Source organism: Chlamydotis macqueenii, chromosome 6 (genome assembly GCF_036417535.1).
Source record: "Chlamydotis macqueenii isolate bChlMac1 chromosome 6, bChlMac1.mat, whole genome shotgun sequence".
NCBI lineage: Eukaryota > Metazoa > Chordata > Aves > Otidiformes > Otididae > Chlamydotis > Chlamydotis macqueenii.
This window is the reverse complement of record NC_141561.1, coordinates 39,917,533-39,987,594: the sequence shown is the minus strand read 5'-3', so window position 1 is coordinate 39,987,594 and position 70,062 is coordinate 39,917,533. Positions and strand designations below refer to the sequence as shown.

General features: G+C 48.4%; 1 protein-coding gene and 1 long non-coding RNA gene across 9 annotated transcripts in view; both read left to right on the top strand.

The window, feature by feature from the left end:
• Window positions 1-2,968, top strand: part of ACKR3 (atypical chemokine receptor 3) — a 4,943-nt gene extending 1,975 nt beyond the window's left edge. Inside the window, exon 2 of the mRNA XM_086751171.1 lies at window positions 1,346-2,968. Coding sequence (XP_086607297.1) covers window positions 1,373-2,467 — 1,095 coding nt within the window. The 5' untranslated portion in view covers window positions 1,346-1,372 and the 3' untranslated portion in view covers window positions 2,468-2,968. The remainder of the gene's footprint in view (window positions 1-1,345) is intronic.
• Window positions 2,969-12,054: 9,086 nt separating this feature from the next.
• On the top strand, window positions 12,055-67,690 carry LOC147600257 (uncharacterized). 8 transcript variants are annotated; one of them, XR_015258868.1, is made up of 12 exons: window positions 12,055-12,204; window positions 12,568-12,723; window positions 15,097-15,231; window positions 32,584-32,692; window positions 32,867-33,083; window positions 44,017-44,275; window positions 54,423-54,524; window positions 55,282-55,655; window positions 56,304-56,425; window positions 57,087-57,191; window positions 57,279-57,408; window positions 67,527-67,690. It is a non-coding gene; the product is annotated as an uncharacterized LOC147600257 (long non-coding RNA). The 8 variants fall into 8 exon arrangements; XR_015258866.1 differs by lacking the exons at window positions 12,055-12,204; window positions 12,568-12,723 and adding exons at window positions 14,127-14,403; window positions 47,766-47,889; XR_015258870.1 differs by lacking the exons at window positions 12,055-12,204; window positions 12,568-12,723 and adding an exon at window positions 13,400-13,910.
• Window positions 67,691-70,062: the final 2,372 nt, after the last annotated feature.

The window sequence follows — 70,062 nt, the reverse complement described above, 5'->3', positions numbered from 1 at the left end:
GTCTCCGGCCACTCGCTCATGCTGGCGTTGTCCCCAGGGCTGTGTAGTCATCGGGAGTACCTCTGACGACTGGGGACGTAGGGAAGAACGAGGTGGCCACCATTCAGGATGCTAAAAGTGTCCATGGTGGGGGCTACGGGTGGGCTGGATGGTCTTCTGCTCCAGCTCAAGTGAAGCCGTGGGGGAACGAGATGGGGTCCATCCCCTAGAAACTCACCTGTCCATCTTTATTTTGGCATGTCCCAGGCTGGAGCCAGCACACACGGGGCTCCAAAACTTGCTCTGCTGAAGCATGGTGGTTGCAGGCCAAGGCCAACAACTGCTGCTGTGGGCGGTACCGTTGGCCCTGGATGGGAGGGTCCCGGCAGGGAAGGCAGCGTTTTTATGCTGCCCTAAAAGCACAATGGTAATTAGCAAGCCCGGCTTAGGATTTTGCCTAAGCCGCCTGGGTCTGGTGGGGCCCTTCCTTCTGCTGCCGGGGAAGTTACCGAGCTTTGTGTGCTGCCTGTCGGTGGAAGACGGCACTGAAGAGGCGAGGAAAGGAGGTGCAGAAAAGCAAAAGGATGGGGAGGAAGCAGTTGTGGAGCCAGCTGTGACGGGGGAGCGCTTTGTAAATCTCTCCTAAAAAGAAAACTTAAGCCTGGCAGATCTACTTGGTGGTCAAGCTCTGACTTTTTTTTTTCTTTTCTTTTTTTGTTTTCTTTTCTTTTCTCGAAGCTACGTGGTCATCGTTAAACGCAGGGGATGCTTTGTAAAATAGAATTCAAGGAAAGGGGGAGGAGGACGGAGCAGGATTTAAATTTAAAACTGGATGAGGGTACAAAGGCCCTTAGCTCCCCGTTTCTGCTTAACGCAGCTGGAGCTGGGCTTGACAAGATGCTGACCAGAGCTTGAGGTAAATGTTTTACGGTGCCGTCTATCAGCCAGATCGATTCTATTAGGCTTGAGGGAGTGCAGATAAAATGGCTTAAAGGTTCCCCTGCCGAAAGCGATAGTATCATCATTTATGCTGGAGAAGACAGATTTAGGGGCCTGACATTTATTTGGCCACAGCGCGCTTTGCGGATTTCACACCCGGGGATGATAGCCAACCTGATGATGTCAGATGTGAGCTGCAAGGGAAAAAAAAAAAATCACGCAGAAAGCTAATAGTGTTCCTCTTTTGTTGAGCAGATGTTGTTTGTTTTGGTTGTTTTACTCCATGAATCCCTTTAATGGAAGGTGTCCTACAAGAGCAGGACGTTGCTAAAACGCCATGTCCTACGTGTGCTTTGCGGGGTGAAGATGGCAGCAGAAACATCTCTGTTAACTCAAACAATTTCTTTTGATCCTCTTTTGCCCGTAGGTCACTCAAACTCCAAACGGAGCGAACATGAGCGCGCTTGATTTGACCTCCATCCTTGATTTTCTGGAAACAGCCAACTTGTCGGAGATCAACTGGACGTGCAACAACGGCGACTGCATCACGGTTGACGCGACAACATGCCCTGGCACGCTCAACAAAAGCGCCCTGCTCTACACCCTGTCCTTCTTCTACATTTTTATCTTTGTCATCGGGCTGGTGGCCAACTCGGTGGTGGTGTGGGTCAACCTCCAAGCCAAAATGACTGGCTATGAAACCCACCTCTACATCTTCAATTTGGCTATTGCCGATCTGTGCGTCGTCATCACGCTTCCGGTGTGGGTTGTCTCCCTCATCCAGCATAACCAGTGGTACATGGGAGAAATCACGTGCAAGATAACACACCTGATATTTTCCATCAACTTGTATGGCAGCATCTTCTTCCTGGCCTGCATGAGCGTGGACCGCTACCTCTCAGTTGCCTATTTCACCAATTCCAGCGATCGCAAGAAGAAGATAATCCGTCGCTGTATCTGCATCTTAGTGTGGCTTCTTGCCTTCTCCGCATCTCTGCCGGACACCTATTATCTCAAGACTGTCTCTTCCAACAACGAAACCTATTGCCGTCCCGTCTATCCGGAGGAGAGCTTCAAAGAGTGGTTGATCGGCATGGAGCTCATCTCCGTCGTGCTGGGCTTTCTCATCCCTTTTCCCATCATCGCTCTCTTTTATTTCCTCCTTGCCAAGACCATCTCGGCCTCCAGTGACCAAGAGAGGAAGAGCAATGGGAAGATCATTTTCTCTTACGTCGTCGTGTTTCTCGTCTGCTGGCTGCCCTACCACGTAGCTGTCCTGCTCGACATCTTCTACAGCCTTCATTTCATACCTTTCAGTTGTCAGATGGAGAACTTCTTGTATGCCACTCTTCACATCACCCAGTGCTTCTCTCTAGTCCACTGCTGCGTCAATCCCATCTTGTACAGCTTCATTAACCGCAACTACAGATACGAGCTCATGAAAGCCTTCATTTTCAAGTATTCTGCCAAAACTGGTCTCACGAAACTCATTGACGCTTCCAGAGTCTCGGAAGCGGAATACTCCGCTCTGGAGCAGAATGCCAAATGACTGCAACCCCATGAAGAAACCTCCTTGACTCTCTGACCTTTGTTTTTTTTTTTTTTTTTTTTTTTTGCGTGGTGTGTTTATTTTGTTGTTTGTTTTGGTTTTGTTTTTTTTTTTTTTCCCCACCTTGTGCTTGTTATGAACGGGGCGTGAATTCCAGCCTACAAAAGTGAAATAGCAAACTGTAATTTAAGAGTAGAATCAGGTGCAAAATGGAAGTGGTACCAAAAGGAAGCCTTTGGTTTGATCTCCTCCTCTAACCCGGTCTGGACTTCTCGACAACGCTATGCAAATGGAAATGACTTTCTAGCCGACAAAGCCATCGTAGATAACGCGCGTTTCCAGGATGAGCTTTTCCTTCCGCGTCTAGATTCCCTCTCGTCTTCTCGTGTATGTTTTATATATATATATATATATATAGCGTGTTGTATTTAAAACTTTATTTTCTGCCTCTTGGTGTACCTTATATTTGAAAGTTAAATATATTTTTATCGTGTATTTGAAGTATATTGCTGATGAGTGTATCCAGAGCGCTGTAGTCTGAGCGTTAGATCGGGTCAAACCGCTGTAGGTAAGAGGATGCTGATAATTAGCAGCGTGGAAACGATCTCTTGGGTGCGTCCTCCCTGGCTGCCACACTTGATCGACCGTGGCTTTACGTGGTGCTTGTACCCATGTGTCTGGAGCATGAAATGTATGTACTGTGACGTAGTTACCGTCGTGTTAAAATTAACGGTGTTGTAAGCGTCGTTAACTCCCGCGCTTCGCGAAGCTGTCTCCTTCTGCACAGAGTGAGTGATCTGACTGCTGAGAGTTGGCTCTATTTGTAAGTTATTTTTGTAAAATAAAGATCTGGGATAAAAAAATAAATCCATGCCTACCAGTGGTTTGTCTTGCTTTCCTCCTTAGGAAAAGGAAAAGGCACCTTTTCCCTTTTGGTGCAGGAACAAACAGGTCGGTCTGTGTTTTCCTGATGTTTGTTGGCGGCGCAGAAACCACGGAACGGAGGAATGCGAGGCCGCAGCGGGGAAGGGGCAGGAGGAGCAGGTCGGCTGGAGGCTGGGCTGTTTGGAAAGGTAGAGCTGATGGATTTATAAGGTGGAAGCTGTTGGGAGCGATGAAAAGCTGTGTCTGTAGCTTAGGAATAAACACGCGGAGGAAAAATACGGAAATACACAGATGGAGCGGATATTTGGGCTAATCCAGGTTCAGTCTGCAGTTTTTATTTGTGGTGGAATTTGGGGGTTAGCGGTCCTGAAAGCACTAAATCCCTTTTTATCTCTTCTTCTCTTAGTTTTAGCTTGTGGTGAATTTACAATCCCAGATTGCTGAAGCGTGGGGCAGGATTCGGCTGCTGCCGGGATGTACGGAGCAGATCTTTAAGCCTGCGAGGCGCTTGTGTCGTGGTCGTCTTTGTCTCGGGACAAGGTAACTGTATTGCTGAACTGCCAGGGAAGAGCTCTGACAATTGTCACACCGACGATTAACATCGGAGGCAGTCTGTTAATCCAGAGAAGTTAACGTTCCGGATTTAGCTGGGCATCGCTTCCCATGCCCTGACCTCCAGCTGCGCAGCTGTGTGTCCTCACCAAAGGCTCTGGCATCCCACTCTGCAGAAGCTCACAATTTTTTTTTTTTTTTTTTTTTCCCCCCCTCTCTCTGCAGTTGCTGAGTGTTGGGGACGTCCTGCAGAACCTCTGTGTGGACCAGACTGATAAAGTCTTCAGCTTTCTCCTTGAGGAGGTGAATTGTGGTGGGACCATGCCTTTTCCAAAAGCTGAGAGCGCAGGTAAAAGTTGAGATCACTGAACGTTGACCTTTGCTGTCAACAGCCGTAGCGTCACGCGCATGGGTCCTTTCCAGCTCCTTGGATGGGAAGACTGGGAGCTGAGCACCCACCTTGTCTCCTTGGCCCCTGCAAGGGTGAGCGGAGCTGAGAGACAGCACCCCACCTTCCCAGCAGTGCTGGGTGATGGGAAGGGTGCATGAGGTCCTCTCCAGGGATCGGCACTACTTGCGTGGAGGTGAGCGACCCCGAGGTGGCCGTGACTCTGGGAGAAGGGTGATAGTGGGCGGATGATGGGTGGAGGGCAGAACAATGCAGTGGGAGAGAAGGGTAGAGTTTGTCTGTCACTGTGTATTTCTCATTAGGACTTGTTTTTGTGCAGAAAATTCTCAAAATTCAAACTTTGGCAGGGGTATAATAGGAAAAAACATATGTGTGTGTTCTAGGAGGCTTTCGTCATGGCTGTGTGGACCACAATACCCCAGCCGGTATTTGCACCGAAACCAAAAAAGTGGATTTGGACCCCTCGGAGTCTGATATGAAGGAATTGATCAGCGGGTAACGGGTGAGTGAAAATACACATTCTCAGGTGGATGTGACTGCGGCTTAGAGTGATTTGATGCCGTGGCTAGTGTCACCTTCTTTGGCCAAACGTCCTGACCCTGGAGCTGGGGGTGTTACGAAGGGTCCCTGCTTCTTCCCACTGCAGGGCTGGGGCTTTGGGGCAGGACTGGTGGGCTGGCTGTTCGTGCTTGGGGGATGTCCCTTCTTCCTCTGGCAGCTACCAGTGTGCGTGGACGTTTGGGGTCCTCCCTTTGCACGAAGGTCACCTTCACTGCTTGAAGGCTTCGGGGGAGAAATACGTAAAAATTGAATGTAATGATTTTTATATATAGGGGATTTTTATATATAGAAAGTGCAGTCCTGCTCGTGTTACTTAAACACAGATTTGCTTTTATAAGCCGTAAACGACGTTCAGGTGCAGCACAGTGACTTTAAATCAGCTCCTCTGGCAACCATCTAGATAACGCGTCGTAAGAAACGCCTTGCTGGCCTGTTTCTCCTTCGGCTCATTCACGGTTCCAATGCTGCTGACTTGAGGTACTAGCCTTTGAGTTCGCTGAGCGTAAAAGCCGTTTAAAGTTCCTAAGAAGCAAGAAATAACTCAGCTGTGAGCAATATCGAAGCACGCGGCGGCGCGGCCAAAGCCAGCTCTTAATTCATTTCGGAGGGCTTCTCCGTTAGAAGAGTTGGGCTGGTGTTTTGAGAAGCGGGGCTCAGCCCCCGTGATGAGGTGCGGGGCTGAGCAGGGCGGCCCCACGTGATGCGACGGGGATGGATTTGGGGGGAGACGGATGTGTACGGAGCGTGGGGTTCGCTTTCAGCCTCCCCGCTCCTTTCCGGTGCGTGGCTGAAGAGCGTCTGAGCCGGAGCCTGCTCTGATTTACACCCTGGATTTACAGTGGGATAACGCTGCTGATTTCAAGGGAGCTATCCGGGATTTTTAGGGCTTTTTATAAGTCGGATCAGGAACTGTAGCCGTAATCCCGTGCAAATGTACGGGTGTGAGCGCAGATGCGCGCGTCTGCGTCGCTGATGCGGTGTAATACCCACGCGCAGCCGTAACGCAGGGGCGTAATGACAGCAACACAACAGATAATAACGATGTGAATTTTCTTTTGCAAAAGTGCTTGCGTTACAGGGTTATAATGTGATTCAAACCAGGCTCACTAAGATCCTGTGATGGATAATCCAGCTGGAACCCTGAAGCCTGTGGCTGACTCTTCTAACGCCCACTGCCACGAGAAAAATCAGTCTCCTTCCGTTTTGGTAGGCGCTGTATGAAAACAATTCTTTTTTTTTTTTCTTTTTTTTTTTTTTTTTTCTTGTAAGGTTTTTTTAAATCTGTTTGGCTTTCTGGGATTATGTACTCAACCTGCAGTACTGCGTTCAGTTCTGGAGCCCCCAACATCAGAAGGACATGGACCAGTTGGAGAGGGTCCAGAGGAGGCCACGCAGATGATGAGAGGGCTGGAGCAGCTCTGCTGTGAGGCCAGGCTGAGAGAGCTGGGGCTGTGCAGCCTGGAGAAGAGGAGGCTCCAGGGAGACCTTAGAGTGGCCTTCCAGTGCCTAAAGGGGGCTACAGGAAAGATGGGGAGAGGCTGTTCAGCAGGGCCTGGTGTGACAGGATGAGGGGTAACGGTTTCAAAATGGAGGTAGATTCAGATCAAATATTAGGAAGAAATTTTTTACACTGAGTGTGGTGGAGCACTGGCCCAGGTTGCTCAGAGAGGTGGTGGATGCCCCATCCCTGGAAACATTCAAGGCCAGGTTGGCCGGGGCTCTGAGCAACCTGATCTGGTTGGAGATGTCCCTGCTCCTGGCAGGGGAGTTGGACTGGATGGGCTTTGAAGGTCCCTTCCCACCCAAACCCTTCTATGATTCTGTGTCAAATATGTGCAAGGCCTTAGCTAAAGGTCTCTATCATGGAAATGTTGTCACTTGGTGGTACAAAGAAGGTCCCAACATCCCAGTGATGCTGTCAGTCCAGGGAGACCGCTCAATCCCATGGCTAAAATGTTGAGTAGGATGCTCTTTCTCTCTGGAGCAGGAGATTGAGGACCTCCTGGTTATTCACTGTACCAAGCAGGTATAGATCTTTACCAGAAAGTGCTGGGAAACCATCTGGACCCTCGGCAGATGCCAGTGGGCTTAGCGCCATTGTGAAATACGACATCAGAGGTCTGGTCTATGCTTCTCGACATCATCTGACTTGAAGCCAGCTCTGCTGATGAATGCTTTTACCTCTTGCCTCAAGGTTAAGAGGGGAAAAAACCCCAAACCCCTATCGTGTTTGCTGTCCGTCCAGTGCTGTTTCCAGACTAAAGCAAAAGAGTTAAATTACATTTTGACAGAACAATGCCGACAACAGCAAAGGTCAGGAGACTTTTTACGTCAGGTCACCCTATCAATTGCAGCAGTGAAAGGAGAGACATCAAATACTTCGCCGTGAAAGGCTGAAAAGGAGTGAATTCAGCATGATATATTGAAACGCAAGGCTCTTTCATACGTTGCGGAGCCTCTGACATAGCAGGTTTACTGTTCAAGCTGCGATATGTTGCCTTGCCAACAGATATTCTGAGTTACCCAAGCAGATTTAATTTTTTTGCAGTAGTGACTTTTCCCTTTTTTAGGGGAGGGGGGCCACTTTTTCTTTTTCTTTCCAAAAAAAATTGTTGCGGAAGATTTCAGACCTACCTAGGAAATGACCTTAATCAATTTAGTTCCACCGACGAGTATGAAAACTCAGATCTTTCTTTCGGCTGTCTCAAAACGTTGTCTTGCTTGCACTGAGCGGGGTGACCGACTCACAGCTTGATAGAAAAGTGCGTTTTGTTTGTTGTTGTGCTGTTGTGTTTGTTTTTTTTTTTTTTTTTTAAATCCATCCAAGTGGCAGCTCTGTTTTGTCCGGAAGGATTGACATGAGTGACAAGTGTTTTGAATTTCTAAGCTCCAAGGTCTCCAAATGCATGAAAAGCGAATGACACGCACACAAAAATGTAAATCTTTGGGAAACAAGCACCAAGGACACGCAGAAAATAACAATTCTGCAAAAGAGTGACAGATGCTGCATTCATTTTTTTTTTTTTTTTTTTTAATTTTTTTTTTAGTAAGTCAGTGTTTCTGGGCCACCTACGGGCACATTGATGTCTTCTGCAGCAGGGAATTGGGATGCACAATAAGCCAAAGTCACGGTCGTCGTGCGTCAGGGTGGGTCTGTCTGCATCTCAGGGCTACGGCTCTCATCATCACCAGCCTGCTGGGATCTGTTCCCAGCGGCTCTGTATCCATCGGGGCGACACCGTGGATCTCAGTCCGATGGGCACACGACACTTGAATATCCTCAATATTTAGAGTTTGGGTTGCAGGAGTCCCGAGAAAGTGAAACCATCAGGCTGTGGCCAACCCAGGGACCTCACATTCCAACCCTGTTGGGTTTTGAGATGGTCCCAGCACTTGCGTGGTGCGTGCAGGTTGGTAGAGGGTCCCAAACTGGGATTAAGGCATCCCCTGGGCTGTCTCCAACAGGTTCTGCTGCGTGCTGCTTCGGTTTAGGTCTGTGGGATGCTGTTTCCCACAGAAGAAGGTGTGAGCAGAAGGCATGAGAGGGAAGGGAAGTCAGATTTCTGGTCTCCTGACCAGCGAGCTGGTATCTCCCTTCCTTCAGGCACCACATCACATCCTCGTTGCCTCTCGATGTCCTGGGTATTCATGGAGCAAAGTGGATTTGCTCAGCTCGAGGTCATCCATGACAGCCCTATGAACCTCCTCTGGAGGGCATTTTAATCATTTTTGCTTCCTTTCATCAAGAACTGGGAAAATGTCTGAGACCAAGACCACCTGAATGCAGGACGTGACTTCACGAAGCTTCCCTGCGGCATGGCCACGCTCCCTCCTGGCTCTCTTTTTCTGTGCGGCCTCGCTCAAGAACCAATGCGGGATGAAAGGTATGGGAATTCTGCACTGTGTGGAGGATGCTGAGCCCTTGAAGATGTGGTCCGGAGCTCTTGCCTCTAACCCAGCCAACTTGTTCCGATGACTGGCTTGAATTTCAAGGTTGCCCTATTGCTTTGGTGGGTGGCGGGGGCGGCAGTTTTATAAAGAGCGGTGACGGAGTGAAAGTTTTTCTTCTCATTTCCCGTCCCGTCTGGCCCGGTGAATGCGGTGGTTTTGGTTGAGGGGTTCGAAGGAGCGAGGGAGGCAGTCAGTCGGAAACGTCGATTCTGCAAGCTCTTGAGAGCCACCGGCCACTGCTTCCTCTTGGTTCAGCTCGACCGGTTCATCATGGGCCCGAGGTGGCTGCTTTGATGGGAAGTTGGCTGGCGGAGGAGCATCTATACCTTCCCTTTGCAGTGAATCCATAAAAAGCTGAGTGTTTTGGATTCCTCCTTCCAGGAGTGAATAGCTCTCATTATAAGTCTGGAGAATAAAATAAGAAAGAGAGGGAGAGGGGAGGCTCTTCCTTGTGCACGCTCCAGCTCTCTTGGCTGAGAGGCAGCTTTGCTCTGGCTGTCTCGGCCACGTTTGATGTTGGCGTTACCTGAGGCTTTCTAAACCTCACCTGAGGGTTGTGTCTTTCTGTGGAGGCAAACTCCAGGCACTGTCTCTTCAATATAATTGTGGGATGAGGGTGATGGAGCCTAGGAGATGCCTGGGAAAGGGTGAGAAGTGGATGTTTAGCGAGGAAAAGCAGCAGGAGCCCTGATGGCTTGCTGTCATGAGTTGTTCTCTAGGTACCTGTCAGCCCCATCATTCCTTTGCACCTGGTGATCTTTTGGCCCTGCTTCTGCAAAAGATGTTTTTCAGGTTGGAAACCCTCCGACGGGTGAACATCCTGGGCATCTGAGAGAGGTGACTACTTGGCCCAGCCCCTGAAAGCCTGGGTGCAAACCTGATGTGCATTAAACCTTCTCCAGGTAGGAAGGTTTCCCACTTGGAAAGCTTTGTGAGGTTTCCAGCGTTTGCTGCTTCCACTCAGGCTGGAATCCAAAAGTGCAAAGGCCCGTGAAAATGATGAATAAAGAACAAAAACCAGACCCCCGGGACAGGTTCAGCTCTATGGCTCCTCTGAAATTGTAGCCTTGCAGAAGTCTCACGCTTTACTCGGGTTGACTTGCTTTTGTAAAGCTGAAAACCTGTTCCTCAAACCAGATCCAACCCCGGGTGCTGTTTGTATGAGGGTTGAGAGCATCTCCAGGTATAAATTGCCGGTGTCCATCAGCATCGGTGGTTTTTACTCCTTTATGTGGCTGGCAGGTCTGGTCCAGCTCGTTTGGTGGAAGTAAATGTATACTTGCGTGAGTAAGTGCTACTCCACATGTAGCCTTCTCCCCACGATTTGCTGTTCTTGATGGCGACGTCTTTTATCTTACATCAGCAACAAAGTCCCAGACACCTCTTGGCCTGGATTTCTTCCTGTGAGGCTCCTTGATGTGTGAGGTCAGCAGCTCGTTGCCTGCGGTGTGTGTTGGACCTGGGAGGTGTTGGGGGGAAGGGGATGCTGTTTCCCGTTTGAGCCGTCTGCACTGTGTGTAAGGAAAGTCTACGTGGGCAAAGACACCTTTGGAGATGGCGTAGCCCCAGAGATGAATTGTTGTCACACAGAACGTAAAAGGAAGCAAATACTTGGGGTTATAAGTCAGGTTTTGGTGATGGTTTAATGTTGGCTGGTAGGCAGCCCTGGCTTGGAGGATCCTTCTCTTTGGCCATACATCTTCTAATCCACTCCCATGATATTCCAACACAGACACGCATCGTTCCTACGCATAGTGGGACATCCGGTACCTCAGCGGCTCATCGTCTCCATCGAGGGATGCCTACCTCTGAGTTACAGGTGGTGCTCCTGTGCTCATGGCTGATGTCCCGGACAGGAAATCTTGGCCTGGCTGAAGCCATTGAGATGTCAGTGAGACATGAGAGCTGATCTCTGCTCAGCTACTCCTGACTTGTGAGATCAGACCCCGAGGCCTTGACGGGGTTCCCTGTGACCTGTTGCAATCTTCAGTTGTTCAGAAAATCGCGGCATCCGGCAAAGGTACAGCGAGCTCTCCTGAGGCTTCTTGTGGGGTTGGCATAATGAGGTCTCAGGCTGATGTCCTAGGGCAAGCCGTCAGGTCTGTGTTAGACAAACGGCACCTTCCCACAGGGAGCTGTCATTAGCCAATTTAAACACCTTCCCCCCTTCCATTGGCAGCTGAAGTTATGCATTCGAGGAAGACAACAAGGGAGGCAGGTTCACAATCGCGGTGCTCTGAGGTTCATCGTCCTGTGCCTCGTAGAAGATGACTGAAGACAACTGACGGGGCAACAGCAAAGCTGCTGACCATTTCCAGGACGTGCAGTTCACGGGTAAGGTGGTTTTTTTTTGCCCTTTGCTGCTGTGTGATGTAAATTAAACTGCCATCTTAACCAGAAGCAGTTCAGTTCTGATTTTTGAGTCAACTGAGGTGGTGTTTGAGCTTTTTTGTCCCTCTGGTTGCTCTCATTGTCTATGAAGGTGGGGAAGATGAGAGTGTGGGTTTGGGAGAGCCGAGGAGCCCGCGTTGAAGCTGTAGGGTTTTGCACCGTTCCGTAGCAGAAGCATCTTCTTGATAGCCAGCACTGCATTCATCAGGATGGATAAAACTTATCCGAGGTGGTCTGCTGGATTTGTCGTCTGTTGGATTGGTAGTCTGCTTGACTCTACTCTTCCTCTGCCTCCTGTGGTGGTCTTCACCACCTCCTGCAAACCTGGGGCTGATTCGTGCCTTGTGTTTCCATCGATCCCAGTGGCCTTATCTCTGCTTTGCAGCCGGGAGCAGGACCCTGTCCTATCGCTGCCGCTGCAGATGTGGCTCCGCATGAGCAGGGCTGGGTGCGAGCACCGACTTCCCCGCTCATCTTTTCCCTCACCCTTGCAGGTCCCTTTCCCATCAAGGGTCGCTTCTCTGGGCCCCATCACTAACGTGCACAGTGATGATGCTTTGTAAAAGCCGTTTTGTAGCTGCAGGAACCAGGCTGACGTGTGTTTTCAAGCCAGCTGCCTCCCCGATGCACTGATGGCCTTGCCTGCGGCACTCCCAGAAGCAAAGCACGGTTCGTCAGAAGCCACGTCTCTCGTTAGATTTGGGAAAAAAACAGACGAGCCATTCTTCAGGCTAAAAACCTATCTGGTTTTCCTCAGTTGTATCAGCGCTGTTTTTTCCAGCTCATAAGACATGTGCCGTGGTCCCCGTGCTACCAGACACCGTGGGACGTCGCGGGAGCTACCTGCCTGTTGGTGGCACCAACCTGTGACCTGGTCGAGTCCAATTCTGTCCACGCTCTGTTGCTGGGTTGCTTCCCAAGATGTGAAGGTCTCTTCTCTTGGGAGAAAGCATCCCCGGAGGCGCATTCCCCATGCAGCTCGTGAGAAGTAGGGTTACACGTAACCCCCTTCCAACCCCCATTTGGCAGGCTGAACCTTTACTTTTTATGAAACTCCTTTGAGGTAATGCCATAGCTGTTGGAAGTCGCTTTTATTTCATAGTGTAATGCACTTATTGCCCCCCAGCGCCCTCCCCAACCCAGCTACAAGAGCAGCCAGTTGTTCCTGTGCGAATCTAATATGGGTTAGTAATATATCATGGGGTAAAATTACAGCTTTTCCTCTGATGTCAGACATCTGGAAGCGTCTGGTTAGGTAGAAAAGTACCCAGCATGGATAAATTATCTTTAAAAAGCTTGTAATTTTTCTTTTTGATTTTTTTTTTTAATATTATTTTTTATGTGCTTGCAGCTCCTGGGGCACCTCCCCAGCTGACTGTGGAGGAGCGATTCTCAGCGAAAGCCCGGCCCAGTGGATGCTCTGCTGGAAAGACCAGAAAGTAGTGGGAAGACTCTGATACTGATTCTGCTCCCCTGGTGTAAAACCTGGCTTTTTAAGCTGTGCTTTGTAAGTGTGTAGTATATCACTGCTTATGTTGTAATTCCTCACTGCATTTTATGATGGGATGCTCTTCTCAGTCACTTCTCTGCTCTTTGTCAGACTTTGCCTCTTGGGACCGAATGTTTCACATGGGTTCTTCTGAGAATAAGACTGTGGAAAACCAAATATTTTGGTCCGCAGTGAAGCAAGCCTGACTCTTTCAATTAATTCCCTGAACATGCCTGTACATGGGTGATGTTTTGTCTCACCAATGTCTTCTTCTGCACCCAGGAATGCAGGGCAGAGCTGTCCTTATATTTGTGTTTTGCAAGCCTGAGGGCTTTGGCCTAGAAGAGGTGGATGACCCGTCATTGGAGGGGGCTCGATCTCCATTTGGTGGCTTCCAGTAGGAGGAAAAATAGAGGGAGGTAGATTTAGATTAGATAGTAGAAGAAGTTTTTTACACTGAGGGTGGTGGGACACTGACCCAGGTTGCCCAGAGAGGCGGTGGATGCCCCATCCCTGGAAACGTTCAAGGCCAGGTTGGATGAGGCTCTGAGCAACCTGATCTGGTTGGAGATGTCCCTGCTCCTGGCAGGGGGGTTGCACTGGGTGGGCTTTGAAGGTCCCTTCCCACCCAAACAGTTCTATGATTCTATGAAAAGAAGCGGTGAGCTGGCTGGAAACACGACTGGTTTGCAGTTCATGCTTTTATCCTGTCTGTTGTTTATTCGAGACTCCACCCCAAACCGCAGCGATCCTGCGGCACGTGTGTGTCTTTGCGTGCAAAATGACCGTGAACCGCTCACATGTGAGGTCAGAGGTGAATGAGGTGGGAGTCAACCTCCAGGTCTGTTGGATTTGGCCAGAGCAGAGTCCGGATGCGAGCCATGAGCTTGCCCCGCAGCACGCTCGTCTCTGGCTTGCGGGCGAGCAGCCAGACAAAACCCAGCTGCACTTCTCTCCTTTTGCGTTTGGAGAAGACGCCAACGGGATGACGGCCATGGGAATGGTCCCTCCGGGAGCCGTGCCACCCTGCAAATGGGTGCAAGCTGGAATCCTGCACTGACTTTCCCAGCCTCCACTACCAAAAAAAACCTGGGATGTGGCCGATGGGCTGGCTGCTATCCGAAAAAGGCGACTGTGGCTCCGTTGTCTGTCGGCTGACGGGCAATTAAACTCTCCCCGCAGGTTGTGTGTCCGTGCGTGATAAGGTAGGAGGGTGCGAGTGGGATTTTGCTGATAGTTTCTGGACACGCCGCGTCCTGAGGATTTACGCTGGGGAAGCCATGCAAGGGGGCATCTCCCCTGGAACACCCTTTATGTTCAATTCACAACCGATTTGCTCCGGACAAATGAAGATGTTGCGGAATCTACATGAGAAAAGCTTGCGGAGAGATGGGGGGCGGGGGGGACTCGGCCGGCTTCAGCTGGGAGATCCCATCCGATCCAGTACGAGTGCACTGGGTGGGCTGGGAAAAGCCTGCTTGGCGGCTGCCCAGCTTCCAGGGAGAACATGAGAGGCAGTTGACTCCCAGGGCAAGTTTGGTAGCTGAGGGCTGAAAATTTACTGCATTAGTGGGTCCTGCTCGCCAGGCAAAATTTCTTTGAGCTGATTTCTGCAGGGTTTGGCCTCGGAATTTATATGTTTTGAAGCAGAAAACAGCTAAAGCCTGCAAAAGGCATTGTTCTGACTACTTGTACAAGGTAAAAATGAGCTTCTGCAGTGCTGGGACAAAGGCAGGGGTATTGTTTTGGTGATGCAGAGGGACATTTTTTCGAGTGTTGACGTGATGCTGTGTGTGCAGCACCAGAGCCTTGTGCTTAAACTGGGATGTGTGCACGCCCTCGCCAGCCGGGAGGATGCTGCCACCCCAGCAGCATCCGGTTGCCCTTGGCAACATCCTCTCCTGCCCTTTGGCTTGTGCCCTTCAAACCTGAGTTTGGTGTCGTAACAGAAGGTGTTCTGCTGGCGTGGCTTTACTTCCAGTTGAACTGACCTTTCCCAGTTGCCTCATCTCTTAATTAATCCACCCCCCACTTCTTTCCAGTCCTACTGGAAATCTTTACGTCCCAGGGCATTCCTCAGCAGAGTGTTTAGCCCGAGTAGATTAGGGAAAGGCAGGAAGAGCTTCTGATTGTGCGGTATCTGTGGCATAGGTGTCGAAGATGTATTTGTGAGCCAGTCAGAGAAGAACGCTGAGGAAATCCTGTTTGGGTTAATCTTGTTTAATTTTGTAATAAAAAGCAGATGGCTGGCCATCTGGTGCTTCTTGCAATCAAATATCTCACAATTAACAGTAATTTACTTGCCCTGAGACTTCCATGATCTTCATGTGGGTTTTTTTGGGTTTTTTTTTGGTTTTTTTTTTTTTTTTTTCTTTTCCTTTCCCCCTTCAGCCTTGAGTATGTGTGGTCCTTTCCTAGAGCACCGCTGGAGCTGCCTGTGGAAACCTGTGGTGGAGAGCGGCACGGGGCTCCTGGGAGGCATCCGCTTTCCTGCTGGATCTTCCGCTTTCGCCCCCCAAAACAGAGGTAGGCAGCGTGTTTTTGGCTTTTCTGGCTCTGGAGGAGCCGCGTTCAGGATGAGCTAAGTGGATGGCTGTGCATTCCCATGTATGCATCGTTGCCAGAGATAGAAGATGTCGCTTAAGGTGAATATACAAATTAGATTTCCGTTTTCCACCAGGCTAGGGGATTTCTTCAGAGCTCAGAGTGGTTATAGCTAAAGCGGGTTTTCTCCAGCGGTTTAAGTTACTGGATGTAATTAAACAAGATGCAAAGCTTTCCGAGGGATTTAACAGCAAAATGGGACGCAGAATAAAACCCAGCAGGCAAATGTGCCGTTCTGCGCCGTCTTTCCTCCAGGAGACTGAGAGACCGTCTCAGAGAACCCAGAGAACGTAGGGTGTTCCGTGGTGATGCCAGGTGTGGTCAGCAATTCCCAGCTGCAGGACCAGGCGCCGCCTCACTAGCTCATCTCGGTTGATGCCAAGGGTGAAGCTGGACCTTTGTCACTTGCGGTGTAATAGCGATGTCTTCTATTTCTGATGACGCTTATGAATTTGCAGGCAGGAGGCAGAAGTCTCCTGCCTTTCGGAATGATGGGACCCATATCTGTTTGATAATGCTGGATTTTTAGTTGGTGCTCCTGAAAATGACATTTCTTCTTCTGAAATGCTGGTCTGTTGGTTTGGTTAAGTTATCTCCAGAGGTGACATTGGCGGTGGAGAGCGGCCTCTTCAGTAAATTCAGGTCTCTTGAATATGTCCTTCCCCAGCCACCTCTGTAGTTTACTGGCATCAATACCGAACATGAATAAATGAATTCCAGATGAGGGATCTGCATGCCAGTAGGTAAGAGCTCTCCCAGGCATTCCTGTGTGATTGCTAGCTGTTTACTCTCCTAATATTTTTTTGCTAGCAGATGAAGACAAATAACTGAGCTTTTCCCCTCCTCCTCCACAAAATCTCTGGCCAAATGATAGGATCTCGGAGGTGCAGCTCGGGAGCGGACCTGACATCGTCCCGAGCCGCTCACCATCCAGCCTAGATAAGGGCAGTTAGGAAAACAAAGTGATTAGTGGAACGGCATGAACACCCAGGTCTGTAATGTGGTTGTACTTATCAGAGCAGTGGAAAAATGCTGCGTTTCACCTGAGTACGTGAAACAATCTGTTTCTTACAGTATTTTTTTCAGAAGAACGGTAAGAATGGACGATCCAACAATTAGGACCTGTATTTAGCAGGTAACCCCTCAGTGGGTGCTCTCCTTTTTCTGGGATATGTGCCATTTTGGGATGTCACCACGGACGTGATTATGAGCTTTGGTCCAAACTCTGCTCCAGCTCAGGTTTGCCCACCCTCCTGGTTATTTACGCGGAGCGGATGGAGGCTCTGCGGCTCGCTGGGTGGGATGGCTCCCACCTGAACGTCCCCCATCCTTGTTCCTGACACCGGCATGGCACAAGCCCACACTGCTGGTGGAGCTTGGCTCCATCTGCTTGGTGCCTGAGCGTGCAGCAGACCTCTGATGAGGCTTTGAAGGGACGCTGCCACCCCTGCGAGGCAGAGGAAAGTCAAGAGGCACTGGGGACAAATAAAGGATGATGAATCAGCCATGCCAGGAAGCGAACCTTGTTCTTGAGGAGAGCTGGATCTCGCCAGCACAATAGCTAGATTACAAAGCCATTTCCTCCAATTACCTTCCCTGTCAAACCTCCGCGTCGTCTAGCACTGGGAAAACTTGGATCCAAATTCATTGTGAATTGGGGCGACGACAGCAGAGATTTCTAAATTAATATCCTGCCAAGAGGAATTTGAGCTTGTTTTTTTGCAGTCCTGTCCGTTCTGATTCCTTGGCTTGTCAGAGAAAAACTTTGGCTTGCTGTCTGGTTTCAAGGAATTGGAGGGAGCTTTGTAAAAAGAAGATTAAAAAAAAAAAAAAAAAAAAAAAAAAAAGGAAGGACTTTTGTGGGCTCTTTTTGGCACCTGGCAAAGGGGCAGACCGGAGGCACAGGGTGAGAAGAAAGGAAGAAAGAGAGGACAAAGTCCTCCTCCTTGAAACAGCAGGAACGTGCACAAGGAAGCCTGAGTGCGGTGCAGGACTCACATAATTCAGAAAAATGGATTCGTAGGCTGCACATCTACTTGTACAGAAGGTGGTTTTGGGGTCTGAACCTCCCCTTCAGCTTTCTGCCTCTGCTCCTCGGGAGGGAGGTCTGTGATATCCCCCTTCTTCACATGCAGCTCGATGGCGGAGGGGGCTGGCACTGAAAGGACAGCAATGAGGTATTTCCTCAGTGATGTCCTCTCTGCTGAAAGGCAGTGGCACGTCTGTCCTCGGTGGTTGTCCGCCAGCAGTGCCTCGGACCCCTTGCCTTTGTTCAGCTCTGAAAAATGAGCGTGGTGTTGTGCTTACAGTGCTTTGGGAACATGTGGCAGGGTGGACTGGGATGTGTTAGAATCACAGAACGGTTTGGGTGGGAAGGGACCTTCAAAGCCCACCCAGTCCAACCCCCCTGCAAGGAGTAGGGACATCTCCAACCAGACCAGGTTGCTCAGAGCCCCAGCCAACCTGGCCTGGAATGTTTCTGGGGATGGGGCATCCACCACCTCTCTGGGCAACCTGTTCCAGTGTTCCACCACCTTCAGTGTAAAAAAAATTTCTTCCTTGAAGCACGTTGGTCAGGTGCTGTGCTCTGGTGACACCTGATTGGGTTCTGGTGGCCGTGTTGCCTGAAACGCGTGCTTTTACAGGCTGGGGTGACTGGGACAGTGGTCTCCACAGTTGATGATGGAAATGCTGCAGAAGGTGAGCTGTGGCGGGGTTGGTAGGAATTGTGAGAGGGTCTGCGTGCCCTTGTCCTTGGCATCAGACATCCGCAGCGGGCGCCCAGCCAGCAGGTCGCGTCTCTGCAAAGGCGTCGTTGGCCCTGGGTGCCAGCGTTCCCACCCAGCCCCTTGGGAAGGGGACACCTGCTTCCCCTGGGCATCCCTGCCATCAGCTGCAGCTGCCAGCGTGGGGACCGTCCCCGCGCCCGGGGCCATGTCTCTCCCCTCCCAGCCTCTTGCAGCTGCAGGCAAAAGCTCTCGTGGCGCGCGATGCTATCGCTGCCAAGTGCCAACTGGATACGGGGAGGCTGCCACCGTGCCGGCAGGGAGTTTGGAGAGATTTCCAGACCCCGTTTGTACAAACCATCTGCCTGCCCCGGCTACCGAGCCGGAGTCCTGCACGGCCGTGATGGAGCTGGGAAGACGCAACCGTGAGCGACGTTCCTCTTCCCATAAATATTAAACCCACGTCCTGGCCCAGGCTTCCTGCGCTGCTCAGCTCCTTCCAAAAGGATTAAATGGTGGGGAGCCTCGTGCTTTCTGGATGAGAGAGTGTTGGTGGTCAGCACCCCATTTATCACCCAGCAGCAGCCGCCGCTCCTTATCTCTCCTCCCAGCGCTGGCGTGCTCCGTGCCAAGGGCTGGAGGAGGAGAAATTGGTCTCTGTGTCATCTCCACAACCCTTTTCTCAGCCGGCGGGTCCTGCTCTGCCCATCTCGCAGCGCTCCGGCGTGCTGGTGCCCTCCTTGCCGTGCTGGGATGTTTTCGGATGCTGTGCTGGGAGACGCTGCGAGGGGCTCCCGGGGGCTTTCTTGCAAAGCCACGGCTTTATAAATCAGAGCAGACGTGGTTTGGAAAACTTTAGCTCTGAGGCACACTCTCTTTTTTAAAATGGTTTTGGTGGAAATTTGCACTTCAGCGGACGACGTGGAAAAACGGTGTTTTCAAAGTGCAAACGAAATGAGAACCAGCCCACCCCCTCCTCCCCCTCCCTCTCCCAGCGCGGCGTTATTTGGAAAGTGGGGCCTCTGTTTGGGAATATCCGAAGCACAGAGGCATCTTTCTTTTTTGCTTCCTCTGCTTTGCCGTTCCTTTCTTTGCTTCCGTTTCCCTTATTTTCTTTCTAGCTCGTGTCCGTCCCCAGCCAGCTCCCCTCGGCGCTCGTAGAGTGTGGGGCGTCACGAGAGGTCTGCTGAAGTGTGTTAAGTCCCTATATTTTTCCCTTTATTTTGATAAAATGTGCTCAGAACTGAAACTCTAGAAACTTGGTGCTTTTTGCATAAATGAGGCTTTGTAATTTATTCCCTGAGCTGGCCACCTTGGGTCGTGCCTGTGCGCGGGGAGGAAAGCGGATGGCTTCCCCGGAGCTGCTGCTTTACCTGTGGCTGGGGAGCCAGTTTTGCTTGCGAAAATCCTCGTGTCCCGCTGCACGTCCTTCCCTCTCGAGGTGGGGAGATGATGCTGCATGCGAGGCGCGATTAACGTGGCGGGGCTGTGCTGCGTAGGCGTGTGTGTGTGTGTGTCATCTTGGATGTGGTGTCCTGAGCATCCCATCTGAGAAACTCTTCTTAGTCAGAGGTTTTCCCCTTTACAGGGGAAATTCTGTGTGGAGATGGCTGGTACTGGTGCCTAGCTCTTCTTCCAGCTCATCCTTGCGTGGCCAACACAAGAGGAATGGGCAAGACCTACAAGGAGGGATGCAGCGGGGTGATCAGGCTGTGGCAGATGACGCAACGTCGGTGCTTTCTAGACGGAGAGATGTGAAGGGCACGCCGGATGCCAGCTGCGCATCGCCGAGCCAAGATCGATCGGAACGACGCTGCGGGGGAGGACGGACCCGGCGCTGCGGATTGATGGCGATGAGCCGCCATGGCTGTGCATTGTACGAGGAGTGGCTCACGTGGCCTCGGTTGAGCCAAAATATTCTTTCAGAAAGAGAACGGACCAGATGTCTTATTATTGCTGTTCACAATGCCGTCCTCCGCGCACAGAGATCCATCAGGGGGCTCGGCACGGCCCTACAGAAAAGGCCCTGACACGTTTTTACAGCGGGGCCAGGTTCTCACCACTTGTCCGCATTTGTACCCCTTGACAAATAGCTGTCTGACTCCGGTTTTGTTCAAAGCCGCGGCGGTGTCAAGCACAGGGCTCCTATTCAAGTGCCCACCAACGGTGGCCCACGACTTGCTGTTTCCTCTTCTTTTCTTGCTTTGTTTCCCTGTGACAGTCACTCAGGAACTTTTTTTTCTTTTTTTCTTTTTTATTTTATTTTTTTTTATCTCATAGGGTTTTTGAAAGACAATTCTAAAGGGTTTATCCACAGCAAAGCGGTGCCTCCAATAAGGACTGCAAAACCAGCTTGAGGGTATGTGGTGTGAGGAATTCCCACTTGGGTTGATATGTTGCGGATGCGACACTTAATTGCTTTTTTTTTTTTTGTAATTTTTCCAACAAGTTGATTTATAGAATGGGCTGGCAAAGCCTCACATACATTGGGAAATGCAGCTCCTTCTCTGGTGGCTGGCTTATCTTCATCGAATCATAGAATCATGGAATGGTTAGGGTTGGAAGGGACCTTCAAAGTCCACCCAGTCCAACCCCCCTGCAAGGAGCGGGGACACCTCCAAGCAGATCAGGTTGCTCAGAGCCCTGTCCAACCTGGCCTTGAGTATTTCCAGGGATGGGGCATCCACCACCTCTCTGGGCAACCTGTTCCACTGCTCCACCACCCTCAGCGTAAAAAATTCATCTTCCATGAATGGTTCCTCTTAAAGCTGGGAGATGTGCTCCTAGCTGCTCTGAGCACCTGGGGCATGGAGGGGGATGAGGACCAGGTTATGAACCGTGGCATTTGAACTGCTGTGTACACCTGCATAGGTACAACGTTGACTTTGGACTGCTTTTGGAGATGTGCGCGTGCCCAAAGTTGCCGGTAGAGAATGGACCCCGGATGTGTCATGGGCTGTAGAGTGTGTAGTGCGAGGATGTCCCAGCCTGGAGCAACTGGTAGGTGCCGGTAAAACCCGTGCAGGTCAGTCTGCGCAACCCTGGCTACGTGGTGCCAGTACCTAGTACCTCCTGGTCATTAAAAGTTTTCGGGTTTTTAAGTGAGGGAGGAGTCCTTCCTCTTCTCCAGCCTGTGACTCTGCTGTACTTCTCTAGCTGAAGTTCTGCTTTGACTTCAGTGAGTAGTTTGTGTGCTCAGCGAGCATTTTTCATCACTTGAGTCTGAAAGAGAAGAGGATTTATGGAATAGGGAGCGCGAGGCACCGATTCAGCAAATACCAAAGCGTCTGTGTAAGTGTTTGCAGGTCTGAGATGTAAGCACGTAAGTGGTCTTGATCTTCTTAAGCCGCTTCCTGAAGCTGGGTCCAAAGGCTGGGCTGAGAGCATGCAACACAGTTGGTGTATTGACGTTTTCAGATATCTTGTCTAAGGAGAGCTTTCTCTCTGCTGTGATCTTTCGTCTCCTCCCAATCACTCTGAGTCTCAGCCTGTTTAATGTACCTACAGCTGCTCAGCACCCTCAGGAGATGCTGAATGTCACATTGTGGGTGCAGTAGATTGACCATCTTATGGTCTTTGTCTCTAATCTCTTACATCATAATGTCCTTGCCAAAATTTATCTGAGCTATCGCTGTTTCTCTCTCCTTCTGACCTGTTGATGTTACCCAGCTGTGGGTCGTCATCATGGCTGGGTGATGATCAGGTTGGATGAGGCTGTGAGCAACCTGATCTAGTTGGGGATGTCCCTGCTCCTTGCAGGGGAGTTGGACTGGGTGGGCTTTGAAGGTCCCTTCCAACCCAAACCATTCTATGATTCTGTCATTATGGAGGTGTTTGGTGGGCCTTCCTGTGCTCTTCTACTTTCTCTAGAGCTTAGTTTTCATTCCAGCCTTCAAAGTAATCTCACAGCACATTGCAAGCTTCTTTTTAGCCATGTCAAGCCTTGAAGGGATGTCTTGTGGCAGAAAGTGTGAGCATCTCGATTGGTGATTGTAAAGCCAGGACCTGAAATTAATTTTTCTATAAAACTCAACTCCAAGGTGAGCCTTGATCCACCTGCTAATTAGCACAGGGAAGGGATCCCCTTGTCTAGAGGCAGAAGACAAAAACAGGAGCAGGGAGGAAAGAGGATTGGCTCCTTTGAATGATAAATATTGTTGCCTTCATGTCTTAAATGAAAGGAGAGTTTGGCTAAAGCCAGGGTGGTTTTAATTCTCGGAAACACAGGTTTAAAAAGGATTGGAGAGAATGGTCCTGGAATAGGCACCAGAGACCCCGTCCAGCAGATTCTTCTCATTCCAAGGCAAGCTCAGCGATACCTGTGTGATTTTTGCAAATGTTTGCTTAACGTGTTTCTGGGACTGTTGAAATGCTCGTTTTTGCAAAGGCAAGACTCAGCAGCACAACTGCTTGGGCTCTCATGTTAACCCCTGCAAGCTGCGGCTTTGGGAAAAGCACCAAATATTGCAAAAGCTGTTAACACTTCATTATTTGCATAAATTATTTTTTCTTTTTTCTCTTTAATAGCGATTTGGAAGCAGTTTAAAAACTCTGCCTTGGAGGGCTCCGTCAGAGTATAGATTTTGTTTGTTGGTTTTTGGTTTTGTTTTTTTTTTTTTCCCTCCCAAATCTTTATGCGGAATTGATTACACAATCTTGTACGCTGGAGCCCTCCGTGGAAGGAGAACTTGATGTACCTCCATATAGATCTGCAGGCATGTCGTGGTTTAACCCCAGTCCGAAACCACTTGTTCTGCCAGATGTGAGGGAAAGAGAAGTGGTGAGAGCAGTATCTCATGACAAATCGTATTAATATTGAGGGTTCCAAGTCTGCCGAGCTGGAGAGCGTGGCAGTATGCCCTGTAGCAGTTGTTAAGGATGCCTGCTTGAGGACCGTGCAGCTTTGCCAAAGAAGAAATGTAGATTAAAGAAAATTTGAATTAGATAGTTGAAGTGTTTGTTGGTTGGTTGGACTAGCTAAACCAAAAAACGATAATCAAAAGCTATTTCAGTTGACCCTGTTGAAAGCTTTTGGGGAACTCTTGGGAGAAAAGGTAAAAATGCTTTTGATCCCATGTATTTTGCTTGCCCTAAAATGAAGAACTACATTTTTTAAGACTAATTTGTAAAAAAAAAAAAAAAAAAAAACAAAAAAAACAACAAAATACCCCACTACCCCAGGGTAACGTATTGCTTGGCACAGCCTGGGGTCATAGGCTAACAACATCCTGTAGAAACGCCGTCCCTACAAGTGATGGCAAGTTGACTCCTCACCTTCCAACCTGGACTGATGGCTACCTCTTGAAGGCCCTCCTGGTGATTGTGGGATGCGCTGTGATTCCATTTCCAAGCCTCCGATACTCGTGTCCTGCTAGAAAGCTACTGGGAGAGCGCCGTGTTGTACTACCGTGAACTGCTGTGGAGACGTTGAAGTCTAAGTGAGTTAAGGCATGATTTATTTTCACCACTAAGCCTTGAAATTTCTTCCAGGAGATCCCAGCATGCTTGTATGTCTTGGGTCTGCAGGTTACAGGGATGTTGAGAGATAACTGAGCTGTCGTGGGTGATTCTGATTTGTGGGGTTCCTTGAGGCAGGCAGCTTCCCTGGTGGGGGTGATTTTTTTTTGGTTGTTTTTCAGTTTTTCTTCATTGCACAATTCCTTGGCATAGTGCCTTTCACCTTGTCTCCAAATGGTTGTTTTTTCCTCTGCGTCCCCCTCGGTGACTCAGGTCGAAGGCATCTTATTGAGTGCTGTGTGTTTCTTGGATTTTTTTTTTTTGCTTTTCCAGATGTGCATGAGCTTTAGGACGATAACTGGAAGGGAGACAAGTCTTATGAGTGGCTTTGGTGCTCAGCTATAGTTCTCCCAGAAGGTGAAAGGGGACCACAGGCTGATGCTGTGAGTACCTCTACTTTGTGCAAGACATAGAATCATAGAATGGTTTGGGTTGGAAGGGACCTTCAAAGCCCACCCAGTCCAACCCCCCTGCCAGGAGCAGGGACATCTCCAACCAGATCAGGTTGCTCAGAGCCCCGTCCAACCTGGCCTTGAATGTTTCCAGGGATGGGGCATCCACCACCTCTCTGGGCAACCTGTTCCAGTGCTCCACCACCCTCAGCGTAAAAAATTTTTTCCTAACATCTAATCTGAATCTACCTCCCTCTGTTTTGAAACCATTAGCCCTCATCCTATCACAACAGGCCCTGCTGAACAGTCTCTCCCCATCTTTCCTGTAGCCCCCTTTAGGCACTGGAAGGCCACTCTAAGGTCTCCCTGGAGCCTCCTCTTCTCCAGGCTGAACAGCCCCAGCTCTCTCAGCCTGGCCTCACAGCAGAGTTGCTCCAGCCCTCTCATCATCTTTGTGGCCTCCCCTGGACCCTCTCCAACTGGTCCATGTCCTTCTGATGCTGGGGGCTCCAGAACTGGACACAGTACTGCTGGTGGGGTCATGATGTGCCCTTGTTCTCCCCTTCTAAGGACTTGTGCTGAAACACTTGCCTGAGGGAACAGACAACCTGGCCCACTTGCCTTTTGTTCCCCAGCCCGATGGATCCCCACTAGATCTCCACCTCTGAAACTAGGCTACTATGCAAAAAAAAGGTGGCAAGACTGATGGACAAGGAAAGCAACCAGCACCTCCCACCAGCTGAACCACTTGGCTTTCACTGCACTTCCACTGAACCACTTCCTTTTCACTACAAGGAAGCTGTGCCTGCTGGATCAGGATTCCCCATTGGAGAGCCCAGCACCATCCGTATTTCGCTACAAGGAGTGTCCAGTATCAAACCACACAGATTTCCATCTTGGACTCTCCGGAGCCAAAACAAACGAAACTATTACATACTTCTGAACTCTTGAAAGACCCTCAGACACTCTGATGAGGAGCCCAGAAACGCTTGGGTTATTAGCTGCTAATAACCATGGAGGTATGCCAGCACTGGGAACAGCTCGTGCTGTCATCGCAACACGGGGAAAAAAGGCTGGCTGATCAGTCGGACACCTTCATGTAGATCTTTCTGAAGACCCCTAGGCTGATGTGCTCAAATTGGGGGGTTTAGCTACAGGGTTCTTGTGTAGCTCCTACTGATTTCTGATCCGGCTCTTGAAATCCTGGCCCACGTGCAAGTCAAGCTGGCTTTATTCAGCTCTTGCCTGTACGGCAGGGAACGCCTTACTCTGAGGTATGCCGAGACTGTGGATTTCTGATGATATCCAACAAAAATGTTTCTGACGGGGCTTCTGGCTTCTTGCTTCCTGGGATACGTGTTTCGCTTTGCACTGACTTGCAGTGAAAAATATGCGATGGCAGTTTGAAGAATTGTGTTTTCCACCCTCCTACCAAGCCAGATGCTTTTCCCCTAGGCAGATCTTTCTTTTTTTCTTATTTCTTTTTGCTCCCCAAGCTAAGGAATTTAACTAAATTCCTACTGGTAGAGTTTCCTCCCTTTGGTGTTGTGCAAGGACCTTGGCAGTGAGGTCAGGACTTGTAATCCGCAGATGGCCTGAGGTCTTGTGACCCAAAGCACTGTGAAGTAAGTTGGAAATGGGCAGGGGAAATTGACTTTGCCACCTTCTGCACTAAGTGACATGCCCAAGGTCGCCCAAGAAGTCTGTGGCAGAGCAAGGCGCAGGAGCGCTGCTTTTCTTTTCCTCAGACCCACATCTGGCGTTACGGGATTGCTTATTCCAGCTGGGAGCCATCTCAGCCAGAGCTTGGCTTCACTGAAGCAGGGTGCATGTGCTTAGTGTCCTCGCCAACGGTGATTCCTCCAGCAGAAGCGGAGGAGGGGGAAAAATGGTGCTGAGATCACGTGAAATGATCGTTGCAGAAATAAGAGGCTGAACCGCGTCCATTTCTACCTCCTGTCTGTGACTTTTGCAGCCGTCTGTGAGTAACTGGGTGGCTGCTGGGAAGAGCAGGAATCCAACTGTCATCTCTGCTGTTCTCCGTCAAGACAAGGCACCTCTAAAAGAAATTAGAAATAAGGGTTTTTTTTTCTAATTTGTTGCCTAATTTTCTTGTTGCCCTAAGAGCTTATAAAAGTACCTCCTCTGCACTCGGACTCCTGACGGTCGGTGAGGTGGTTGCCATCTCGCTGCTCGTTGGGCATTTTGTTATAGTGCAGCATTGTATAGGTAGGAAAGAAGAGGTGGTGGGAAGTAGCCTCTTTAGGCAACACCTCTCCTGACCTTAAGAGAAGCAAGACATTAGCAATCTGAAAGGGCTTCTTGGGCTTCTAGTTAAGTTTCTAGCTCATGTTACAAAACACGCTTAGACAAGGCTTAGTGGGCTCTGCAAATAGCAAGGCCTTATTTATGTGCCGCGGCGTATCTATAGCACCAGACACTGATTCATGTGCTAAGTTGGTACTGATGGGCGCTATAAGTTGTGTGTTACATCATTAACATAGTTCTTGCTTGTTACTTGACCTTGAGGAGAGCAGTAGACACGGCATGCATTTTGATTATAACTGCTGCAGGTGTTCCCAACCTTCCAGACTGACGTTTTTTGCAACTCTTTGACCTTTAACACATGAATAGCAATGCAATCTTGGCAGCACCTTGCTTTTCTTAGCACTTTGGATGTCGTAAAATTACAGAGCATCGCAGGCATCTCAAGAAAATGTATGTCTTAATTTCTTCCAGCCTTGAGAATGTTCTTAGGCTGTTCTGCTAATCAGCCTTTCAAAGGACGTGCATGAACCCTCGCTTCCCCCCCTCCCACTGCCTCTAGACCTTGGCTTGGTGAAGGTTACTTGTACAGTCTTCAGCTGTCCTGAGCCTTGAGTTGAATCAATGTTCCTTGTCTTCCTGTGGATGGAGATAATGGCTTTGCAGGCCATGTATTCCTGATGTTCCTCACATGAAAAAAAAAAAGTCACTGAAGTCTGGAGAGAGTCTCCTTAATGTTTCTATTTATAAGCCCAAACAAATATGGGTCCTGCAGAAATCATCACCTCCTGGTGCTTCTCCCAGCACCAGTCTGTGTGTTTCTTGCCAGTCTTTGACTTTCCTTCCGCTTTCTAGAGCAAGCGTCATGCTGCTCTGAAGGTCCTCGCATCCTACATTCTGCCCGGCACAGGTCCTCCTTGGAAAGTGTTTGTGAACTCCACATAGTTTCATTTATTGCTGCTTAAACCTCCAGACATTGGAAGCTGAAGTACCTCCAAGGTGAATGACTTCATGTTAAGATGAAGCCAAGCCTTGCAAACTGGGTTCGTTCTCCTTAGGTCCTTTCCCCTACTGCCAGAAAAGCTTTGGGACTCTGCCGCTTGATTATATCTGAAATTCTTCTCAATCCTCCCCTCTATGTGTGACCCTGAGTGGTCAGCAAACAAAGGGTGATTCAGACTTAGTGTCAACCTACGGTCTTGAGGGCTCGAGCAAAGCCTTTCAGGTGAGGTTGAAGACAAAGATTGGAGGAAGGACTTGGCTGCGGAGGATCACACTTTGGTTGCTATCTTGATTAAATTAAACTAAGGATTGTGCGTGATGAACTCATGTAAAATTCATGCTCTCAACTTCCCTCAGCACTTTATTAGGTGTTTTAATTGTTTTATGCCCTTTTCTGCATGTTGTCTTAGATATGCTTTACATCAGAGACATTTGTCTACCATTGTACAATGGTTGGTGGTGAGTTTTGATCTTGGCACCAGTCTTCTGCTTTGGGAAATGTGTCAGACCAGCCCCATGAATGGGCCAGAAGAATTTGATGACCTAGCTTTGCCCAGAGGCTGCTGGCAGCAGAGAAAGTCTAATCATGGACTTCAACAGGCTCTGGATCAAGTCTACGACAAAGCTGGTGCCAACACACTGCTGTTTCCTGCAAAATCAGCCTCGCTTGGAGCAGGAATCACAAGATTTCTCGTTCAGAGGACTCTAATCAGTCCTTCTTCTGGCCTGTTAGACGGAATCCAACCCATAAGCTCTATGATTACAGCAGATACCAAAGGCCGATGTAAGGGCTGAATGACTCCTTTTATTTTAAGCATTGCTTCAAGCACAAGGTTGGTCAAAGTAGCACTGCTGGTGGAAGAGCAGAGACCTTAGGCCTCTCCGCATGAAAGATTACTTCAATTTCCAGCTACTTCCTACTTGGGGAAATATTGTTTGCAGATGGTGCAGTCGCAACACTATTGTACACTGCTCCGTGATTATCAAGATGGATTTATTACTGCAGAGAGGTTTTTCTGCTATCTTGTTTCTCCTCTTCCCTCCCCAAGGTTCACTCTCCCCTCTGTGTGGAATGGATCTGCTCAAAATCCATCCAGTGGCAAGATGCAAAAACTCAACATCTATAAACTCAACAGCCTGGTTTGCTGTTGTTTTCTTTAAATCCCAGCCTTGGCTTGGCGTGATGGACAGAAATGCCTGGGGCATCTCCAGAAATGCCTGGAGATATTTAGGCCTTTCTGGGCCGGATGTTGCAGGAAAAGCCGTTGCCATGGTAGATAGCAGCCTTGACGTGAGGTGTGTTGAGCTCTGTCACATCACGCTTCTTGGGGGAGATGGAAAAGGAAAAATGCTCAGCATTTCAGAGGGAAGGGAAGTTGTTTGCTGCAGGTCCCTGCCTTTGACTTCTTTTTGCTCTCTTGCTGGCATGAGTTGGTTCATCTACTTGCCTGGACCAGCTGCTAGAGGACAACATCAGAGGCAATTGAGGACTTTTGAAAAAATAATAAAGGATATGGATGTAATGCCATGAGAGACCAGAGCCGGCAAGAGCTACCTGGGAATCCTCCTCCATCTCCTAGTGTGGCCATGCCTGAATGGTGCCAACATCTCGCTATGGCTTCCCTTGAGGCCCCCTGTGAAGAATCCCATTTTCAGGCTTCCATCAGCCTACCTTGAAAGCTGGGACAGGACCAAAAGACCATTCTACATTCAAGCCAGCTGGGACACAACTCACAGGTGAGATGAATTTCTACCTGGCCACTGTAGTGGTGAAAACCAAAATTATTCCAGAGACCTATGACTTTGAAAGAGCCATTATCTCCTTTTCCACCCAAAGCAAAGATCAGGCAGACAGCAGTTACGCTGGGTCGGAACTCCAGGCTGGGTTACGTATCTCCAGCAGGTTATTTCCGAGTCCGCGCAGGTCTCCGTGCCCTGGTTACGCTCTTCTACATTTCCAAACTTTCTTGGCAAGCGGCAGTATTTTTGAAACAGCATCTGCGGAAATCATGGTCTTGCTTCACTGCACACGCTTGGACGATAGCCGGCTGTGGCTGTATCATGTTCGTAGCTCTTTAAATCTAGTGGTCTGCACGTAAATGCATTTCATTTATTAAAATTAGGTGAAACATAATTCTTTCCATAAACGATTGCTGTTTTTAAGACCTGCTCAATGACTTCATCTTTTTTTTTTTAATTCAACATTTAAATTACTTTTTTTTTTTTTTTTAAAAGGACTGTGTACCAGTCATTTATGTGCATACAGACCATATTTGTGTGGGTTTGGTGCTGATGGGCTGCATGTGTGTTTACAATAGCCCTTGTGTTATCCCAGCCGGCAGCCTGAAAACACTTCCAAATTATTCCACATCAGAAGCAAAGAGGGTTTGGATAGACTCCTAGGGGAAAGTCTTGAAGCGGTGCCCAAACCTCAGTCCCGGCGCTGTAAGTCAGGCACGTGGCTGATATTTTATCCACCCCAACTTGGACTTTCGCAAGCTGTTTTGTTTGTGGAGGAAGCGGGAACTTGGGAGCAATTTTAATCGGTGATTTCTTGGAGATGGGCTTCTTCCTTTTCTTTGTCCTCTTTTCCTCTCTTGACGTGTATGGGTGTCCACGTTTTCTAAGAAGTGCGGGGAAAATGCGCGCACGTAAGCGCAACGGCTAGGCTGTACGAAAACCAACCCCGTGGTGGATAGGGACTGACCCGGTTACGATTTGTGCCTTTGGAGCGATGCTGGTTTTATGCGTCAAACACTTGGATGACCGTAGGTGGACGTGTGCTAAGGATTTCCAGTTCAACTCTGTCGCTAAGGTTTGGTGTTCGCTGCAAAACCTCAAAGTGGGCTGGGATGTTCAGACATGAATGGTGCTGTAAGAACAAGCTGGAAATGCTCCAGTAAATGCTCCAGGCTTTGTCCTTGTTGAGTGTCAAGAAGGTGATGATCAAAACATCTTCTGTGAAGGAAGGGTCCTCAGCTCGGCCGCCTGGGGACCAAGTGTTGATGGACTTTTCAGGTCTGAACTTCACAGGCAATGCCCTAGGATGTGGTGTTCTGAGTCAGGTGTTTCCCAACCAAGCTGAGCTCTGGAGCTCAGAGGAACAGCTGCCCTTTGGATCCACCCTGAGGTCCCATGAGCAAGCCAAGATCTGCAGTGGTCATTCATGAGAACAAGAGTCCTCAGTTTTGTGGCTGCGTCTCAGGTTACTGTAGGTCAGCAGTGGCCAAGGATGCTGGGGAGGACAATCTTACATAAGTTGAAAAAAATGTTGTCTCAAAAAGAACCCCCTACAGCGTTATTTCAGGTCTGGAAATACCCGAGTTGTTTGCTTTTTAGCTTGACTAAAGATGACATTATTTTCAAAAAATGTTGGCGTTGCTGTGGCTTGGAAACTGAATGCCTGAGCCAGTTCTGGTCTTGGACCTTCGGCGACTCATGCAATAGCCCACTATGCTACTGGAGTAAAGATCACTTTTTAAAATGTAATTTTAAACTGGCACACATATTGATTGAGGAATGCAAAATGATTTTATTACTATATCTCATCCCAAAAGCTTTTCGTCAACTGCGGTCCTGAATTGAGAAATGTATTGCAGAAACACATCTGTCATACTTGATTATGTGAGATAAGACACGCTGTGGTGGTTGTTTGTCTCAAAAAAACATCAAAAAAGTGCAGAGCCATGCGAGAATAATATATACTAGGTTCAAAGTTAGGATCAGGTGCGTAACGTTGAACCCATCTGTGTATTGGCTAAAGCACTGGGAGAGGATTGTGCTTTGGGTGGGATAGACTAAGAGGTGTCCATCTTGGTAATTCCTTTAGTTGGACCTCCTTACAGAGGTCGTGCTCCGAGGCGGAGAGAAAGATCTAAACATCTCCATCCTGGGTGATGTGGAAGTTCAGTAGAGTAAGCACAATGCGTGCGATCGCTTGACTCCAGGATCTGGAGCTTTGAAGCTCTCTCATCTTTTCCTCCTCAACTTTCTAACAGAAGTTCAGGAATCCGGCAAGGCTGAACGACCTTGCAGAGAAAAGCAATAATTGCTCTGGAACTTGGGCCAATCCTTTTCCTCATTAGGGCAATGAAGCTTTTATCGCTCCCGCGGTAATGATGCGTTTTTAAAGCCTTTCACACCTACTTTAAATCCCAGTAAAGACCATGAAACTTCTTTGGTTGTGGCCACATGGTATCTATTGTTAAGCAGGCTGTTAAAATGAATCAGCCCGGATTAAGCAGCCAAAATTACTGCTTGCTATCGTTCGCCTGAATCTGTTCCCTCAGAGACAGCCCTGCAAAGAGGCTGAATGCTGATTAAACATTTCTCCGCCAAGCGGAGTCTGAAAAATTCTGGCAAGAACTGCCTGTAGAAAGCACGGAAAAAAAAACGTACGGGATGTAAAAAGGCTCGATGCGTCAGTCTGCTCGAATCCAAACCATCCCCTGCCGCAAAACCCTTCGTTAGCAAGCCTTCCGTCTGCCTGAGGAGAGCTTCTGTATCCCGGCCCCGAATTTCCTTGCTCTCTCCCCAGGGGCGTTATTTTGTGAGTTCATTATTGCTGCGGGCAGTAATTCACACTCCGATGCGCAGTACTATTAGCAAAATGATTAAAAAAAAAAATAAAAAATTGGTAAACGGCCTTGATTTGCCTCGGAACTCCAACTGAAGGCTTAAGCTCTTCCTTGGAGGAAACCATTCAGGGCAGGATTATGGGAAGGAAGCTTAGCACGCGTGCCTTTGAACACGCGTGTTGGCAGCAGTGGTGGAGGAGGAGAAGGATGGACCTCTGAAAGGTCTATTTGACCCCTGGGCACGCTGGATCCTTGAGTTGAAAGGATGCTGCTTTGTGCTAGCTGAGCACGTGTCTCCACAAAACCTCCAAATGAAGCTGGATGGAGAGTAGCTGTTGTGCTTGCTGGAGAAGACGGCTTTGATTTCGCCTTCCACCATTTTGCTGGTTGCCCTTGAGCCAAGGGATGTACTGGATTCGGACAGTCTGCTATGTTACCACAGTCTGGATCCAAAAAGAAAATCAACGCTTTGTTTAGATTTTCCTTTTTGACCTCTGTCCTCCTCTCCTTTCCCCTGGTCTTCCTTCTCCCCCTCTCTGAAAGAACACACATCAGGGAGTCTTAAGGGAGCAATCAGGCTTGTTAACAATGAAGGAATTTAATCTCCTGGTAATCATAGATGGAAAATCACAACACTGGGAATGTTTTCCCGTGAACAGAGGGGCGTTCCTGCCAAGGCTTGGGTTGGCTTGGAAGAAGCAGAGTGCTGAGCTGGAAAATTCGGGGGCCGGATGCTGTGGCCGGAGAAAGTGGGTGCAATGCCATTGACCTCAGCCAAACTCTGATTTGTGTCAGCTGAGGGTCCTGTGGAACCGTGCTGGGATGCTGAGGAACGCTGCTGGGTGAAGGCTTGCCTTGCAAAACACAGCAGATGATGTCTGGAATCCAGGAAAATCTGTTAAAGGTGAGTAACTTCCATGCAGGGCTAACGGAGGAGCCACCATCTCAGCTGATGGTTGTGTCAGGCAACCCAAAGCTGAAGAAATAGGGTGAAACACAAATTTCAGGACTACAGATCTGTGCCTCTTACAAGGCCTGTCATCTTGCAACTCTCAGCAATTTTTTTCTTTTCCCCCAGCAAAAACTTGTCCAGAAGCTGGTCTGAGATGGATCCTGGTGCCCAGTGCGTTGGTCAACGAGCTCAACCCTGACTTCTCCTGCCCAGGTGGCTGCCACCAGCTCTGCCCAGCCGTCGGGCTCGCACCAAATTCCCCAGGAATGGCGATTTGAATGGACCTGGTGCCAAAGTCCAGGATAATTCTTCACTTGCGGTCACACTGGAGTAATTAATTTTGGTAGGTCGTGTTTTTTACTGAAAATTGTCCGTACCGAAACAGGGACCGCAAGCGATCGTACCGTGAAGGCTGCTGTAGCTGAAGATGTGCAACTGTAGAGGTGGTTGTGGTTTAGGTTGTGCCTCTTCGTTTAGCTGAATCCGTGCAATTTGTGTGCTGATTTGCACCCGAGCTGAGGAATTATCTGTCTGGTTGGGTTTTTCTCTCGATTCCAGTGACCGGTGGAGAGACAATAATGGGTGAAGGGTATTGCAAAGGTGCAGCAACCCTCCAGCTCTCCATTGGGCCAGCAGTGCTCGTCTCCATCCCTTGCTTGGAACTCCTTAGCTTTGTAAATGAAGTTGAAAAATCAATCTAAGTGCCTTTTTGGGGGCCATCCCAAATAAAATTGGGCTGACTTGGCACGAAGGTGGGAGATGAGGTTCACGCAGGGCTTTGACTCCTTTCCACCGCTCTGGTGTTGCTGTCCTTTCAGCAAAGCTGCTGTGGTCCTGGGGGAAGGGCTTGAAGGAAGAGGGAAAGAAAAAGGAAGGATGGAAACTACTCTTGTCTAGGGTGTCAACTGCTAGAGGAGGACCAAAAAGCTCTGCTCCCACCAAGCCAGTATTGGACCCTGGCTAAACGGGATCGCATGCAGCTCACAGCCACGGCAGGATGGTGTAGGTGGGAGCAAGGCATCTTTCTAAAGACAGAAGGCTTCAGGGGACTGATGATCTTTGGGGTATTTTTGATTCCTCTCAACAATTTGCCTCTCTTTTCTCGCCAACATGGAAGTTGGACTCTGGAGAAAAAAAAAAAATATCCCGCTGCTTGGCAGATTCCCTGAGAGCCTCTCCTAGCTTTTTGTCCGAGGATATCAGGAGGCTCGCTTCTTCCCTGCCATCATCTTTTGGCAGGAAAAAGCGGTGATGGAGCCCCGGGAGACGGCGTGTTGGCTGCATCGGCTGGGCCATCAGGCAGGTCTTGGCAGCTGGAAGCCAGGGCGGCGCTTGGGTCTCTGCCTGCTTTCTGTTACCCTCCCCGAACCCAGGGTTCATTGTTGGTCACGCAGTGGGGCTGGAGGGCTCCCACAGCGTGCACACCAACGCTGAGGGCCTGGGGAGCAATTTCTGGAAGTTTCTAGGGCTAATTTCAATTTCTTTGGGACACGCTAGCCCACCTTAATGAGCAGTTCTGCCTTGCATTTGACTTTTTTCCAGGATGCCAGATTTTGGAGGTTGCAAAGAGGCAGAAAATCTGCAAACTTTACTAAAGAGGAAAACATTTAGTAAAACTCTAAACCACTGTGTATTCTGTGGTGCTCTGGAAATGCTCCTGGCATTCTCCGCTGTGAACAAGCGAGGATGGGCTAGCAGACCCTGCAACACCTCCTAGACGCCATCTTAGAATCATGGAATGGTTTGGGTGGGAAGGGACCTTCAAAGGCCACCCAGTCCAAAACCCCTGCACGGAGCAGGGACATCTCCAACCAGATCAGGTTGCTCAGAGCTCCGGCCAACCTGGCCTGGAACGTTTCCAGGGATGGGGCATCCACCACCTCTCTGGGCAACCTGGGACAGTGTTCCAGTACCCTCAGCGTAAAAAAATTTCTTCCTATATTCTCTTCTATCTCCAGATTTTACTACTAGAACTTCAATCCAGGCTGAATATCCCAGCAGAACTATTGCCTGATTGAATAGAGAGGTCATTCATACATTCCAGCTCTCCGCAGCTCAGCTTAGGGATTTATTCAGCAGTGGCTCTGGTCTGCGGTCCCATGGTGTGGCAGTGACCTGTAGCAAGGAAAACCAGAGAAATTAACTTTTCCCAAAAGAGGAAGAGGACAACAGAGATAAACAGGTGCTTGATAATCGATACCCTTATTTTCCAGATAAATATCAGTTCTCGCCTTATTTTTCCAAGCTCTCTGCCTCAGTATCTTCTGTCCTTTGGAACTCACTTGGCCGGTTGTGTGTCATTACATCTATTTTATGGTGGTGTTTTTATCTGTTAAAAATAGATTTTTTTTTTTTTTTTAAAGGAGATTTTTCTTTTTCTTTGTCTGCGCTTTACCTCATAAAAGGCTCATTGCCAAGCGTTTGAAACCCTGCGTCAATCACCGGTGTTTTCTACAGAGGGAAAGGAGAATAATTTGAATTTAAATGTGACTTCAAAACCATGAGTTTTGGGGTTTTTTTTCCCCCCCAGGGTTTGAAATAGGTTTTAAGAGTGTTTCTTATATATGTTAATGTCAAAGTAAATTGTAACTAGCTTTTTTAAGTAGAAAGTTGAAAATTATTGACAATGAGCGTTTTGGACAACTTCACTTGAAGCTCTGAAAACCTGAAAAACTGTGAAAAAACCTGGGAAACACTGTCAACATTTTTGAGTTGCTTAATTATAAAATATTCTGGGATGGGGCTTATTTATCCCCAAGGCCCTGTACTGTTGCTGGTGATCGAAACCCATCCCAGGCCGCTGCGTGATCTTCTCCTGGATCTTGCTTGGTAAAGGACTTGGTACTGGAAGCGCTGTCGCGCGGCGCCGGAGCTTGCGGTTCGTAAAATTGACTCGGAGCGAGCCAGCCTTGCGTTTTCCTCAGCGGGCTAATGCCATACCGATTTAAAAACTGAAAGGCAAACAAAGAGGAGGATTAGGCCAAACCAGTTCCCGAGCGCGTGTTGCACATACTAATGTTTTGTTGAAACAGGAGAAGGCTGAAAAAAAAAATTCTGCCTGTGCTTTAATGAGGATGCGAGCTTGCTTTCTGAATCCCTGCCTCCTGTTGCCCATCAGATAGGGGGTGTTCGAAAGGAGCCACGCTAATAAAATTATGATTTATCGCTTTGGAAAATAAAACTGTGCCGCTGGAGGAACACAGTTTGTGTAGGAGTTGTGCTAAACCCTCGGTACGATTGCTGAGCTGTCCTCCTGAGGTTGTTCAGGGGAAAGCACTGAGCCTTGCAAACGTTTCCACACAGAGGAGACTGCATCTCCAAGCGAAAAAAAAAAAGCCTTGAGATGCTTTGTGTCTTGAGTTTTCAGCTTGGCTGGACAACGGCACGAGCAGAGTTGAGCTTGGTGAGAAATGATCGCGCGCGTTTCGGATCTGATGTCTCGAATGTGGCGTGGCGTGGATCATCTTGTACTGACCCAGCTGCGCAGACTGTGCTGCTGCACGGTGGAAAACGTGTGTTCCTTAGGATTTTCCCCAAAATGTGCCAGACATGGGGTGGTAGAAACAGGTTGCCTGCAAGCGGAGGTGGCAAACCTCTGCATTCGTCACCTTTAGGAAGCAAACTTCTGCAGAATTCACCTTGACTGATGCTGTGCACGTCTCTACGAAGAGCTGTAGCATCTGCTCGTGTTTCTCCGCCTCCGTAGCCCTGCGCTCTCCCAACACTCCCACACTCCGAGCAGCAACTGCTCTGCTGTGCGGCAGTGGCACCGGCACCCCAAAAGGTGTCAAGGGGATAGGAAATGCTTTCCAGCTCCGTGCCTGTTTCTGGCAGGTTTCAAAAGTAGTTTTTCAGTGGCATTTCTTCATTTTTGTTCCCTGTGAACTCCCCTGCTATGCAGAGCAGCCCTGAAACTGCTTCAGTCGTTCAGGTGCGGGAAGAGCAGTTGTCAACGTGACGCGCCTCTACGGTGGGCTTGATGGGTGAGGATTGACCCCTCTCCGCTTGGTTTCCCTACTGGGACGCTAACGGTCTGGCTTTATAGGGTCAGGGGACACAGCAGCGAGCTGAACTTGGCCGTTAGCTCCTTTCAACCCTAGCTTGCTCCTAGCCAGTTGTTGGAGAACACGCCGGCTGTAGTTTCTGTCCTAGAAATGACATTTATGGACTTTTGACTCAAGTTATTTTTGGAAACCGTTCGCTATGGCTTGGCACTCTGCCTACTCCCTCCACCTGGAGTATTGGGAATTCGCTCTGTTTGGGGAATTCGGAGGCTTCCCCCTCCTGTGTCCGCTTTTTATTTACAGAACCTCGTACCAATCTAAGAGCGAACGGCAGTGCCAGCTTTCCATTAGAAAGCTGACGGTAATCCCCTCTGCTCGCTTTATCCAAACAAACCCGGTGTGCCACATTCCTCCTGTCTGCTCTTACGGCGGAGAAGCAGCCCAAGGAAAGCCAAAGTGTGATGTGAAAAGAAGCAAGATAGGAGAGAGGGGAAAAGTTGGCCGTCGTCTGTTTGGGGAAAAGCTGGCGTTCTGGTGGGAACGTTATGGTGGTGTCAGTCCTACGTGCTTTTGGGTCGCGGTTTGGGTGGAAATGCTCCAGTGAAGCCCTTGGAAAACCCCCTTTATGGTTCAGAATTATTTCAAATCAGTTTTGCCTGCTTAGTTGTTGATTTTTTTTAAAAATTTGTATCATGCGAACGCCGAGCCCTGAAGCTCTGGGAGTTGGCTTCCCTTTGGGGACTCCGCAGGTCTCCCCACGCTTAGCTCAGGAGCAGTCTTTAAAACCCCAGAGTTTTAGACGTGAATAAGCCTGGGTTCTTCCTTTTCAGTTCACAGCTTTTAAAGAGGACGTTTAGAAAGATTTTTTTTTTTTTTTTTTTTTTTTTCCCCTCTTTACACAGAAAGCTGGGTTTCTCACCCACAAGTCAAGAACAGAAGATTTTAAGATACAAGTATCAAAGCAGAGTTTTGATTTAAAAGACTCTGGGCTCTGTGTGCGGTATTTCTCTCCCTCTCCCCCATCTTCGCTAGGCCTCAGACAAGGCCCTTGGGATTTTTCAGCATCCTAAAGTCTGAGTCTCTCCGTGGACTCTCCTCACCAGCCTCACTGCCAAGCACCGCCATCCTGCTCGAGCTCTGCCGGCACGTGAATCGCTGGGATCGATGAGGTGGGAATGGGATTCGAGGTGATTGAGTAGTGGATGTCTGCTAAAACCAAACCTCGGCCAGTGGGAAACAGATAGGCCTGAAGCATCTTCTCCTTTGACCCACATCAGCTGGACCTGCCATCAATGCAACCTGAGTCCCAAGTTTTGACGTACGCCCCTTCCATCTCCCTCCTAATGAACAGGAGGTTACAGGGTGCCTGTCAGGGCAGGATTTGCCCTTTAGTGTCAATAACTCCTCTGACGGCCTTTTTACGCTTTCATCTCCTGGCCGTCACTGCTGATTTATGCAATTTGTGGCGCTGAGCGATGCGGCAGCTGCGGGGAGGGGGAGATGAGAACCAGAAACCTCGCAGGCTTCCTAAGAGACGTCTGCTCCAGTAATAAATCTGTTGTGGAGGAAAGCCTGCTCTGATCCTCCGTGCATGCCCTGGTGCATTGGGAAATGACCAAACACCCAGAGGATGGTCTCCAAAAGGAGACGTTGCCTCTTTGTTTCTTTCCTCTGCGGCTTTTTCGGATGCGGGAGCCTTACGACCACGTTGACTGGAAGATGCCGTTGACCCAATGATCTCCTAACGCATTCAGCTGTCAGCGGCTCTCACCGAAAGCCATTCTCCCCTCCGTCACGCATGAGCACTTGCATGTAGAGCTCCCCAGGCATGGGCTGGAGCCTGTGGGGATGACAAAAGGAACATGGATTACAAAGAAATGTAATATCTGTCAAGCCGGAGACCGTGTGGCTCTCATCAGTGATTAGAGCCACACGGTGTGAGGGGCCATACAAATTGCTACCGACGGAAATGTTCTTTGCCCTCCAGATCTTGTGGTGCTTGGCTGTTAATCTCGCCGTGGGGCTCTGGGTCATTTCTGGCACTGCTGTTGAATGCAGGAGATGTTTCCTGAGGTATTCCTCGTGTGGCGTGAGTGAGGGTGACGGAAGCGGCGGGCAGGGTGAATTTAGGGCTGGTTGCCGGGTGCCAATAAAGGCATGCGGTTGTCAGTTGAGGTGTGTCTTGGGTAGATTGACAAGATGGTGGGATGGAGACCACCTCGCCTTCTCCTCCTACAACTTGAAAGGGGATGAGGTGCCTCACCACGCAAGCCTTGACAACTCATATGTTTAAATTATGGAAGTGAAACGGGAGTACAGCAATGATGGCCTTTAGTGGAGAAGCACACTGACAGAACATGGCAGAACAAATACCAAACAAATCCATTGTCGCTATGACGATTCCCTTTCCCATTTTATCTGAAATACCTTCTGAGGACTTGCTAAATTTGCTTGCATGCTGAAATAACCAAGTAATGAACCTTTTTATTTTTGTTTTGCAAGGAAATGCTTTTTTTTTTTTTCTTCAAATTGGAAGGCCTTCTCCCATTTGTGGCTTTCTCTATCTGATTACCAATTTTCTTTCCCAAAGGAATTACAAGCTATATAGTAAAATCTCTGCTTAGGGCAGCAGATAAACAAATGAAACATGCAAGTTATTGGAATTTTGGACGGGTTGTAATACACCATAGTAAAAAAAAAAAAAAAAAAGAAGAGAGTGTTTTTTGCTTCTTGTTTCTGGCGTCTGAACTTTTAATGTGAAAGGGAAAACCTGCAGCTGTTAGTGCAGAGCCTGATGAAAGGGCTTTCTTTTTCTCCTTTCCAGTTAGGTGTCTCACCTCCCAGGGCAGGTTTGCTCAGCTCCTCACCTCATCTCCTGATGCTTCCCCATGGCCTTCTCTGGTTCTATTGTATGAATGAGATTTTTCTCTGAGTGAAAAAGCAGTTTTGTCTAAATGCCGGGTGGGTGTTTCAAGCATGACCGCTCTGGTGAGGTTCCTGGAGAGGGTTTGTTCTACTCCGACAAGAAATTGCCGTGTTGTTGGAGAGAAGAGGTTTGGTTTCACCTGAAATCACCCAGTGACATCTTCTGGATTTGAAGTGTGGGGTGATCTAGGGCCTAAAACCGTCCTTGGCGATTCTTGTGCGGGTTTTATGCATGTGGTTGTCTTAAGGAGACGAGGATAGAACCTACGTCCTAGCCACAAACTTTCTACCTGCATCTGCACCCATATGGATGTCTACAAATGGGGTGGAGAAGGTCAGCATTGTGTTTTCTCCTGCTGAAGACCAGGAGATATTCACTGAGACTGAGCCTCAACACCTACCTCTTGCTCAGGGTCGCTCGACTCGTGTGCTTTGGATGTGGTTGCTTGTGGTCTGTCTCCTAGCCAACCTCTTCCGTGCGTGGGACGTAGACCTCTATCAGAGCAAGGATGAAGACCTTGAGAGGCGTTGGGCATCCTCCAGGGTACGAAACTCTTCTGCTTGGGCAAAGGAAGGAAAATACATCTCCTGACTCCTGCATAGGCACTTTGGAGCGTCGGCAGCAAGGTAATAACACGTTAAACTATAGACTGTCTCTGCTTTTCTTGAGAAAACGGCTGACGTGGCTTCAGTGCTTAAGGTGACGTTCAGAGTGAAGCAACCAAGAGGAGTTAGCGCTCTGCTGATTTCTGGTGCCTGAATGCCTGAGGTCTATTAATTTCTAGGGGAGAAAAAAAAAAAAAAAAAAAAAAAGAGAGGTGAATTGAAATGAGAAAAACTGGTGCAATCTTGCCCGAGCCCCGTGCCTGGGGAGCCGTGTCCCATCTCTTCATGTGATGCCATGAGGCAGATACGGCTCATCCATCACACTGAGGCATGCGTCCAAGCCTTCTAATTAACGAATATAACTGGAGGTTTGGAGCTTAAACTGGTTCTGACCTGTATTTTTTAATTAAGGTGGTTTTTAATATAACCCTTGCTTCAGGTCATCTGATAATACTAATCTGGACATAATGCCTAACCTTCTTAACCCCGGGATTGTTACTTCTGCACTTTAATGCCAGTCTTAAAGAAACATTGGCCCATAAATTAGACACCGGGTCTAGAACCGGCTGTGAATTAAAACGCTCTTAAGGAATTATTAGATGGACCCCAAAGATTGGCTCCTAGCTGACGTTCTTCAGCTGCTCGTAAAAACACAAAATACTTATGTTCCCCTCGTTAACGCTGCCTCGTTTATGTTTGGTCTGCTTGCCCATGGGGTCGAAGCGGGGGTCCCGTCTTCCTATTGCCAACCCCGTGACCAATAACGGCTCAAACAGAGCAGTATCTCCAGATGCTCTTTGGGACCGTTGTTTTTGGCTGGCTGGTGGCCACCTACTCCACTTGCATCTTGGAGAGCAGAGATTTTTTGATAAGCCTAAGAGCACTGTGGAGGAAACGCTTGTTCCTATCAGCAGAGGGAACAACTGATGGAGTCAAGGGATTAACGAACGAAAACAAAGCGCTGTGCAGTTTTCTGAGAGCCTTTTTAGTGGGTTTTTTGCTTATCCTGTATTGTTCTGCGCGGAGCAGTATCACGCTGGGAATCATGGGGAGAAATGCTAATTCAGTGTTTTTATAGAGAGGAAACAGCATGCTAAGTGCATTCCTTAAGTCGGTCCAGAAACCGCCTCCTGCAAAAAAATTCATGAAAAGCACATGTAACGCTGTGTCAAGCTTGGCTTTTTTATCTGGGATAGAGAAAATATTTGCGCCAGCGGAAGAAAGGTTGCTGGGTTGTTTGTTTGTTTGCCTGTTTCTGGATAAAGATTTTCTGAAGGTGGGAAAACACCCGTCTTCCGACAGGCAGAGAGGTGCTCTCCAGCCCCTGGGCATGATTTAGGCTGTGATTTTCTAGGGGAGCCAATGAAAAAAAATATATATAGCCACATTTTTTTATTGCTTACCAATTCTGGTAGCCACCTTATGCCTGAACAGGAGAGTGAGGCAGAGAAGACGACTTCCTCATCATCCCAAGTATGATAAAAAGAAATTGAGGAATGGAAAGAACAAACAATTTGACTGGAGGAGCCTCAGGACTCCACATCATTCTCACCACTTCTCTAAAGTACAGTGTTTCAAACATTCGTGGCTCAATTTACCACCTATTTGATGGGGGGAGTGTTTACGACACATTCTCTGCATTCCTTTACCACAAGCGCTGTAAAATTGGACTTTTTCCCCCTGTACGCGATGCAGAGAATGACTTGCATCTGGAAAATTTACCTTACAGCTCGAAGGCTGAGCTCTTCTTACAGCGACTTACCTAAAGGGAAAAATCAGGAAAAATTAGGTCATGCTGAAGGGTGCCTTTCCCATGGTCATGGTTATCTATGCTCGTTGTGGCAAGAGTAGGATGGAGAAATTTGATGTTGCAGTTGACTAAATTATCTTGGAGGCAGGGGGAAGGTTGGAAGTGTGGTGATCAGACAAGGCACCAAACACAAATTTGTAAACTGGCCTCTGAGGGCATCTGGGGAAAGAGAGCAGGAAAGCGTGGATGGTGGAAGTCCTTGAACTACTGCTTGGAGGTGGAAAGATCACAGAGGAGGACGTTGTAGGAGGGAACAGTGCTGCTTGTAGCTTCACAGGGCGCTTGGAAAATGTCACTGGATGTCCATGTGCTCACAGCCCTGCAGATCTGCTGCCTGGATCAGCCGCTTGCATGTCACCGAGCTTTGGCTGTAGAGGTGTCCTCCACTGAGTAGAAGACCCAGCCAGGTACAAGGTGAAGTCAGAAAATGAGTGTTAGATTAGTGCTTTCTAAAGACGAGAGGGTTTAACCATTACGATAGATGTTTGAAGGATCTCGTGCATTTTTTGTCTCAGCTTTGTCTCAAGCTTATGTCCATCTTGCAGTGGCAGATTCCTTTCCAGCCCTGGGCTATCGAACTTGATGGAGGAATTTCTGGGTGAAAAGCATGGCCTGCTCTAACGTAGGAGGCCAGGTTGGGTGTTCTCATGATTTCTTCCTGCTTTCAAAGCTTCTGATTAAATCTGTGTTGTTTCCTGCAAATTGGGAGCCAAGCCCAGAGGGTGAAATTCCACCTTCATTCCTGCACGCTGCCTGATTGCGAGGTCTTAATTGGTGCGGAAAGGGGAATCTCTCCTTTCGCAAATATCTTCTTGTCTTAAGACAGTAGCCTCAGCTTCCCATCAAACCTTCTCCTACAAGACAACAGTGCCCTAACTGCCCCAACTCGAGTGGAGTTGCTGCCGTCTCTCTTGATGATATACGAGGGTGTCATGACTCGTTACGTCACGTCAGACGATGTGGTGGGATAACGAGAGCTGATGGGATGCGGCAGCAGTCGTTTTGAAATGGAGGAAAAAAAAAAGGGTTCTCTGTGCACCAGAGAACACATCTGGTTTGTGGCATAATTCAAATTAACTTGCGGGAATTCACTACATCTCGGGTGTCTTCCTTGGTGACACACAACATAGAAATGCCGTGTTGGAAAGCTTTTTTGAAAGCTCAGCAGCCAGAGCGGTTTTAAATTGCTTTTGCTTTTTTTATGTTAAAAAAAAAAAAGAAATTCTGATGACGATTTCCTACTCTTGACTGATTTTACCTAATTTGCGCTCGCGCTGATTGCAGTTTTATAAACAGGAATTCCAGGGCTATGTATCTCTCCACCAAGAGGGCAGACGTTTATCTTTTCCGCCTTTCTCCTGGATGAAATGCCAATCGCCTGCGTTGAATCTCTCCACACAGAGTGATGCTGGGACACCAGAGAGCGGCCATGCCCGCTGTTGCCCGGCTCGCACGGGAACCCTCCCAGTCCCCTTTGCAGGGAGTAGAAGTTTTGAGCCTCTCTGAGCTTTGTAGAGATTGCAGAACTCAACAGATCCTCCCTGCAAGAACATCTGGCAAAGACAAATCCTCGTAGCTTGATCGAGGGTGGTCCTCTCGGAGTGAGTCTTCCACGTGGGATGTACGCTACAGGTAGCTGCAGAAAATGACTCCCTGTCTGGTCTGGTGGGTCTCACATTGGACCATAAGTGTGGGGAGATGGGTTCTCTGCCATGGGCCTGCTGGATGAGCAGGGACGGTCATGTCACCTCCTGTGCCTCAGTTTCCCCAGTTGCTGAAATGGCGACAATGATGTTCTTTCCGTGTGATACTTCAAGACTCCCAAGGAAAGGTTGGGAGTTGTGGTCCAACATTCATCTTTTGCTTTTTCTACTTCATTTTTTGAATCTATTTCACCATTTTTCAATCATTTTTATTTTGCCTCTCTCCAGTTCCACCCACCCCAAATGTCACGGCTGATGCTTTGACTACAGCTGAGCAAGCTTTGTGCATGGGAAGAAGCACCACAAGAGAGAACGTCTTTTCTGCACCTCCCCTTGGGAAAGACTTATTTTGTGCTTAACTGTTCTGCATATGGGTGCCAGAACTTGGAAGAGGAGTAGCTGTTGCATTCCTCGTTCCCTCCCTGGTCCAGGAGCCTGTGCCAGACCGTCTCCATCACGATCACCAGATATCAGCTCTCTGTAACGTGTGAGTAGGTGCTGGGAATGTTTTGAGACGGGTGTTTTAGGGTTTCCTGTGTCGTGTTTCTGAGGGTCAACCTGAAAAATGCGAAGAGCCTTCCACCTTCAGCTTTTGGCTGACTGCTTCCTTCCTCCCTCAGGCTATTTCTTGCTGTCCTGGCTCCTAGGATTTGGGCTTGGGAAGGCAGCTGGAGGCAATCTAACGATGCTAACTAAAAAAAGTGGTAGTTTCCCATTTTTTTAAGCATCTATGCTCTAGGCCTGCACTCCCTCTGTTTATCCAGTGCTGGCTTTAGCTTTTGTTGAACCCTGGTTTAACTCACTAACCTGGCAAAAAAGGGATCCAACAAAAACACTGCGTGTCCTTTGAGAAGGGTGCCCCAAATTCACCGCGGGTGTCACCGAGCAAATGATGCTGGGGCTGAGTCCTTGTCCGTTTGCTGTGTAGGAGCTTTGGTGGGGTGAGTCCTTCTGAGCTCGTGGTGGTTCTTGGTCCTTTTCCTTGCTCTTTTCTCTCCCTCCCATGGCTGCCATACTTCTGTTCCTGGTTTTTGGGGATTAGGAGGCAAGAAGTCCATCTGCCCCAGAGGCATGTTTAGCCTTGCAGCATTTGCAGTGTGCAGACAAGAGTTTTGTGTCAGCATCATCCCGTGTGGTGTTCGGTGTCATACAAAAGCCAGGTTCTTTCCCCACGTCCCCTGCTTTAACTGGACTATTCGTTAAAAATGAATAAAAGGGGTGAGGCGTCTCCAGCCATATTCGGATACGGTCGTGAAATAGTGCCTGAGGATGGAAGGAGAGAGATCCAGTGTTGGTGATTAATCCTACCTCTGGCTCGTTTTGGCTGTGAGAGGTACCCCCAACCTTTTAAATCAACATGGCAGAGGAGCAGCACCCTGCCAGACCTTTGCAGCCCCGGCAGGCAGAAGCTGCAAGGGATGAGAAGAGTTTAGTGCTCCTCATCCATCCGGAATCAAGCGAATACCCGACCAAAGCGTGACCTTTCCTTTGCGCTGGTGACCCCTTTGACTTGGCTGGAAGAGGATGGGTGGCAGATGTTAGAGATCTCGTCTTGAAGGGGGAAACTGTTCTCTAAACAAAATCCTCCTTCGTGTCCTGCGGTTTCCTAAAACTGCTCATTTGTCAACTACAGATATTTATCTGCCTCCTCCTAAATGTGTGTGTCCGTCTATAAATACGCATGGGTGTAAACATATGTATATATAGAATGCTTGGTTCCATTACCCGTATGTCCAGGTTATTTCAACAATAACAGCAGTTCTGGGGCCAGAAAATGCATCATTATTAGAGCTCAGCCTTACAAGTATCATAAATTTTTTGATGTCGGCACGTTAGTGGCTTCTCTAGTGTCTTGCAAGGATGCTAAGCATCCTTACTACCTCATCCGCAGACGTTCTAGATATCAAATTAATGTATGTTGATTTTTGTGCTTTTTAGTTTATGAACAGGAACCCCATGCTTCATCATGGGGTGATTTTGCAGATTCTGGAGTCTGGGCCAGTGGTTGGGTGGGAGAAGATAGACCCAGCCTAGCAAGCCGCCTTCCGTAGCTCTTGGGACCAGCCCTACAGTCCTGTGGGGCAGCGAACATGGGACGGGCCGAGCAAGACCAAGGAGAAGCAGCAAGGAGAGGGAGCTTGGAGCTACAGATGAGCCAGGACAAGCTGGTGAGAAGCCAGCACGACCTCTGGAGGTCTGTGGATGTGCCGTTCGTGCCAACCTTTGCTCTTTTAGCAAAGAATATTTGAGGGCTGGCTCAGGGATGTCAAAGCAGATGCCAAATCAAGGTGTGGCCAAGGGCATTTTTTGCGTCTGAGCAGCCTCCCTTCCTGCTGGGGAAGAAGAGGGTATTTTTCCCTGACTTCCCCTCTGGATCTGAAGTTTGCTCTTGCGGTATTGAGGCAAGTTTGTTTATTGCAAGTAATCTAAATATTGTGTCGTATGTGTATTGAAATCTATATGCACAGCGACAGTTGCTTGCCTAATCTATTTTTTTTTTTTCTGTCCTGCAAACAATTTGCTCACTTGCTTCAGTGTAAATCAGGAGTATGTTCTCCAGTGTTGATAAATTCTGGGCTCATATAACCCCGGTAGGGCAAGAACCGGGCTCTATGTGTTTATAAACAGTGAGAGAAAAGATCTATCTCTGTACACGGAGTTTACATTCCACGTGGGTTCTCTTATCAGGGTGTCCAATAAAAGAAAAGATGCATTTCTTCTCCAAAGGCGCTGGAAACATCTGGCTGGGTGGCACCATCGCTGGATGCCATGCGTGGAATCCAGAGGAGGTCAAGCATGATGCGACAGCCCCGTTAATTTGGGGTGCTTGCTAGGGACTAACAAGCTCCGTGATTAGGTAAAATCAATCAAAAGTGGAAAATCTGGGCCCTGAGGCTCTTAGAAAAAGGCTTAGGTGCTGGGGAGAACTTATTAATTAGTTTGGAAGGTGTTTAGGGGCTTTTTTTTGTCATGGTTATCTATCCTCAGCTGTCATCCCATGCAATTCTTAACTCAATTGGAAGACGTTTTGGCAGGTTTCTAATAGTCTGAGGTTCAGAGAAATTATTTTAATTGTTAAATGTTACTGTTGCCTGCTCTCCTGTCCCAACATTTTACTGTTCCTTCACGAGGTGTGAAGGCTTCTTCTTAGCAGTGATTAGAAACTGGCTGGATATGGGAAAAGAGGACGCTATTACCTCTGAAAAGGAGAAAATAAACAAAAAAAATGTGAGTAGTTCATGCATGCACGGGCTTCTGCATCTTAGATTATCGGTTCTGCAAGACCTTGCTGTGTTTCTGATGTGACATGGGGTCCTCTGATTAGATTGAAAGGATGAAAGACAACCCAACAAATCCAATTCTGTGCATTAAGTGCAAAGTCCTCTTTGGGCCAGTGTTGAAGTGCTCTTTCCACCCAAAACAGGTACAAGGCCATGTAATAGACTTCTGTTAATTATTTTGAGGGCAAGTGTTGGAAAAGGTTGGAGAATGATCGTATCTTTTAAGCCCCACAGGTAATTTTTAACAGTTGGCCATTGGTGTGTAGAGGACAAGCTTCTGTGTGCCCACCCCAAATCCTTCTAACAGGATCATTAAAGTTACAAACATCTGAACAACTGACTCTTTCAAATACCTCTTCCAAAAACCTAAACGGGCTGGACTCAACAGCCCTTGACCTTGAGATACCCAAGGAAGAGAAACGTTTCCAACAGATTTCCAAATATTCCAAGCTAAGAAATGTGTTAGGTCTCTAATTCACCTTTTTAGGCAATGGGTAAGGTCACGATAACCCTTCTGGGTGCTACAGCAGTGTATCCATCAGCACAGTGACACGTTCATTCACTTGTGTCTAACAAAAGTCTCAAGGCTGTTTTTCCTTTCCTTGCATTTCTGCAAAGGTAAAAATTCTTGAGGGGGGTGTGTGTGTCAGTATTCGTCTTTCACCTCTGGGAAATATTCTTCTCTGTAACCCATAGTTTGGCTCCTCCATTTACATGGCTCTTCGTTGTACAACGTACTCTTCACCGGCACATTGGAGTGGCTACCTATGGACCCATTCTCGAAGATGCTCAGCGGAAATCTGTTGGACAAACAAATGAGGTGATTCTTCCTTCTTCTGTCATATCCTCTGTTTGGCTTGTTTTGTTTTTATCAAAAAAATGGGCTGGAGAGAGAGGTGATGCTCCAGTTGATGCAGCTGTCCCGTGCCATCACCAACTCCTCCTTTAACATCTTTGATAAATGACCCTTGATGCCAGTTGCCTACCATCCTGCCGGGATCACTGACCTAACCATGCTCTCTCTTTTAGGAATGAGGACAAAAGCAAGATTTAGGGGAAGTCACCAGACTTATAATTCTTCCCACGTTTTCCCTATAGCTGTTAAACGTACGTGGGGCATGCTGTCGGTCATGAACCCTACGAGCTGGTCCTTGGCTGCAAAGCTCCCTAAAGGAGGAATTTTCCCACTGCTAATCTTTTTGGCAAGGAGCGTAGCCTCGCTCAACGCAATTGTTATTTTTATCCATCGCTGAATGCTTTGCAGCTCAAGCTGGGTGGTCTTTGAGACGCCGTACACAATTAACGTGGGCTGAGTCAGGGAATGGGGAGGTATTATCAGGGAGAAGGAACACACGAGCGTGGGACCAGCTGAGTTCCTCTGATGCTCCTGGGACAGTGTGGTGGCTGACGGTGAGCTGAGGCCGCTCCTCGCGTGGTTCAGCAGAGAGACTGTCTTATTCGGTGACCCGTACCTACCTGTTGTCCCTCTCTTGGAGGAAGAGCTACGTGGAGCTGTTGGTCCCGGCAGAGTTGCATCAGGTCAACAAAAATCTGACTGGACTGGTCTTGTCAGAAATGGGGCTGAGGGCTTTGTCCTCAAAAAGCCCATCTGAGTGGTGCAAACTAAACCCATCTGTCATGGGCAGAGCTGATCAAAGAGGACTTCTGAATATGAGGCAAACCAAGAGAAGGCTGATGGGATTGACTTCAGAGCATGGTCTCTGATGCAAATAACACCGTGTCTTGCTGAGAGCCCCCCGTGGCTCATAATTCACTGTTGGGCAAAGCCAGAGGGAGATCTCCTAGGCCTCTGCTCCTCAAGGGTGGTTCTTTGGCCTTGTGGGCTTGTGTGTGGCCAGAAGAAAAGTGACCCCCACGGTCTGGTGACCACTGGGAAGGGCCAGCAGCAATGGCATTTCTGGAAGGATTTTGGGAGCCTTCTCTAGCAGACACCCTAGATCTGTCGACAGTGGGACACACTTTGAGGACTTCCACTTCCCTAGATATTTCTTTAAAAGAGAATTGAGAGGGAGATAGGGTGGAAATTACCTTCTGCAAGCGATCTTTTTTTTTTTTTCCATGCTACTGAAAGCATTTTACAAACAACTGATTAAGTTTTGCATCATCCCGTGGCAGCTGTGAATGGTAATAGATCATTGCTTTATTTCCCTCTTCATTTCTTCAGTCTGGAAACCTCAGCTAGTCATCAGCAAATCAGGAGGTGCAGGCGGTTAATGAAACATGTAATTGAAAAAGAAGGGAAAAATAAAATCTCTGTACGCGTGAGAAGTTATGGAAATCCCCATACGCTGAGAAATAGATTAGTGACAGGTTGGAAAAATCACTTGAGTTGTTCGGTGGTGTTTCGTGGATGGATGCAGCAAATATCACTGGCTTGGCCCAAGAGCCATAGGTAGTGGTAGCCCATCCATGGATGGTGTGATTTTGGGGGGTGCTGCCTTGTGTGAGATGGGACACTCACGCCCCACTGATGTGCTGGAGCTTGATTCGATTGAATTGCACATCCCATCTTGAGGTGAAGGCCAATTGGATGTGACATCAGAATTTAAGCCGGGCTGATGAGATCCTGCCTGGTCTTGGACTCAGTCCTTAATTTCTTTCGCATGCCTTTCTCTTGGGAAGCTCTGTTACCCTTTAAATAAACCCAGCGGTTTGTCAAGGGAATGACTGGCACGTATCCAGGAGACCGTCGTCTTAATGCTGCGGGCTACTGTGCACCACCAAAATAGCACTGGCCTCCTCTGCCCTCCCTCAGGGATGGAAGAGGGCTTGTGCATGTGTCCCGTCTCCGGGTGCTCTCCCTGTCCAGCAGACACTGCTAGGATGTTCAACAGCTGCTGTGCTTTTGGGACAGGAGGGTCTGCATGTTGGATGTTTGCCCGTCGTTGGGTGGAGACCACCGGCTCCTTAGCTCTGGAGCAATGAGCTGCGAGGGGAATACAGCCATCCGAGTTTCCCCAAGTCAATATTTATCTTTGGAGGGATCCAATTTGCTCTTTCCTCCTCTTCCTCCATCTACAACCTCTGCCTTTTTGGTTTAAACCATCGTGCTGCAGGAAAGCCCAAAGGCTGCAGCATGGGCAGACGTGCAAATATCTGGATTGGCGCAGGACGTAAGGCTTAGAGGGATGAGGTGACCCCAGGAGAGGCACGGCGATTCAGCTCTTTTTGATTAAGTTGTTTTTTTTCTCGGTTTTTCAGGTGGAAAAAAATATTATCCTAAATAGCACTTTTTCTTTATTTTCCTTCCACCTCATAATTTTCCATCTCCTCACCAGAAAAACAGGAAGGAGGATTTGTGAGGGGGGCTAAACAGATGAGGGTTGTTTAATTTAGTGAGGAGCAGAGTCAGGGGTGCCTTGGTGGGGTTTATCAAATAGCAAGTGGTGCAGAGAAGGTCGAGAAACCACTGCTATTTACCAGCTCATATGATTTACCGGACACTTGATGCTACTTGGAGGGAGGGGTGGAAAAATAAATAGTATTTATATTAATATATTCTTGAGTGATGATGTTAGGACGGGTTGTACCCAGACCTTGGTAGGATCACCTCTCCGTGGTCCTCAAGGGTTTGCAGTATCGGCTTCTGCCAGCCCTGGTAGGCAGCCAAAATAATTTCTGATGGATACGAAAATTCAATCTCTATTTGGCAAAACTTTTAGGATTTAAGCCTGTCCTAAGGCTGAACTTTTAAAAGATGATTTAGATGTTTTGCGTGGTGACCTGGTAGGATCAGGATGCAGCAAATGATTCATTGAAAAAAAGGACTGGTTGGGATCGGGAGCGAGAACCAAGGGTGACTGGGCACTGAGGAGCTGGTCCTGGGGAGGACCTTGGGGCCAGGTTTGCCTGTGTGCCGTACTCAGAAGGAGGAAGGATTTTGGGGGACTTTGAGCAGGTTTCATGGGCGCCTGCAAATCGTTATGGAATCATAGAATGGTTAGGGTTGGAAGGGACCTTCAAAGCCCATCCAGTCCAACCCCCCTGCAAGCAGCAGGGACATCTCCAACCAGATCAGGTTGCTCAGAGCCCCGTCCAACCTGGCCTTGAACGTTTCCAGGGATGGGGCACCCACCGCCTCTCTGGGCAACCTGGGACAGTGTGCCACCACCCTCAGCGTAAAATTTTTTTTCCTAATATCCAATCTAAATCTACCTCCCTCTATGGAGAGATTCGCTTTGCAGAAGCATACAGCTGGCTTGCTTCTTTGCGACATTGGTAAAAAAGAAAAATCATACATACGTGTGTGTGAACTGCAGGGAATTGGCAGCGCTGAGACCATCCAGGCGGAGTTAAACTGAGCGTGGTACAGCCTGTCATGTAGTATCTTCTTACAAAAGCCATGCATAAATCATTTTGATGAAAGTATTTCAACCACCTGGTCCCATCATTTCCATTTAGTGCGATTAATCTGAGACTGGAAGTAAATAATTCAGCCGTGTTTCATCTCCATCCATCAGAAAGCTCCGCTCTTTCTTCCCCATCGAGTTTTGTCAAGACCAGGAGTAAAACAACAGATTTGTCCGTGCTGACTGACCGATCATTGATTGACCATAGACTCGTAGATTCTGTGTCCTACGTTATTATTTCGAAAGGCGTACTTTTGCTCAGAGGATGCTCAGCTTGCTTGCTTTTCGGGTTAGAAAAACCAAAAGTCACACACGGCGGTGACAAATGTGCATTTCTGTAGGTCAGTTCACCAAAAAGAATTATAGAATCATAGAATGGTTTGGGAAGGGACCTGTAAAGCCCATCCAGTCGAACCCCCCTGCAAGGAGCAGGGACTTCTCCAACCAGATCAGGTTGCTCAGAGCCTCGTCCAACCTGGCCTTGAACGTTTCCAGGGATGGGGCATGGGTAAAGGAATAAACTTTTGCTATAAAAGCCAGAAATTCTTCCCTCTGGTCATAGATACACAGAGCCAAGTTAGTCCTCTCAACAGCGCTCAGGACCTACTCTAGATTGTGGGGCAGATGTTGGCTTTTGGTGACACCATCGGTATCCATCCATCTTCAGTATTAAAATACGGAGTTGGAAGAAAATGTATGCGCGTTCTTATAGCGACAAACGTTTTGTTTAAAAACAAGAAGCTTGTGCAAACTGGTACTTGTTATGGTAAAACATTGCAAGAAAAAAAAAGAAAGAAATAAATGTATCTGAGCCTTTGAAACCTCAGAGTCATGGGATTGTTTTTGCAGGAAATGAAAAAATTTCCTTTTCCTTGATATTCTTCTATTTTCTTTTTCTTTTTCTTTTTTGTTTTATTTTATTTTTCCAAAGACGATGTAATTTCCTGACTATCCCTAATCTGAGCTGTATAATCAAAAGGAAAGGAAGGCAAACTGGGATAGCTCCTTCCTGTAAGACAATGATTTCCCATCTTTATCTGAATGTCCTGTAGCTTTGTATGCCTTATCCTTCAGATGTAGCTGGAAGTATGATTTGGCAGGGGTCCTCGTTGGGTATGTAGGGGCTAGGGATGGAGCAAAGAGAGGTAATAGGATTATATTTAGGCAGCTCTGGGAGAGAAATTAAATTTTCCTTTGTTTTAATGTGCAGTCATATAATCTGAAGAGTGCCATCAGTTGGGGTTTTTTTGGGGTTTCTTTTTTTTTTTGAGCTTGTACCCTGGCTTGTGTATTTGGGAGTGTGGTAATGAGAGCAATGGCTGTCATTATCTGATGAGTATGGTTGGCTCTTCCCTTCCAGGCAAAATTATGGGAGTAATTAAAACTTGCTCAGTTTGCAAATGGGAAACGCTTTGCAAAACAGACGGGAACATTACCAGCAGTTACTGGAAGGAGAGCCAAGCAAATGAAGGAAATATTTGCCTCCAAAACCGTCTTTCCAAAAGGATGTAGAGCTTTGTGCTTGAGCTAGCCTCCAAGAAAGCTGTGGAAAGCTGCCGTGGTGTAGTTTGGTTGGGAATTTGGTTTCAGAAAGGATTTGGGTTCAGGCTCGTAACTTCATTGAAAAATGGTCCTAGAGTTAACGCTGACAGATTTTGCTGGTGGTACTCAGGCTTCTTGGCACAAACCAAGACTTGAAGCCATTTTGCAAGCAGGAAAACACAGGAAGATCTGTCGCTTGCACAAGTTTTCTCAGCCACATCTGAAATAGCATTATGCAACTGGTCTGATTTGGATTCCCACATTGAAATGGGAGTCAACTCATCCAGATTCAGGGCGTCTCATCCAAACCGCAATGCAGTTTTTAAGAGGGTTGGACTTGCAGCTGTAGTTTCTGTTGGGGAAAATGACTTTTATTTTGGATGATCTCTAGAAATTTCTCTATCTTGCAAACTGCCCATTTCCAGATTTGTGCGTAGGGTAGCGCAGGGGGGGAAACCTGACGTGTTTTCGACTCCTATGTACGTTCTGTGTAATTCAATTACTTCTGCTTTCGGTCGAGTCAAATTGATTGCTAGAGAAAAGTGGAAAAAGTTGCATGTGCTCTTGGAAAATGCAAAGGTATTTGCACAGGAACAAAGCCCATCTCTTCTGAACTCCCAAAGAAGCCCTCTGCTCCCAACCCAGAGGGTCCCCAGCATCCATCCAAGGGTGTAAGGACCATTTGTTCAAACCCTGGTTCTCATTACCATTTTTAGCCACAAATTTCCCCCTGCTGTAAGAGTAAAGAAAAGAAAATGTAAGACTTATGTAACTTCTTAACAACGTGTTTTTTTCCGGTCATTTACTTGTTCTGTAGTATAAAAAAAAAGAGCAAACATGTGGGTAATATTTGCTTTAGTGCCCATGTGGAACCATGCTTCTGTCCCTGGAAAAAGAAAGTTATCAGGCCTGGGTGACTTGCAAAGAGCTGACGCGTCCTTCCACTCATCCCATCTGGGGCTTGGAAAACAGGAGGTTGGTGAGATCCCTGCCCTGGCAAAGGGCAGCAGCTGGGTTGTGGCATCACTATTCCACCAAAAAATATCTCACTGGGCAGTAGGTACCCAGTGCCCTGTTCTGCTGCATGGCTCGGCGGTGGGAAAGCGCGAGCTTGCGCTGATACTTTTAGCTATACCTGAAGGCCGTAGTGAGGATTCATGGCATCCACAGGAGCTGCTTGCTCCATGGGGAGGGCTGAGAACCTCATCCAAGCCGTGACCCGTGGAGAACTGGGGGATGAGATGAAAGCTTTTTGGTACAGCGAGTGTAAATAGCTCCTGAGTCAGCTGCCTTCGGGGCTGGAGGCTGCTCCATCGCTTGAGATCACTTGGCTCAACGCTTGATGTGCTCTTCCAAATGTAATTGCTAGCACGGGGCTGGTTTATTGGGTTTTTGCTCTGTGTGTTTGCATGGCAGGGCGGATTAATTCTCTCTGCTGCAGGGGTCACTGGATGGGGCCGTGGAGAAGGTCTCCTGAGGACGAGGGTTCGGAGAGGCTCAGAGACGTCAGACGCTCATCTCCAACATGAAAGCAGAAAGGGAAGTAAGTGCTTTATCCTGCTCCCCCGACTGCCACAAAAATTCCAATTTACAGAAATATGTGGATGCCTTTTGGCCTCGCAACAAACAAATCTATGGTCTTGCCAAGCGAAAATACTCCTTCAAGTGCCCGTGTCATGCTCCAGTTTATCTCGTCCAAGTGTATTTCGGTCCCAGCAGCGATCTCTACTCTAACAAGGATTTAATACGAGGAGGCTGTTGGCCCTAATTCAGCAAAGCACCAGGTCGTTGGCAGTGCTTGTGCATTCACGGCTTGCTCCCTTCTTCGTATCGTAGGGAGCATGGCTTCCTTGGGACGTGAATGTTTTGAGCGAGGAGACAAGTTGGGTTTGTTCCTGTTTACTTTGTTTGCCGTCCAAATTAATAATAGGTTAAAAATGTCCTGCTGATTAGCCATAACATCCCAGCAGCGTTATTTGTTCTGTCACAGTCGAGATCGGGGTCCTGGGGTGCGAAGGAAAGAAGACACTGACTCAGCCATGGAGATGGAGAAAGGAGAGGCTTCTGGTCTTAAGAAAAGGAGTGTCAGTGTTACAGGGGCCTTTGCTGGCCAAAAAGTGACACCAGCTCTACTTTTTGGGTGTCGGGGTCCGGGCTGGTGGATCTGGCTGGGTGGCAAAGTGTTTATCTCATCTCACCCATCCCCAGGACCTGCGCTTTGTGGCGGGATGTGGGTTGGAGAGCTCACGTAAACCTATCCAACACCTCACATCAGTCCTTCTGCTTTCTGTCTTTTTCAGGTCCTTCCACACTTGGGAGTATTTGGAGTTCCTCTCTGCTCCTCAGCCTCTCGCCGTCCTCTTGCCATCCTCTCACCACGCGATAGGAATAAGCAACCTTGCTTCACAATAAATCACTGCTGCCCAGTGGTCTGCATCCGGCCAAGTGAGCTCTGCAAGCTTCAGAAAAGAAAATAGTGAAAGCTCTTTCTTGCTCGATATCTATCTGTATATATGTATTTACACATATATAAAAAATTGATGTGTGTATATATATATATAATATATCTATAAAAGAAGCTTGTCTCGAACCGCAGCAGGCAGCTTTTCTCTGTCAGCAGGCTTTCCACGAGGCTAAGCTTACACATGGGGACCAGATGTGGCCATCCAAAAAGGTCTATTTGCTTCTATACCCTCTCTTTTTTTTTTTTTTTTTTTTTTTTCTCCCATCCTACTTAAGTACGGCATGAGACGCATGGGCCAACCATCCATCTGAGGCTAAACGGAAACCAAGAGTGATGGCTTACAATGCCATAAATAGCTAAGTGGCCGTTTTCAATTGTACATAGGGATGTGAGAATTAAGAATGAAGTCTCGGAGCAGTTTGTAGATGTTCCAGTTTCTTGTTTTAATATCTTCATGTGGCTTTTTCCTTCTTCACTTCTCTTGGTGGGAGGTGACGTGTTTAACAATGCTTCCCATGAGCGAGAGGCCCACTTTGGTTATCTGAAAAAAAAAAAAAAAGAAGCTAGGACTCTTCAAAAGGAGCCTAGCAGAACTAGAGACCTCAGGCATCTTGGGAGCCATATATTCAGTTCTTTGAGGGGACCCTGAAAAATCCCATCCACACGATGTTGGCACTAGATGCAAGGATTGGTGGACGCCTTGCCAACTTAGATCCTTTGTATGAACTTTCAAAGCTTTCATAAGCTGTCCCAGCCAGCTGCCCTTCTTCTTGACAGCAACCAAAGCTGTCCAGAAAGCAGAATTCCCGTCACATGAAATGAAATTTTCTGACGTTTTTCTATTTGCTTTTGTTCCAGATCAGGAAGAAAAGTCAATTTTTTTTTTTTTTCGCTGAGCAGAAGTTCTTGTGAAATGTAGAGTCAGAAGCATGGGAGTAATCTTATTGAAGCGGACCATTTAATTCCAGTCTAAATGCCAGGTAACGTGATGTAAAGCACAGGCATCAGAATGAAAGGACAGGGTAGAATAACCAACATGAAAAAGCTGAAATGAAGCTTTTGGTTTCAAACTTAAGTGTTTCTGAGGTTTCTGTCCAGCTCCTTCAAAATCAAAACTCTTCTGCAAATCATAGAATCATAGACTGGTTAGGGTTAGAAGTGACCTTCAAAGGTCAAATGATTTTGGATGAATTAGAATTTACTGTTGGAAAACCACTCTGGGAATTTTAGCGATTTGCCCCAAATGGAGCTTGCTGTCACATCCTTTCTCCTCTTTATAGCGCAGAGTTGATAACCACACACAAAACTTGGGATCCAGCTTTGAGCCTGGCCCTGCTTTGAGCAAGCAGTTGGCCTGGAGGCCTCCTGAGATCCCTTCTGACCTCAGTGCTGCCCACAGTCTTTGCCATGGAAAATAGTAACGTTGCTAAGAGATAATGGGAGAGGAAGAAGAGGGGAGAAAAAAGCAAGAGAAGAGGAAAAAGGCAAGGTAGCAGAAGAAAAACAGAGGCAGAGGAATGTTCTTCTCAAAGCCATGCCTAGAGGGGAAATAAAGCAAGAAGAGTGCTTCTGTGTTTCCAGGTTGCAAATTTAAAATTCCATCTCTGGTTTTTTTTTTTTTTCCAAAATGTTTTCCCAAAGTAACCTCCTCCAGGCACCCTGCAGACCTGATCTCAGTTCAGTGGTGGAGGAGGGATTTTCCCAGGCAAATGAAGCATCTCTGGGAAGGTGATGTCTCCAGCCATGGTGAGCATCTATTAATGGGGAAGGCACAGGAGAGTTGGCTGGTTAAGAAATAGGCAAGTGTCTAAATGTACTCATTTTGCTTTATAGAGAGCAGAAAAAACAGCAGATTGTACGGCAGGAGCTATTGCTCGAAGCGAGAGGGAGGAGCAGTCTTGGTCGCTGAGGCTCAGCACCTCATGGCAGAGGGACCACTCGACAGATGGAGATGTTTAGTAAGGTAAGAAGGATCATTTTGATTATCCAGTAATGGCTTTTTCTGCGAGTCTAGGAGCTGCGTAAGGTAACTTGGTAGTTCTTACTTGTGCTGGTAGCTGTGCTGGTTTCCCTTGAACCTGGTCTGCCAGGGAAATCAGAGCTTAGAGCCACCCTGACTTGAAGGGACGATGGTGTAGGAGTAACACTGAGCCTAGTTCAGCCACAGCACCTGAACGCCTGGCGTATTTTGGCTAAGTGGTTTTGGTACTGAAGTGATGTGAGGTCAACGGTGTGAGTCCTGCTGCGGAGAGCCGTCTCCGAGCCCCACAGCATGCTTGATAAATATGTCGGACATTTGGTGTCGTAATTCCAACAGTGCTCGGTGTTGGCTTGGCTCCGTTATATTCAAAGTCAGTGGGAAGCGCTGACGGCGAGCCAGCTCGGCTCTCACAACTCCTTTCTCTCACTAATTACTTCTGGCTGCCGTGGAAGCCCCAAGGACTTCAAAGGGATGACGCTGGGTTTGCATGAGGCTGTCTCTCTGGATCTTCCATCCCAGTTTCTCAGCCCATGGTGGTCCGTAAGGCTTCAGAAGGGGACTCAGTAAACAACTGCAGAAAACATTGAAATATATCATGTGTTCCCACAAATGCACGTTCCCACACAGACAAAGGCAAGGAACATGGAGAGAAATCAAAGCACCAAATGAACAATTGAAATGCAGCTTTCCCCCCCGCCCCTTTTTGGCTGTAAATGAAAAACCATGTGCACAAGATGGAGTTGGGTTCTCCAAAATGTTTCTTGAATAAAATGCACAGAAGTGCGTACCCCGCCTGACATCAAGAGCACTATGGGATGCTGCAGAGGTGGCCAAAGGCCCTGGGCACCATCCTTTGGGGCAAGTCCAAACTTGAGCCCTGAATATCACTGACCTCTTGGTGGCTTTGACATCTTGTTCTTAACGAGCTGCACATCTTCCCTCAGGCCAAGCCCTGCATAAACCCTTCTGACTATGTCTTAGAATCATGTAGTCCTCCTGCCATTTTGCTAATGTGAGACCAAAGATAGACCAGTCCAAGTAGATCTATTTTGTTTCCTGAAATGATTAGCGAGTCTTCAAGGAGCTTCATACACCTCATGCCTGAGCAATTGCATCCGCTTCTCTACGAGGGAGCAGAAAAGACCCGAGGCAAAGCAATCTATAACATGGCCATGTTAAGAGACCCACCAAATCAGTGCAGTCCTTCCCCCATGTCAGTGGCTGCGTCAAAGAGGAGAAACTCCGGGCCAGGCTGAGTAGCAAAAGCACGTTTTGTTCTCGGTGGAGGTTTGAAGGAGATGCTTGTGCTGGGGACAGTGGTGCCAGCTCAGGGGGGATGGGAGAAGGTAGGCTGGGAAGTGATGGTCTCCGTGTCCCACGGAAGGGCAGCAGAACATGGTGCTGAAACCAGAGCAGCAAATGTGTCGGAGGCTTTTTTCTCTTTTATAGGGTGTTGCCCACCTTCTTTGACCCTTTTGGGTTTGAAAAGTGGTGTAATCAGAGGGTTTCTGTGGTAAAGACTTTTGAAGACATCTCCAGCACCATTGAATATCCTAAAAGAGAAGGAGGGATGGAGTTTTTTTCACTAGAGATGATCAACCCATGGCTCTTCTGGGCAGTTTCCTGCAGGGGGGGAGCAAGGGGAATGGGGGGCTGTTTATCCCCGGAGCCTTCATCAGCCCTTCTCCCAGGGGGCACCCCCTTTGCCACGGGGAGGTTCAGCCCTTGGGACACGATGGTGGCTCTTTCCATTTGGCAAGGGGTCCTGAGCCCTGGAGGGTTTTCCAGGCGTGACGCTTGAAAAACACATCCCAGGGCTGGATTAACCCTGCCCAAAGTGGAGATATTTTATAAGAAATTTTCATAAAACAGAGATTATTTATAACTAGTCAGTGAGCCGATGGGATGGCTCTGGATGAAGCAAACAAATAGCATCATCAGACAAATTTATTTTGGCCAGACTCTTCTGGACAAAACCAGGTTGGCTCTGTTTTCTCCACTCTTGTTTTTTCACCGAGGGGAGAAGCAGAGGTTTCCACTAAACCATTACAAAAGCAGTGATTTCCAAATAGCCAGGCAGATCTGGCTGTGCTCATTTGACTGGGCTTTTAGTAACCTTCAGAGGCTGGCAATTGGGGTGGTAAACCCACTTTATGATCTGTTATTACCTGTGCTCTGCTCGGAGGCAGCAAAACTCATTACAGGCGTAAATGGCCGGAGCGCTCCCACGTACCCGCGCAGGCAACCTTTAATGCTCTCCCTTTTCCGGCTTTTCAGCGATAAAAATACATTACTGGTTAAAAAAAAAAAAAAGAAGACGCAGAATTAGCTGCTGGTTTCTTAGAGGTCAGGCTTCTGTGCCTGAGGTTTTATGTCGTTGCCGATATCCAATGGACGACTGTAGAAAATGCACTTGGTTTTTAGGAAGTCAGCCAGTATGGTACATGTTCTGGTTTTTATTTAACCGCACATTAAATGTTCCCCTTTGCCCCAAGTTTTATTAAGGAGAAATTAAAGAGAGCCTCGTTAATCCGGAAGCATGGAAGGAGAACAGTCCATCCTGCTGGGGCAAAGAAGCAGCCTCAGGATCAGCCCTGTGGTATTCACCCGGTTCTCCGGACCCGATATAATTATGAGCATCTAGGCTGCAAAGGGCATGGGAACTGCAGACATTCCTCTTGTAGAAAATTGGGGAGAAACAAAGGCTGAAAGGGACCTCAGAGTGCGTCAAAAGTCATAGCTGGTGGACGTAGGTGCAAGCCGATCACTTTGGGCAATGGAGATCCCTCAGTGGCCCCGCGCAGCCTTTCCCTGCTCTTACAACATTTACGCTCAAGTAGAAAATGTTTCATATTTTTAGCAAGCAGAAACACCAAAGTCCACCAGAGTCCCAGCCAGCTCTCTCAGCCATGGCGTATCACTCCAGAAAAGCTCAAGAAGCTGGTCCTGTGGAGGAGACCTTCAAGAAATGAGCTGACAGGTCCATTTGTGTGTGGTACAATGTCTTGAGTGTTGGGACATGTGCACACCCCCACCGTCTTTGCTCCCCCCATCTGTCCTGATGTTTTGGCTCAACACTATGGTACAGCCATGCATTGCATTTGGGCTTGAAGGCACATGCTAGCACCCCTAACCCACCATCACCTCCAGATGCTTCAAAAACATATTTCTGGTTTTTGGACCACGTTACGTCTGGGATGAAGCCAGGCAATCTGGCTGGTGCTCTAGGAAAGCGCAGAAATCTGTTACTCTTGGTGGTGTCTCTCCACACCCTACCTGTGCTGGAGCTTCTCAGTGGAAGGAAAAGGCACAGATTAACTTGGTATTAGCTAATACCGAGAGCACCATCTGGTGGGCTGCGGGGCTGGATAATGTGGGCAGTCAGAGCTGGGGATGGACTTCAGGCCTGAAAGCAACCCAGAAGTGCATCTGGTTGGGGCTGTCAGGTGGTGGTGGTTGTCAAGTGGCCGTGGTCCACCTCATCTGGCTTCCCACAGCCACCAGCTGGCAGCCTCAAGGAGAAGGTGTAAGTAATCATAGAATCATAGAATGGTTAGGGTTGGAAGGGACCTTCAAAGGTCATCTAGTCCAACCCCCCTGCAAGGAGCAGGGACATCCCCAACTAGATCAGGTTGCTCAGAGTCTCATTCAACCTGGCCTTGAACATTTCCAGGGATGGAAATGTTCCTTGCATTGACCCTTCAGCATAATGCCCGAGCTGTACATGCTTTGGGGTGGGAGACATCCTCCCAAGATGTTCTATGGCTTTTTCCAGGCAGCTGATCCTCCTTTTACCTGTATGGAAGCGAGTCAAAGATGCTCCTCAGCATTGAAGCTCCTTCACCTGCCCTGTTTGCTGCTGGCCATGGGTCTGACCAAGAGGTTGCTCCTTTACTAGATCCAGCACGATGAGGGATAAACTATCCCAGGCACTTTTTTTTTTTTTCCTGCTATTATCATATAAATTTTGATCCATTGAAGTGTTTCCTATATGGGAAGATGTCTTTCTATGTGCTGGTGCAAATTGGGGGCCTCACCTTGAGGGGGACACTCGAGCAGGGCTGCAATATGAAGAGTACAATAACAATGAAGATATTTGTGAGGTCTCGAGCCATCACCAGCCTTAAGGGGAGAACCTCTTGCTTCTCTAAGCTGAACTCCTATCCCCGGACTCAGTCCATCTGATTTCCATTAAAATATCCTCCGAGCAGACGTTAAAACAGTCAGACTTATTCAGCAATTTTAGCCCCACCTCAGCTTTCTGTTTCCCTCGCTCGTGGGGTGCCTTGTTGGGTTGGCAGCGTGATGGCAGATTTTATTTTTTTTTTTTAGAAAATAAACAAAGAGGTTTGCCACGGTCTGCTCTGCTCCCGCACCTGAGAGAGGTGAAGGAGATGTTGGCAGAAGTTTGGCTGGAGATATATAAGTGACCATAACCCATAAATTTGTGACATCTTAGTGGGATGGCGTTGCTGAGCGTGTGCTGTGACTGTCTCTGGGGCTCTGCAGGAGTTGGATGATGTTCTGTCGCGTGCTTACAGTGAATTTTGTTGCCATTACTTGTTGTGTTTCTACACAACCATTGGATACTTCATTGAATCATAATTCATGCGAATTATTCAGTAACAGGGGTACCTCATGGTATTTTATCCTGAGCATCGGTGCTGGGTTTTGCTGCAATGAGCTTAGATCGAGCCTAAAGAGAGAAATTAGTACCGAGGCAGTTTGCAGCCGTGCCTCTCCGGGATGCATTTCCATCGTTTCTCTGTGCTGGTCGGTTCCCAGGGCTCGCTGCTCCATCCTCTGTGTCCTCTTCGGTGCTTACCCCTCCATATGCTCTTCTCTTGGCCGAGGCAGCGTGGGACCCATTCCCATATTTTCTCAGAAGGAGAAAATCTCATAAGAAAACACACGGCATTTTTCTCATATTTTTCATAGCGTAGCAGGTGGAAACGTGCAAAGCAGTGCAGGGGGGAAAAAAAAAAAATGCCAGCTGGGTGTACCCAACTCTGGTGTCAAAAGCTAGTTAAGAGAAACTCCTACTGTTGCTCTTCTTGAGTAAACACTCCCAAGGGCTCTGCTGCCAAGAGCAAACAAGTCACGCTCGAGAAACACTTGTTAGCAGGAGCCTCCTCGGGCAGGTTTCCCAACCAGAAGGTCGATGCGGGCTTTCCCCTTTGGGAGGAGAGTCCCTGGAAGTGCTAAAAGTGCCTTGCAGAGATTTTCAAGTCTTTCCCGTCTTGCGTGTGAGGACTTGGTGGAGTCCCCACCCCTTGCACAACCCACCTCTGGGTTTGTTTTTTCAAGAGTGGGTGACTCCGTGAACTTTTTCTTGGAGGGGTACCAGGATCCTTCCTGGGACAGGGGCAAATCTCCACCTCTCCTCCTTTTCAGGTGTGCTCGCTGCAGCAGGGCGTTGACCCCGCTGTGTTTGGAAATGAATGGGAGAAATCCGAGCTGGGCTCTGCACCGGTATGGCAGTCGCAATCCCTTATTTTCTCCCGTGCCAACCGGTTGGTGTTGTCGGAGACATAGGTGGGAAAACGGATGCTTTGGCGAGCATTGCCGGCTATTGATGGCACCCTGTTGCAGTTGAAGCAGGCGTTGACTTCTGGTGCCATGCTCCCCCAGCAGCCGCTGGCCGTCCCCACGGAGGACATGAGGAGCGTGAACACCACACCGCTGCAATTTAATGAGCCAAAACAGTAAAAAAATCCATCACGCGGATGAGTTCCCCCCCCGCCCCCCGTCTCCTGCCCTTTTCTGTGGGCTCTGAATCCCAGCACCTGCTTGCTCCAGCAGCTGTGGTTAAAACTGGAAAAGAAAATGATCAGCGAGGCTTGCTTTCTTCTCCGCAAACAATACCCAGATCTCCCCAAACTGGCACGCTCTGTATGATGTGAATCGAAACCCCCTGCATTAATAAGTGCGCCTTTGGACCCTGAGAAATGTCTTTTGTGTGGGCTTCTCCCTGAATTTTAATAAGCCTGGCTTTTTACAAAGACACCCCCCCCCCGCCAAAAAGAAAAAGAAACAGACCCACGCACAAAGACAAATTGCATTAGGCTCTAATCTCCTTTCTGACAAATAGGCTCCTGCGGATCTCTTAAGCCCTTTCAGCCCAGCAATGCTTTTTGTTTTTTTTTTTTTAATTTTTTTTTTAAGTCTTGTTGTTGTTTTGTTCCCCACCAAAATCAAACTTGTCCTGGCAGGGGACCTTGGTGCAGAACACCGGGTACCAGCATTAAGCGCAGCAATGCTGAAATGGATAACACCACTTCCCCCCCCCCCCCCCCCCTTAAAGGCGTCGCGTTGTTAATGAGGTGTCCCACGCCGTAGAAAACCCAGCAAACCCTTTGATTAAAACCAGCCCGAGTGGCAGAGGCTGAATTATTTGTGCTCTGTCCCTTTGAGGGATGGTAGAGGTTGGGGGAGAGGAGAGAAAGCTGAGTAATAGCGTGTGCTGGGTCTGCTTGATTTGGCGGTGCGGATTAAGGTAACGTCAAGACAAGGGAAGGGGACAGATTTTTCTGTCAAGATGGAGGGAGATCAGGGTGCTAATCCCCACATCCCTACGTCGCCTGAAGCGGTACCTCCTCCCTCGCTGCGGGGCGAGGGGTATGGCCAGGGCTCGGTGGTACGCGGTGCTGTGACAGGGCTGACATGAATTCTCTCTGTCATCTTCTCTTTCAGTTAGACGCCCCAATCCTGAGTTTTCCCAAGCTCCCAAGACTTTGACTGTAAGGTCCCGTACCTTTAATAAAATTTTTTTTTTGGCTGGCAGCCCACTGGAGCATTCCTGGCATAGCTACTCCGGCCCCAGGGGTATTCCATTGCTTTTTGGGTCCAGGAATTTCAGCTGGCTGTGCCGGACTCCTCTGCTTGCTGGGTCCAAGGAGGGTGTGAAGCCAGGTCTGGACGTTTTTGCAGGAGGTGAGATGCCGTGGATTTGGAATCTTGAAGGATGATGAAGTGTTGGTACTCTGTCCTGAAGGAAATGTCACTCGGACACCTCGGAGGAGGCAGGGGACCATGTACCCTACGGTGGCTGCCAGCCTGAGACCGTCCACGGGGACGGAGCCAGGCGAAGGACCTAGCGATGGCCGGCTGTCCAACGGGAGCAGCTGGGAAAGAAAAGCCACCCCTCTTTTTCTCACCTTTGGCCGTTGAGGCTCCAAGCTTTAGCGGAGCCACGGCTGGATCCCAGCAGCTCAGCTCCATGTGGATGCTACAGCATGTAGAGGCTGTCACGTCAGCTGTCTCTGGAACTCAGCCATCAAAAAAAAAGCAGCTCCCCGGCCAGGGGAGGAGAGGAAACATCGCAGCTCCAGCCCTGGAGTCTGTGCTCCCCGGGATTTGGCGGAAAATGGTTTTCGTGCCCTGCAAAAATGGAATAGTTGCAGACAGTCCGGCCAGCCCGTGAGGAATTCACCCTCTGGGAAATACCCGCAACCTCTCCTGCCCGAAACGAGAAGGAAGACGTGTCAAGGATGCGTGCCCCAGCGACTGCCTCGGTGCCGGGCTGCGTGTGCCGGTGTGGCTGTGAGGAGCGTGAGCGATGCCGGGGAATGTGACCAGATGCCCGAAAAGCCGGGCAACCGGGACGGGTGCTCAGTGCCTTCGCTGTGGAGGTTAAAGCACATCTGTAACCCCGTGGGACGTTTAAATGGAGCCAAGAGCTGAGCGAAGGCAGATGCTGGTCGCTCCCCGCTCCGATGGCGTTGTTCTCCTGATCGGAGAGCTGAGAGGAGTAAAAACAGTTGGATTTTTGCAACACTTGGGAAAACAACCCTCATCCCTTGACATGCTGGAAAGAAACCCTCTGCATGGGGGGAGAGGGATAGCCAAGCTCCTCACCACCCCACCAGTGCTCCTCTGCCGTGCTGCTTTACGGCTCTGATGGAAAGGAGCAGCAAGGCTCTGTCTGACCCTGAGTTACATTTAACGTTGGTTTATTTAAAAAAAAAAATAAAAGAAAAATGAAAAACCCAGCTAGGACTGTCTTTGGGGGACAGGTTCAGAGCAGAAGCCTGTGGTCCTGCACCTCTCTGTGCCTCCTGGTCCGTGTCCAGAAGATGCTCCCGGCCCTTCGGCAGGAGGGGAACGCAGCTGCAACTCTGCAAGGTCTTCCCAGAGGAAACTTTTTGAGAGCTCATCTAGAGAAGTATTGGGGAAAAAACGTCTGCTAATTTCAAGTATTTTTGAGCGGGACCTTTTTTTGGAGAGTTTCGTTGGCGCAGTAAATATTTAGTCACCTAAGGGATTTCCTGCACGTCGTTTGTCTTCTAATGCAATATTCTGGCTTTGTTCCGTAGCTGTTAGTGCACGCAGCCAGTTTTCCCTTCTGAGTCAAAAAGGAGTAAAACCAGGCGTCCACCTTAATATTTCTGTGCCAGCTTAGAGGTGGGCTTCTGCACAAATGAAATAAATCAGCGGATGCGGCCAACGGGAAGGTGGTCTTCTCTTCTTCTCTTGAGTCATCTTTCATGCAGCGATAGCAAGGCCGTAAAATGGGAATTAAGCATCAGAGATATTTTGGGGAGAAGAAAGGTGGGGAGAGACTGTTCAGTAGGGCTTGTTGCGACAGGACTAGGGGTGATGGTTTCAAAATAGAGGGAGGTAGATTTAGATTAGATATTAGGAAACAATTTTTTACACTGAGGGTGGTGGAACACTGTCCCAGGTTGCCCAGAGAGGTGGTGGATGCCCCATCCTTGGAAACGTTCAAGGCCAGGTTGGCCGGGGCTCTGAGCAACCTGATCTGGTTGGAGATGTCCCTGCTCCTTGCAGGGGGGTTGGACTTGGGTGGGCTTTGAAGGTCCCTTCCAACCCAAACCATCCTGTGATTCTATGATCTGTTCCTGAGTTTCCTGTGGCTGTGAAGGGATAGGTCAGGCTTAGCTGGAGGACCTCGAAAAATGAATAAATAAGCTTCTGCCCCGATGGCTGCCTTTATGTTTAAGGTGAAGATGACGTGTAGAATGGCATGTTACTATGCATGAACGTTGCTATCAGGAGAAAATAACTACCTGTCCCTACCCAGGTACCAGGCTCGGTTTTAGTGGAGCCTCAGTGGGGAGGTCAAAGACTCCCCCGTCAGAGAGATGATTACGGAATAAATCAGAGCAGCTCCGAGGCAGCAGCTTTTTTCCATTAGCCAGGGCATGGCAGAGAGATCGGGTATCAGGCGCTCCGTCCTGAAGGAAGAATGCACCAAAACATGTGTCTGCTCTGGAAAACTGTAGTGGACATGGAGTTCAAAAAAATATACTAAAAAAAAAAAAAAAAAAAAAAAAAAAGGTTTTTCAGATGGATTGAAGGGAATTATTTACTGGAAAATGGGCAGTGGATGTAAACTTCTCTCCTGTCTGCCCTGGCTATGAAGTGATTGTTCACACGCTCATCTTTGGGAAGGTTTTACAAGAATATTTTACAGCCTGGGCTTTGCTCACAAGTTTTTCCTGGTCAGCATCCCTTCCTTTTCAAGAAATTCAAGGGGAAAGAGAAATGACAATTCGTCGGTCCGTGGAGAAGCCAGGGCTGTGCCACAGGTTAGTCCCAGCCCTGCGGTGTCGGGGGCATCAAGAGCCTCTTTTTGGGAGGGAGCGAGGGCAGACTGGGGGATCCTAGACAAAGCGTCATGCTCAAGTGGATAGATGCGTTATCTTGGGGTGAATTATCCACTTTGAGGGGTCATTTAGGCTGTGACGCAGGAAAAAAGTGATTTGCCCCCTCCCTGCCTGGCTGATCGCCGGCAATAAAACTGCCGTGAGGATGCACGTCGCTTCAGGCAGGATGGACGTGGTCTGAGAGCCGCAAAACTCATCGCTGCTGCCGAGAGGTGCTGGTTTCCCTGGGAAATCTGGGGTTATGCCGCGGTCCTCGGGAAAAGTAGCCAAAATTGGAAGAGGAATAAACGGGAAGAACAATAAAAGCGAGGGAACGGAGTGAAGGGTAAATAGAGCAAGAATCATGCATAATGTTTCCCTGAATCTGGGGTTGAAAGACATCTAAATATAACAAATATTGAACACTTTAATCCCTTCCAGTATAAACAACAACAAAGTATTTCACTTTTTTTTTTTTTTCCTGCTTGGCAGAGAAATAGGAAAAAATTCCTTTCGGATCCCACAGGCGAATTGAGGACAAGATGAAACCCTGAAACCCTGCCCCACGCGGTGGCATCGCCCTTCTCAACCTTTCGGGATGCTCGGAGCGGAGACTGGATATGGCCCCATTGAGCCTTCCCAGTTCACGCTGGTTTGACTGGAGTGCGGCTGGGAATATCTGAGCCGTCTGCAGAGCTGCTCTTGCCAGCATGGCCTTGAAGGAGGACAGAACCTTGCAGGGAGGTTGGACCAGATGACCTTTGAAAGGTCCCTTCCAACCCAAACCATTCTGTGATTTGATGAGAACTGGAAAGACCCTGCGCCAAACTGGGTTGGCTTGGGGTTACAGTAATGGTAAGGTTTTTTTTTTTTTGGTATCTTGAGGAGGGCACTTGGAGGTACAGCAGGGACCAGGAAGGGCAGCCAAAACCACACAGGGACCAGGAAGGGCAGCCAAAACCACAGAGGTGGCAGAACCCTTCCAGGAGGGACTGGAAATACTGGGGGCTACTCAGGCTGGAGGGATGACGGAGGTCTGCAAAACTGTGATGGCAGCGGGCAAAGCAAGTTGGGGCTACTGGAGGCATCCGAGGGGAAGGGCAGCAGAGAGAAGCGGGGCTCTTGGACCACCCAAACCAGCATCTCCTGTTGCCATGGGAGACTGAACGCTGGGCTAGGTGGGCCCTTGGGCTGGCAGGGACCAGTAGGGTGTTTCCCATGTTAGGTCCTCAAGCCTGAGATGGCCTCTATCTTTTTGAATCCTGAAGGCCAGAGGTCCTAGCACTCACTTTCCAAGCTTTGCTGGTTCTTCATGTTTTAAAAGCCCACCATGAAGCCCTGCAAGGTATTCGTAGCACCGTGCCCTGGCCAGTTATCTCCCAGTATTACATGTGGGGAGACAGAGTGCCTTCCCCAGGCACTTATTCTCCTCAACAAAGCCTTTCTCTGCGTATTTCTGCTGACCTAGCTCACTAATTTTAGTAGGTCTTTGACTGGCAAAGTGTCTCCCAGCCTTCATCCTCTTCCTCATTCTACCACCCCTGAAGTTTAGTCCCAAACTCTCTTGCTTTGGGGCTGGCCTCTGTGACCCCCAACCAATAACTGGGTGTAGGTGCTCCTCACTCCATCGATGACTTTGGGTACCAACGTGCCACGCATTGCCCATCTGCAGAAGGTCCGGCTGGGCAGATCCCCAAGGCTGAGCCCGGTTTTTTGACTCTTGGTGAATGGAGAGGAGAGAGGCTGATTTGCAAGGAGGAATTCAGCATACAGCTAACTCAGGGTAAATGTTGAACTTCTCATGCTGTGTGGTTAACAAAGATTCCCTTGATAGAGGTGATACTTAAAAATTAATTAGACTGCAAAGACCAAGAGCTAATGCAATACAGCAGAAATTTGGGGTGGAGAAATTGCTCCTTAGCTGGTAAAAATGGGCTTGGAATAATAAGGGTTTACACCCAAAATATTTTTCTCCTCTCAGATCAAAATTTTTGGCTTTCTTCTATGAGGCCAAGGGTACGTGAAAGAAGAAGCTGCCAGCAGAAGCCTGTGACCTGCTGTGGACTCAGCTGGGTAAAGAAATCCCTCAAACATGAATTCAGGAATTCAAGGGTCTTTTCGTGTCATCTATTTCTGATGTCCCAGAGCTGATGGTGGGAACGCTACCTTAATGTTTCCAGCGTATCTGGAGCTGGGAGGGAAGCGTTTAGGAACAGATGACCCGCTGCTGTAAAATACAGAACGTCGTGGATGAATTGTGTTTGCGATAGTGCAGATGTTGGCGCGTTAATAACGTTGGAAGAAATTCATAATGCGTGCAAACTCTTCATTCCAGTAGAATGAATTCAGGCTTGGAATAAACCACCAGGTAGAGATAAACAGCCAACAGCCAAATGTAGGCTGAGCTTTGTGGTGCAAAGCATGGTTAGGCTGCAGATTTGTCCTGCAGTGGGCTGCGTTTCAGCAGGTCGGTCGCTTCAAATAGATTTGGCTCCTTGGTAGGAGAGAAATTCCTGCTTGCAAGCAAAAGCTGATAGCAAGCTCCTAGGCACCAGAAAGAAACCTTCCTGGAAGAGTGGAGTAGGTTGGTTTGTACCCCAAAAGTGTTGTGTCCCCCTTAGGTCTGGGCCTGAAGGAGCTGCTACTGGTGATGGTTAGAGGCAAGGGGTTTGCAGTGGCACTGTTTTAGGGAACAAAAGAGTGGCAGATGGGTGGCAAAGTGGGAGTTTTTCCAAATATGTGGCCGAGATGCTAAGGATAAACAGTGTTAACAAAGCAGTGAATAAACAGAGGATGTCAATATGACCTGATTTTTATCGGTGTGTTCGCCAGCATTGAGTCCGTTCCCCGCCATGTGGCCGTGGTTTCCTGTTTATATACCGCTTGCGGAAGAGGTAGTCACAACAAAAACTGTAGCAATTAGTGCCTGTAACTTATCTTATTTCTAGGGCTAGAACCAGCCTCCATTCCTGCAGACAAGACGGAGTGGCGGAGCTCTCGGCGCCTGCTGTGACTGAGCGTGGGTGAT